Source organism: Leucopleurus acutus, assembly GCF_964270905.1.
Source record: "Leucopleurus acutus genome assembly, chromosome: 6".
NCBI classification, from domain to species: Eukaryota; Metazoa; Chordata; class Mammalia; order Artiodactyla; family Delphinidae; genus Leucopleurus; species Leucopleurus acutus.
The window spans coordinates 62,686,351-62,758,439 of record NC_139149.1 but is presented as its reverse complement, the minus strand read 5'-3'; the positions used below and the strand labels follow the sequence as shown (position 1 = coordinate 62,758,439).

The 72,089-nt window shown below is 41.1% G+C and overlaps 1 pseudogene across 1 annotated transcript; it reads left to right on the top strand.

Moving 5' to 3' along the window:
• The first annotated feature begins 35,112 nt into the window (after positions 1-35,112).
• LOC309963271 (tissue alpha-L-fucosidase-like) lies at positions 35,113-36,229 on the top strand (annotated as a pseudogene). Its single transcript has one exon. The product of its transcript is annotated as a tissue alpha-L-fucosidase-like (transcript).
• The last annotated feature ends 35,860 nt before the right edge of the window (positions 36,230-72,089 follow it).

Genomic DNA, 72,089 nt, shown 5'->3' with positions numbered 1-72,089 from the left:
GAGGATGTTCTAAGTGTGAGAATGGGGAGAAGCCAGTGAAAGGGAGAGAGAAAGAGCAGTCAGCTGGGTGGCAGGAGAGAAATATTATGGAAGGAAAGGAAGCAGACAGTAGAAAGAGAAGGAGGTATTCAATACACAGCAGAGGTGGGGGTGGGGAAGGTCAAGGTTAGAACTAAAAAGCTATTTCTGGAGGCACCAGAAAGAGAGTACTTTCAGTGAAGTAACAGGGCTGGAAATCAACTTGTAAGAAATTAAAGATGTACATTCATTCAACAGAAGTTTATTAACCACCAATTAGGGGCCTGACACTGTTTTAGGTATGGGGAATATAGCAGCAGACAAGACAGATGAAGAAATAAATAAGAAAAATGCCAGGTAGAGATAAATGCCAGGTAGATACAACAGAGTGATGTGACAGACTGGCTGGTTATTTTAAGTTGGGTGATCGGGCATGGCCAAGTAGGAAGGGCAGTGTCGACAAAGATACATGTCAGTGAAGGCCCTGAAATGGGAAAAAATTGGTGTGTGTGAAGAACAGAAGAAAGACCAATGGGTTGGAGAGTAGAGGCACTTTCTGAGAAAGGTATGAGATTATATCAAAGAGGTTTTCAGAAGCCAGAAGAGACCAGGGTAAGGAATTTGAATTGTATCTCAGGTGTGTTTCTGGGTGTGTTGGGAAGTGATGGTAGGTTTTAAGCAGGGGTCTGACATGATCTGATTTACTTAAAAGGTTATCTTATCTGCCTCAGGGAAAATGACTGTCTAGAGACATAGTTGCAAGTAGGATCCAGTTGGTAAGCTATTGCAATAGTCTAGGTAAGAGCTGATTGTGGTTTGGACTAGGGTGGTGGTGGTGGAGATGAAGGGGAGGGGAACAATTTGGGATGTGTTTTAGAAGTAGAGTTTATGGGATTTACTGATGGATGGGGGGAAGGAGGAATATATTATGTTTAAGTCTTGAAGTCACATATGTTGATTTGATTGAAATCAACAGAACAAATTCAAATCGCTGTCTCCAACTCAGTTTGATTCAGTGATTATCAATGGAGCTCCCACTATGTGTAAGACACAATTCCAGATTCATTTATTTGATAAATATTTACAGAGCACCTCCTAAGCCCCAGGTGCTGTGTTGGATACTACTGATAAAATTGGGGGCAAGACAGATACAGTTCTTCCCTCAGAGGTCTTGGGGTTGAGTGAGGGAGATAGCTATTTATCAAATACTCACACAGTGAATGCATGATTATACATCATAAGAAGGACTAAGAGGGAAAAGTGCACAATGCACTGGAGCTTAAAAATAGATGGATCTGGGCTTCCCTGGTGGCGCAGTGGTTGAGAGTCCGCCTGCCGATGCAGGGGACACGGGTTCGTGCCGCGGTCCGGGAAGATCCCACGTGCCGCGGAGCGGCTGGGCCAGTGAGCCGTGGCCGCTGAGCCTGCGCGTCCGGAGCCTGTGCTCCGTAACGGGAGAGGCCACAACAGTGAGAAGCCTGCGTACCGCAAAAAAAAAAAAAAAAAAAAAAAAAAAAAGATGGATCTAATCTAGCTTGAGTGGTCAGGAGGGCGACCCTGAGAAGTTGACATTTAAGCTATCTGAAGGATGATGGTGGAGAGAACATCATGTTCAAGGGGTCTGTGGCAGGAAGAAACATTGATTCAAGGAACAGAAAGAAGGCCAGTGTGACTGAAGTCCAGAGAACAAGCAGGAGAGTGATGATGCTAGAGGGGTGGTGAGTCCGGTCAGATCATGCAGAGCCTCATGGACCTTTGTAAAGGATTTTGATCTTTATTCCAAGGACAAGAAGAAGAAGGTGAAGTGATTAGGTTTTTAGAAATCTCTTTGGCTACGGAGTTGAAAACCGATTTGGAGAGAATCTTCACATTTTTAAAATCCGTTTTATTCATGAGTATCACATTTTATTTCAGATAAAGTTTATGGTTAATAGCATCCTCAGTCTGCAGATATTACCCTGTCCACATTTTTCTTTTCTAACAACAGAAGTCCTGATTCCTCTTTCCCACACTGAAGAGTTTTCATTCACACTGTGTAACATCACACTGTGTAACATCTCCCTGGAGAAAAGATAAACGTTTATGAGGTAGCAAGTGTCACAGCTTGTGAAGATGCAGCATCTTTTGTTTGGCTGTTAAAAATAACACACTTTTTACATTTATAGAGATCAAACATAAATAGAATGTTTTATATGTAAGGTGCTAGAAGACAGTTTATCTCTAAAATGCTGTAATCTCCTATAATCTGGGGTCCAGTGCTGGGTTCTTTGTGCACTTTGATTGGTGATTCCCACCTTCTGGTGGGTGGCTCTTCCCTTCCACCATCCCTTCCTTCTTTCTCTGAGGATCTTCACATTTAGAATTTCTAGGGGAATGCATGGATTGGCTAAAGCCTGAGTCGCGTGGGCTGCCTTGGGGAGGGGATGGTGACCAGAACAAAACCGGGGATCTGTTAGAAGGCAAGGAGAAGGAAGTGCATGCTGGGCAAGCAGCACCACAGTGTCTCCTGGTAACCTGTCCATGTCAGCACATCTAGAAAGACTACATTTTTTCCCAATGGCTCCATAACGTTCAACTGTATTGATATGTCATACTTTAGTATTTAGCACCTCTCTATGAGTGGACATTTATGTTGTTCCAAGTTTTTACTATTGCAAACAATACTGCAGATTGGAACACTCTTGAACCTCGATCTTAGCTCTTGTGAGATACATAGAAGTAAAAATGCCAGGTCAGAGTGCATGAAAGTTTTAAATTTTAATAGGTTATGATAAATTTTCCTGAAAAATGTGATGCCAGGTTTCAGCATATTTGAATAATCTTGAAGTAGTGCATAAGACCAGAGCTAGGAAGTCTGACCTTATGACAGCCAGTGAGGAGCAGGGCAGTGATGCAGGGATGAGGTGCTCGGTTTCTGATCTCCCATGATGGTCTTGGTCAGAGTTTGCCTCAAAGCTCGTAAGCCCCAGGTGGGAGGTTGGCTGACAAATCCTTTTGTTAAGTAAATCCCTGAACTTCGGGTGTACAACCGCATAGAGGAGCAGCAGCCTTCTGAGAAACTACCACCTAGGAGCTAGAATCCTGGGCAGGTTCGCCTTGCTTAATCCCTCAGTCCTACTCTCTGAGGATCCTGGCAGTATTCAACAAAGCTAACCCCTCCATCCTTCTTGAAATGCTTTCTTTTTCTTGATTTCCATAACAACACACTACTATTTTTCCTTTTCCTTCACAGGCCAGTGGGTGAACCCTCACCTTTTTGTTGATGCTCCTCAGATTTTGATTCTTGTCCCTCTTCTTGTTTATCTCCAAACTCTCCTTAGATCACCTCTTTCCTTCCCATGTCCAGTGTTTTTTATATGCTGACAACTCCCAAATTTTTCTTGTTAGCCCAAACCTCTCCTCTGAATTTCAGAATCGTATACCCACAAATTAAACTTGTCCAAAGGGACCACTTAATTTCCACTTCCAGTCTATGCCCTCCCTTATCCAGTCTTTCCCATATGGGGAAAAGGCACTTTCATCCACCCAGCTGCTCAAGCGAAGGACCTAATAGTCATCTTGGATTCACCCTTTTCTTCACCCTCTCTATAGAGTCTGCCAACAAGACTAGTCTAGTCCATTTCCAAGTGGAATCCAACCATTTTTCTGCCTCTTCACTTTCCCACGCTAGTCCAAGCCACCATCTCTTCTCACGTAAACATCTGCCCTCTCATCTATTCTGCGTAAATCAGATTGTGTCACTTTCCTGCTAAAGAACTGCCCAAGGATTTCTGTTGCTCTTTGGGTAAATGTGTGAATGAATTACCTTGGCCTCCAAGGCCCAGCACCACCCGGCCAGGACCTATGTCCAGCAACCACCTCCTACCACTGCGCTGTCAGCTGGTGTCAGCAGGCCCCACCTCTCTGCTTTCCAGTCAGCTCCTCCGCCTGCCAAGCCTCTGCACATTTCAGGGCCTATTCACTTGCTAGGAGCTTTCCACTCTCTGGTCTTTGCTTAGCCAGCTCCTTTGCCTCCCTCATGTCTTAAGCCTTCCCTAAGCACCTGACATAATACAGGTTCCCTGTACTTGGCGTGTACCTCAGCCCTTTGTCTGTTTCCTTCATACTAGTTATTGAAGCTTGCCATTTATTTACTTGTTTGCCTTTTCAGCTCTAGAATGGAAATTCCATGAAAGATGGCACATGTATGTCTTGTCCACTGTGGATTCCTCAGTATTATAGGGAGCAGTAAATATTTTTTGGATGACTGATTAAGAGTCCTATTCATTGGTCTTCTTCTGCCAAGCAAAAGCCTCATGTCCCTGTGACAGTGAATCGCTGGCAGCATCACTCTTTGCTGTATACCATGTAGAATATAGCATTCGTTGATTTTCTGCTTTTACTCTTTAAGTTTCCAAAGAGACAGCAACCTCTTTAGCTGTCTTGGCTGTGAAATTGCCTGTTATCTTTTGGGCTTCATCAAATCAGAGACTAGAAACGCAACCAGGTCTTTTTCTCTGTACAACGTATAAAAACTACATCTCAAATAATGTGCTGTACCCTGAGTTAATTTTTATCAAGTGTATTTTCTTTGATTCTGGACCTACATATGCTTTACCGTGAAAACATTTAATTAGCCTTAAGGAAGATGTACAAAGGTCTTTGACGGCTTGGAGTGATAAAAGCAGTGTTTGCTCTAGTGGTGTGGAGCTCACGCTGAGGCAGGGTGGAAGTCATTCCCTCAACCAGCCTCAAGGGAATGAGACAGGTCTCTGTGTCTGGGGCTCTCCACGTTCTTTCCTTGAAGCAAGAACACTCCTTTCCCATCTGAGAGCTGATCAACACATTCAGTGCTCCATCCCTCCCACCTCTTCAAGACTGGTCAAGCAGTAGGTATCTGATGAATTAATCATGACCAGCTATCGGCTCTTTGAGGCATTGGAATCTACTAAATTTAGTAGTTGGCAGGATAGCAAATAACAAGAGTCCTGTGACTTGAAGCTTGACCCTCTCGCACTTCTAGGCCTCTTATTCTTAATCTATAAACCAAAGATTTGCATGTTTACCCTCACTTGCCTCCTGGATTCATGAGCTCTCTCTCCCTTTCTCTCTGCCCACACATGTGGATAAGGATGGAGGAGGAGAAGAGGAAGAAAGGGTAAAATCCTTTGTGATCTGAGAAGACATTATGAAAGCACAGTACTTACGGAAGAACTACATGAAACCTTTCCAAACAAAGTAAATCTAGCTTTTAAATGTTATCTGTTAGCACAACATGGACTCCTACCTCAATTCCAGCAGCCTGTAAAATGTCATTATCCTCCTAAACCAAAGTCCATCATTTTTTGGACATATGAGGGCTCTGATTAGCATGATTTTATTGCACATTAAAAAATTTGAAACCAAATTTGTCCTAACAATGGCCAGTCATATTATAAAGCTATAGTCATTAAAATAGTGAGGTATTGGAGTCAAATCAGATAAATAGATCAGTCAAAAAGAGAGAGCTTATAAGCAGAGCCATGCATTATATCGGAGATAACATTGCAAATCACTGAAGAAAGGGTATGGAATAGACCCACCCCATGGGGAAAAAAATGAGATTTCTACTTTATATCATATGCAAAGATAAATTCTAGATGGATTAAAGGCCTAAAATGTAAATCACATTACTCTAAACCTATGTGGAAAACAATTCTTTTCTTGGAGTGGGAAAGGCTTTCTTTAATAAGATACAAAAACACGCACAATAGAGGAAAAGGTACTTAAATTTGACTATAGCAAAATTTAATTCTTTTATATGGCAGCAAACTAACAAATAAAACCCATTATAAACGAAGTTAAAATACAATCGAATGGAACAAATGGCCCTTTTCTTTTTATTGAGGTATCACTGACATATAACATTATATTAGTTTCAGGTGTTCAACCTTAAAATTATATATATATAAATGATCATCATAATAAGTCTAGTTAGCGTCCGTTGTCACACATAGTTACAATTTTTTTCTTGTGATGGGAATTTTAAGATCTACTGTCTTAGCTCCTTTCAAATATACAATACAGTATTGTTAACTATACTCACCATGATGTACATGACATCACTATGACTTATTTATTTTATAACTAGAAGTTTGTAACTTTTGACCACCTTGACACTTTTTTCTTAAATAAATGGTGAGAAAACAAGGGGGAGGAGGGCTGTTAGGAACTAAAAGAAATTTAAGAGAGGTAGCAACCAAATGAAATGTGTGGACCTTGTTTGGATTCTGATTCAAAGAAACCAAATGTAAAAAGATGTTAGTGGGTTGGTTGGAGAGATCTGTGTACTGACTGGTGACTACGTGACCATAAAAAATTATTGTTAATGTTTATGGCATGATAATGACACTGTGGTTACTTTTTTAAAAATCCATATATCTTAGAGATGCTATTGAAATATTTATGAATGAAGTGATACAATGCCTGGCATTTGCTTTAAAATAATCTAACAGGTATGTGGAGAAGAGAATGGGGGTGGGTATATAGATAAAAGGAGATTTGCTATATGTTCTTTTTTTTTTCTTCCAGTTTTATTGAGACATAATTGACATATAGCATTGTAAATATGTTCTTAATTATTGAAGCTGGGTGAGGGGTATATGGGAGTTCATTACCTTCTTTTCTTTTATTCACATTTGACATTTTCCATAATGATTTCTTTAAAATACAAGCAATGAATTTATAGCTATTCCTGACGTATAATAAACATTCAATAAATGTTATTTGTTATTATTATATTAATCTTTAAAAAAGACGAGTGACACCTACATTGCTGGTGGGAGTGTAATTTGGTACGGCCTCTACAGAGGATAATTTGGTAATATCTATTAAAATTTAAAAATCACTTAGCTTTAACTAGTACTTTTACTTCTGACAATTTACCCTACCGGTATTTATACATGTATAAAATAATATATTTATAAGAAACACAAGTGGTTTTTTTTTGTGGTACGCAGGACTCTCACTGCTGTGGCCTCTCTCGTTGCGGAGCATAGGCTCCGGACGCGCAGGCCCAGTGGCCATGGCTCACGGGCCCAGCTGCTCTGCGGCATGTGGGATCCTCCCAGACCGGGGCACGAACCCATGTCCCCTGCATCGGCAGGCGGACTCCCAACCACTGCGCCACCAGGGAAGCTCAGAAACACAAGTTTTAATAATAAGAAATTGGAAGCAACATAAAGGTCAATCAGTAGGAACTAGTTAAATAAATTTTGGTCCATCATTATAAAAGAAGACTGCAGCCAAAAATAATAAATAATAAAATAAAATAGAAAAGAGAAGGAATGTAAACTGATTTAGAATGATCTTTAAGATATCTTTAAGTGAAAAAAAGCAAGATGCAGAATGAATGTATAGTATGCTATCTTATGAGTTTACAAAAAGTACTTGTAGTAGAACATAAAAACTATTTTTTTGCATATGCATAGAACTCTTTGGAAGGGTGCACTAGAACATTGCTTTTCTCCAAGAAGGTAAAATGAATGGGGGGGAGGGTAATAGACCTAGAAAGATACTTTTCACATTGTACTCTTGTAACTCTTTGGGTTTTACCATGTGAATGTATTACCAATTCAAAAATAAGAAAAGAAGATTTATTTTAAAAGAAGATGTATATCATATGCAAAAGATTACTATCCAAGGTACATGTAAAACCCTTACAAACTAGTAATAAAAATATAATAATCCAATAAAAAATAAGAAAATGATATGATAAAAGAAAACCGCTATTGCCAATAAACCTGTGAAAAGATAATTAAACTTACTAATAGCCATGGAGGTGAGAAATAAAACCAATACTTAGCCATTTTTTTAACCATTCAATTGGAAAAAAATTAAATGTCTGACAATATTGATATCATGTATTGACCAGTATGTGGGGGAAATGGTCCAGTCACCTTCTGCTGGTGGGAATGTAAATCAGTATAGTCTCTTTCAGTCTTTTGGCAGAACCTAAGTAAAATAGAAATTGTGCATACACTAGGCCCATAGATTCTACTACTGAATATATTTCCTACGAAAACGGTTGTATTTGTGTACAAAGGGACATGCACAAGAATGTTTGTTGCAGCATGGCAGAAAATAGTGAAAAACTGGAAAGAACCTAAATATTCATCAGTAGTGAATTGGAAATGTGATATATACATAATGGAAAGAAGTGAAATAGATCTACATACCTCAACTTGGATAGATTGCCAAAAACCTAATGCTAAATAGTGGGGGAGAAAAGCAAGTTGCAGAAACTATAAAGAATGATGTCATTTATTTAAATAACAAAATACATATAGAAAGTAATACTATATGTTACTTGTTGCATACATAAGTGTATAAAACATATATATTTTTAATAGATTGGAAAGATCCACACCCAACTCATGAAAGTGGCTTTCTTTCCCTTGGGTGTGGGTGTGGGAGGAGTGGACTGGTTGAAAGGGAGGGAATTTGGAATCTGAAACATACTATTTCTTTAAAAAAAACTTGGAGGAAAATATGACCAGATGTTAATAGTTGTTAACTCTGGGAAGTATGAGTGTGAAAGTTTAACTTTTCTGTGTTTTTTAAATTTCCCAAGAAAAGGGGTGAGGTGGGAGAAAACTTTGTCAGGGAAAAAGAATCATATAGATTTCCCTTTGAGCTTTGGAGGACCCCAGCAATGTGCACTTCCCTTTGTAAAAGGAAGAAAAACTGAGTGAATGCTTAACTTTCCCTGGAAAAAACTTTTGCTGATGACAGCTCGTTTCCCTTCTCCTGACTTTTCACCCCGTCCTACACCACAGACAGAGCCAAGAGCACTCCAAGGAGAAAGGAAGCTACTTCTAATACGGGGAAGTTAAGGCTCAATCTGCCCACATGGAATAGTGTTTGTGAAGAATAAGTGATTTCCATGAACATGACTTGTAGGTTTTAAATTAAACTCAGCCACTCTGTGTGTGTATTATTACTAGTATAAATATTACTGGAAAACTTGCTGTATCATGGGGAATAAATAATAGAAAGCGGCTTAAGATGTGGAACCAAAATCCCAAAGAGTATATGCATTTTAAATGACATTCTGAGAGAGTAAGCAATCCTCCCAAATTTTCCAAAAGAAAATATTGCCAAAGACTATTCAGAAATTATTCAGAAAAGAAAACATTTCAGACAATGTGACATTGACAGATCAGTAAACATATTTGGTGTAAAAGGCCTTCTATTTACATGGGCTCCTTCTACTGTACCCATGAATAAGGCTGACCTTGAACAGGGGGAAAATGACACCCCCAACTCTTGTGATACAATGTGGATGGGGATTGAGCACAATTTGGGTGTTAGGGTAGAAAGGCCATTATCTGGGCCCACTGTTGATGCTAGACTTGAGGCCAGGTATGAACAAGAAGAGCACAGAGCCTTCTTGGAAGAGGATATTTGAGGTCAGTGAGCATCAAATAGCACCTTTTCTTTTTTTTTACATTTTGATAAAATAGTAGTAGCTTATTGCACCAGTTGGCGGCTACCATACTCTGCTGTTATCCCCTTGATGACAATGACAGAACTGTACATCCGTTCAGTATTCAGGAATGAGACTTGCTTGTTTTGACACCATTGTTTCTGTGAAAGAGAAAGGAACCAGACTGGAGAGGATAGTCATCAATTGGCAGAATCAGTTAAGAATAACAGCAGCCCCAGTGTGTGTCATTTGGGAGAGGTAAAACCTTGACTAGGCCCTGGAACTCATCAGGAAATGTTAGCCCAACTCTTCTTCCCTTAGCTCGGACAACATCTGGTCTCATTTCCACGCCTTCTATGTACCGAGTTGAAGGGAAGCTCACCCCCACCCACAAATCACTTAACCTCTTAGGATGCCTGATACTAAAAAAATAGTATGTTAGCAACCATAGGGATTCCTATTTGTAGAGATAAGTCTTTGCTTCTTACTTAAGCCTTGATTTATTGTCTTTGGTTGTTTGGGGTAGGGGATGGCTGATTTTTAACAAGAAGATAAACTTACAGCTGGAAATTCTTTTAAGCCATAAATACCACTAACTTGCCTGAACCAGGGAAGTTCAAATAAAGACACTGGGATTCAGCAGCTCCTGAAATGTTTTCCTTCTTTTCCCATTGACCAAGAGAAAGACATGTCCCACCATCAGCAGTGTAGGCGCCAGGGCCTGACCCAGGCCTGGATACTTAAACCATTCAGAGCTCCTCTTGCAAAGAAAGGAAGCAGAAGATGACAAATTGGTCTACACCATTTAACCTCCAAAGGGCGCGCATAACTTTACACAGCAATCTCTGCTTTATTTAGTATAAACACTGTCCTTCTTGAGTCCTCCCTGATTCTCCTTCAGGGTCCAGGGATTAATTCTGTGTCATTAGCTGAATTCACCTCCTTTGTTCTGCTCCCTAACATTGCTTCTATCTTCCCTCTTAGTCTTATGCAGATCCTGGAAGATATCAACTCCTAGGGCTAGTGCAGCATCTTATTCACCTTGGCATCTACTACTGCATGGAGCACAGCACCTATCACCTAGTAGGTAAGCAATAAATGCTTGTCCATTGGCCAATTCTGTAGTCCCAGCGCTGTCTACACATTAAACAGCTGGGGGAGCTTTAAACAACAAATGAGAAATGCTGCCCTGATGTCACCCCAGACCAACTGAATCCTGATCTCTGGGTGTGGAGCCCCAGCACTGGCACATTTGGAAAGCTCCACAGGTGATTCTGGTGCATGAAGAAAGTTGGCAACTACTGGGTTAAATAACCTTGCTTTACTTGGCTGTGTTCTGTTTGCTTCCAAGTTTGGAAGAAACCTGTTTGAATTCTTTCAAGGAACAAATATCCCAATCACTGAAAAGATACCAGTGCCATTTCATATGAGAGTAGAATAAGTTTTCTCATCTGTAAAATGGGGATAATAGTAACTACATCTTAAGATTGTTGTGAAAAGTATATGACCTGATTTATCTAAGACTCTTAAAATAGTATCTGGAGTATAAGTATTTGATAAATACAGTCCAATATGAAGAAGAGGGTGATGTGTTTGTTGTTATTATTGTTGTTTTCTTCTTTGGTTAATGATTCCAGTTTCCTCCCAGTCTAAGCTCCCAAAATAGTTTTTGACTCCAGTCTGTCCTTTGCCCTGTCCATCTCATCCCTTGTCAAGTCCTGTTCCTCAAACCCTGTGCTGTCTGGAACCTGCCCCTTTCTTTTCATTCCCATTGCTCCAGTGCTAATCCTTGCTCCCTTTCCTCTCTCTCCCGGATTATGGCTGTCAACCAGTCTCCTTGCCACTGATCTGTCTGTGTGTCAGTCATCCCTATATGGTTCTCAAATTGCCTTAAAGTCAAGCTGTGACTGCCAAGCTTAAAACTCAACCTATATCCTCATTGCTGTGAAAATTCAAACCCAAGTTGTATGACTTGGACAGTTTGATTACTTTCTCCAAGCCTCCCTTATGTTTAAATGGGGATCATCTAATAAACACTTTCTACTCAATAGGGTTGTTGGTGAGAAAGAATATTCTAGAATAACATCTAGAAATCTACATGACACATGATAAGGGCTTAGTAAATGTTAACTGTTATTATTATTACTGTTATTATTTAATAACATTAATATGTTATTACTGAAAGTTACCAGCAACTCTTGCAGCCATCCTAGATGCTGGCCACATGGAAGTCCTTGCTGTTCCCAGACCATGCCCCTGGATCAGGTCTCTGCTCCCATTGCCTTAACCTTTGGAATGCCTGTTACCCATCTCCAGGCGTCTGAATCCTATCAGTCCTATAGGGCCATCTCCTAGAAGTACTTCCTCTTCTGACTTGGCATAAAAATCTCCTTTTAAGGCAGGGGTTCTCAAACTTTAGCAGACATCTTATTCACCTAAAGGGCTTGTTAAAATACTGATTCCTAGCCCTGAAGATCCTAATTCAGTAGGTCTAGGGTGGGATCCAAGAGTTCACATTTCTAACCAGTTCCGAGGTACTATTGACCTCGCTCATTCACAGTTTAAGTAGCACTGCTTTAGGGCCCTGAACACCTTACAACTTCTATTGTAGTTATTTGAGTACAAATTTCTTTGCCAAGGAAACTCTAAGTGCTCAACAGAAGGACCAACATCTACTTTCCCTTCTATCGGAGGAGGCAGACCTTGGGCTGGGACTTGAATGATGGGCGGGGTCGGGAGCCCTGCAACACGGAGTCCAGGATGGCGTTGGAAGGTATAGGAAGTGGCTTGGTTGTGAGATGGTGAGTGGATGGTATATGAAGGCATAAGGGGAAATAAGCCTAGAGAGATGTGGCAGGTTGGATTTTGAGAGGTGGGTGTTGGGGAGAACCTTGAAAGGCGGGCAGAAGGCTGTACATTTGAGCTTCTAACCTGCAAAAGCCAAGGGCTGAACTGCATGGTGTCATGACAAGGGTCTCTCCCGTTACCAAGGCTGCGTGACTTACTCTTGGCATTCCCAACAAGGTGCACCTCTTAGAGGCACCATAGATGTTTGCTCTTCTATCTCCCAAAGGCTGTCATTCTGCTAATGACTCTCATCTGTGAAAACATGGACTGTGGCTCTGGAAGTGCCAACTGATCCTGCATACTGGACAAAACCCGGGCCTTGAGGTCACTGTGACTGGTACCCCCTCCCACAAATTCTGGCTTATTCCTTCTCTGAACACCACTTGTGCTGGTTTGTTTGGAAGTTGCTTGACCAAGAAGCCAGAACCATCACTGCCTCTAGAAATTGGGATCTTTTCTCACTTTCAGCATAAGCTTGGTTTAAGGAGATAATCACGAGAGAGAGAGAGAGAGAGAAGGAAATGACCACCTGGAGGCAACAGATCTGGGCTCAGTGAGAAGCCCTTGGTGCCATTCTGTGGGTTTTTTGCTCTGCCTGCCTCACAGAGTACTGATGAGGTTAAATAATTAATGTCTGTGAATGTACTTTGTAAGCTCTAAAGCACTGCAGGAATATAATTAATTATGTTTATAATTACAGGTAATGTAATTATAATTGTAATTAGTTTGTGTGTGGAAGCAGAATAGATCTATCCCATGCCCGTTTTCTAGTAGGATATCCTTGGTGGATATCCTTGGTGAGATTATCAGTTTGTATATTTGAGCTTGACTCACTCTCTCTGACTTTATTTTCAACATTGGGGATATATGTGAGACTTTGGCTCAAGGACTTCTGGCTGTGTTTTAGAAAATGGGAAAAAATGCATAGTGTGAAGCTGGGAGACCCAATACCTCGGTGGTAACATTCTTTGGCACTTATCTATCAGGTAGATAAAGTTAAGGCAATTTGTTTATGAATTTACCTATATATAGCAATAATGCTTGCAGGGATCCTATGGCTAAACATAAAAAAACAGACACACACACTTGTAATTTGTATAATTGATGTATGTTAATAATTACTCAAAGTGGCAGTTATTACCGGAAATCCACTAGAATTCAATACAATCTCAAACGATCATGCTATTGCTAAATTACGTCTGCTCTATACATCAAGCAATGCGTATTAACGCGAAGCTGAAAAACGTAATATGTTCTACTATTTTGTTTGTTCAGCAAAATGAATAAGCTTGATGGAAGTGCCAGTTAGTTTACTTCCTTCCATTAACATGCTTACTCTTAAAAAATGATGGTGTTTGGGCCCATGTTCTGGAGTGACAGCTGTATTTGTGTCCCAGAGAGATGTACCAAGGCTAGGAATTCTCAGAATTCATCAGAGAAATCTGTACTGTTAAGATGTAAGACTACTAGAACCATTGTCTGTATTTTTTTCCCATTTGAAAGATCAGTATAATGGCAACCTATGTAACAGGGAAAATGCTCCTGGGGTCTCCCTCCTTGAAACCGCAAGATTCTACCCGAGAAGCTAAATTGTATTTCTTTGGAGTCTCTGACCTTCTGCCTTTGTTCCTATGCACTGTTAATTGTTGTTAATTTCTAACACCTCATTAATTATTTCCATTAAAGATGTGGGAGAGGGAGATGCCCTTCACTCGTGGGTGGTCACACAGCTAAACCATTAATAATTTTAAAAAGTGTGTTACTTTAAAAGTGAAAAGTGAATTTGAGCCATTTGCGTAAGAGTCGATGTGTTTCTGATGGCTGGGCTGTGACACTTAGAAATCCTGCCACTGGCAATGTGGCTGGGGACTCCCACAAGGATACAGTCGTGGCTGAGGAAGAAACCGAGTCTCCTTTTACTTCCCTAATGACTGTAACATTTGGCCTGTAGAGTGTCATGTGCTTTTCAGAGAACTTCTTCTCTTTACAGCTTTTTCTTCCTTTGCAAAAGAAGCCTAGAGGTGGAACAGTTTCCTCCAATGTCACAGCCCAAGTCAGTCACACGATTAGTACTTTACGTGGAGTTCCTGACTCCCACTCCCATTCGGCCCACCAGATCATGCCGGGAGGTCAGCGCCAGGGCTGTGACGACTTCCACTCCCACCTCAGGCTTTCACAGAGATGGAGCCAAGGCCATTTCACTGACATCGGGCTGCCAATCTTTGAAAAACTGCTGGGATTGACATTCAGTGTTGAGATTTTTATTTAGTGCCTCTCTTGAAAGCTTAGGCAGAAGATGCTTCCCACAAGTTTTTAGGAGTGTTGAGAATTAAACATTATATTGGAAAAGAAGCATCAAATATGGTCTCTAGGTTTGATCAACCAGGGGAAAATTTTAGGGTGTGGACAGAAGATTTGGGAAAGTGGATGAAAAATTATTTTATGGGTGAAGATTTCAACAATGAAGATCTAGACCTAGAAGTAGATTCGTTGCAAGGATAATATTTTGAACTTAAGGGTGGATATAATTCTTCTAGTTGAACCCCTTGTTTTGCTAATAAGAAAATGGAGATCCAGAGAGGACTGGGAGAACCCTTAGGTATGAAGGTAGGAAATATGAGAACTGGTTACTTAGGGGGCTTTTATGGCTTCCAATTTTGATTCTGCTTTTCATCTGGACTGTGACCTCAAGAGCAAGGGGTGACATCTCTCTTTCTCCTCTTCTTCCTCCCCTCTCCCCTCCTCTTCTTGTTCTTCTGTGCTAGCATACTGGGGAGATCAGAGGGAACAACTTTCTACTTCCTGGAATAGACTGAAAACTATACCAGGCAGCTTGGGGTATCAGATGACATCATGGACAAAAGGCCAGGTCAGAAGTGGAAACAACAGGCTGGTTCTGAGAAACCATTTAACTTCAGGCCCCTCTTCCTTCTCATCTGTAAAACGAGGCACTTATATTTCAAGTCTTAAGGCTTATCAGGCAGTTGGATTCTAGGGTCTAGATTCCCCTATAATTTCTTCCTGTTGTTTAAGCAATGTCTTTGAATTGCTATACAGGTTGGGAGGGGAGTTTGTGGGAGAGTGGATACATGTATATGTATGGCTGAATTCCTTTGCTGTGCACCTGAAACTATCACAACGTTTTTAATTGGCTATACTCCAATATAAAATGAAAAGTTAGAAAAAAATAAACAAACCAAAAAGAATAGTCTATGGTTGACTCAAAATTCCACATTTAATTTATTCCCTCTTCTGTGAATGAACATTTAAGTTGTCAGAAGTTGTTTTTTTCTTTAGAAGTCATGCTACAAGAAACATTTTTGTACAAATATCTTTACATATATGTGTAAAAACTTCTCCAGAGTTTCAATCTTACCAAATACTGCCAAATTCACCTCCAAAGTAACCATACTAATTTACCAATTTCACTCCCTCTACCTCCATCAATTGTGAGGGATCTTCCCTTTGGTTAGAGGTGACGAGGAAGAGCCTAGCTTATATTCATGTTTGCTCCCTCCTCCTTCGCCTCTGCCCTAATAATGATGTCTTTATCCCCCCAAGGGGCTGTGCTTTTGAAATATGCAAGTCAGGAAGAAAATGTTTCTTCTGCTTAATGCTGTTTCATCCCTTCCTTGAGCTAAAGAGCAAGAGACATGGTCAGCTGTGTGAATAGGGGAGGAAGAAGGTCAAAGGGGAAAAAAAGAAATGCAAAAAAATCAGATAATATTTAAAAAATTTTACCTTTCAACATATGCATTTTACAAATTACCTTTATTGAAAAATTTAAAAACTACATGAAATCTGAAGTGTCTGGGAAGTCTAGTACTTAGGGCCGTTGTTACCGTAACACTCATCATTTCTGTCTTGGATTATGGGATAGTATTTCATTACTTGCATGTGGGTCTTATATTTCCTATAGGAAGGGCAATGATCTGGAATTAGGTAGACCAGCTACCCAGGCAGGGAGAGGAAAAGAGTGAATCCAAGAAACATTTTAAAGGGGAAGAGATTGAATGAAAGGAAGAGTGAGGAGGAGAAGCTCGTGATTTAGAGCCAAGGAAACGAGAATGCTTGTCCCTTTGATAAGAAATGGGAGAGGAGTGTAGCTTGAGACGACAGGTGGAAGTTGATGGATTTGAGAGAGTGTGTTCATCCCCAGGAGAAAGTTCATCCCAAGAGATAATCCTTTTCTTTAAAACTGCAGCCAAGCTGGTATAGCACTTTTGCTGTGTTTCTGTGTGATCCACAAGGCTACCCTACTACTGTGCAGAATGTTGTTTTCCTGCCCACACCAGTCATCCTCCTTCAGCCTGCCAGGCAGCAGCTTTCTGCTTACTTGGTTCTTTCCATTCCCATCACAAGTCCTAGACATCTGAACTTTGCATGAGTGCGTATGAGCATGTGTGCGTGTATGCAGATGCACACACACATGCACAACACACACACAAGTAAGTCCACAGACTGGAGACACTGGATTCATACTTTCCCCCAGAGGAAGGGCTAACTTCCTTCCATATCCTTAGAACAGGCTTCCTTGACTTTACCAGAGCGCATCCTTGAATGGGGGGCAGCCCTGCCACAGTCCTTTCATATATCTCTGGAAAGTGAATTACCCCAACCAGGTGAATATTCTACTGGAGGTTCCCACTTGGCAGTTGAATGCCTCCCAACTCCACCTTCTTATTAACTCTCTGGTAATATTGCTATTCCTTGCCCCTTTTGAAGTTTTTCAAAAGTAAATTATTCAACAAATTTTATTCCATTTCCCTCCTGTCACCTTCCACAACATCAAGGCCATAGATACCTCAATGCTAACTGTACCCTCAGTTCAGCCCAGCCAGAGGCAAACAAAACAAGGACATTTCTACCCAGTTTATTTGAAACACTATCTTAAACAGACTGCTCTGAGTCATCAGTGATGTCCTGTTTCTAGGACAAAGAATAATTGTTCTGACCTCATAGTTGCTCTTTTCAAGGACTCAGGTTTAAAGGTTGTGAGGAGCTATTCAAACTCAATTATTTCTAGTTCCCTTCTCACTTTTTCCACTGACTTTAAATATATGATGGAATGCCTATTCATTGTCATAGACCAGTTCAAGCAACACATGCTTCCAAGATTATAGAACAAAGGTTCATTCATTCCTTTATTTGTGATTTCAACCAACATTTCTTGAGGATCCTGACATGCTAGGCACATACACTAGGTGCTGAAGGTCAAAGATATCCTGAGAGATACCTTCTGGAGTGGAATCCAACTACAAGCAACTGGCTATAGCTAACTTGAAATAAACTTCCTATCGTTTGTGGTGTTGTTGTTTTCTCTACTTTTCTTTTTTTTTTGTCTTTTCTATATTTATTTATTTATTTTTCATTCTTTATCTCTCTTGTTCTCTTTTTTCATTTTCTCTATTTTCCCCTTCTGTTTCACTGTCTCATTCTGCCATGTTATTTTCAGAAGTCCGATCTTGTCTTCTTCTTGTCTTCTTCTCCCTGACTTCTTTCACAGTGCCAATATTCATCAGTGGACGAAGGACAAACCACCACTCTGCCTAATTAAGTGTCATTTGGCAATCTTAGGCATCGAGATTATACCAAAAGCATGAAAATATCTGTGTAAACCACTGAATGAGTGGATAAAGTTATTGGAAAAAAGATAAAGGTGTTAGAAGGAAAGAAGGACCACATTTTCTGAACAAAAAGTCAGCTCCTGGATTAATCAGGATTGTCTGGGTTTTACTGTGGTAATAAACAGCCTCCAAATGTTGGTGGCTTAATCCAAAAAATGTTTATTTCTTGCTGATGTACAACGTGGGCCTGTGGGGGACTCGGCTCTACCAAGTCATTTAGGAATCTAGGGTACTGGGCCCTCTGTCATCTCAACACATGCTTCCAAGCTCACTTCTACAGAGGAGGAGAGAGCTGGAGGGTCTTCTGACAATAAAATGCTTTGGCCTGGAAGTGACATACAGTACCTCTGCTTACAGCAACAGACCAGTCACATGGCCTATCCAACCGCAAAGGAGCCGAGCCGTGTAGCCTCCATACTCCTGAGAGGAGAGGACCCCTGACTCTTTGTGACCCTAGTAGTGTCCAGCACAGCGCTCAGGGCCAGCAAGTTTGAAATGAAGACCACAGAAGATCCCAAATATCTGGCTGCTGTACCTGAAGGACAAGTGTACAACAAATAGCCAGGCTATGTTCTGCACCAACAGACCTCAGTCCTAGTCCCTCTGGTTGCTGCTTCACAAGTGCATCTCTCTGGCTACACAAACTCCTCACCACCTCAGGCAACCTCTTGCACAGATCCTTGTACGTGAAGACAACAATTTATTTTTTAAAGCTTATTTTTATTTTTTTAGACATCTTTATTGGGGTATAATTGCTTTACAATGGTGTGTTAGTTTCTGCTGTATAACAAAGTGAATCAGCTATACATATACATATATCCCCATATCCCCTCCGTCTTGCGTCTCCCTCCCACCCTCCCTATCCCACCCCTCTAGGTGGACACAAAGCACCGAGCTGATCTCCCTGTGCTGTGCAGGAAGGCAGCATTTTTAATAAACCCATGTGTGTCCTTTTATCCAATAAAGCATCAATCTCAAATTACTAAAATAATTCATCCCTAAGGTTGAAATATTCCTTTTAATTTACTTCTTTAATTAAGGGAGGTGTGGGGTTTGTGAGGCTTGGACCATCAGGAAGCATAACTGTTCTCAGCTAATATGGGGAGGCCATCTCTGGCCTGTGACAGCGTGATGGAGCGAGGCTGCCAGTGAGCCAGTCTGTCAAGGATGACAGGACAGCTCCATCTACTGTGGCCACCAACCTGAATACATAACTAAGTGCATCACCTCCCTCAGACACGTTCTCTCAAAGTGAAATTAACTTTATGGGGTGCGCAATTGTAAAGTCTTTTTGGATGTTTTTATGTAACGACCCAGGAGTTTGCAGACAAGTGACTTTTGGGTAGCTGTCAACTAGAGGTCGCATATACTTCTGGACTTCCTGAAACACCAAAGATTGAGATCCTAAGGGTCATTCATCTAAGAGTGAGTACATGCTCATGACTGATCCCTTAATGGAGCCCAGTCTAGAAGAGGAGAAAGCTGACAAAATCAGCTCAACACAGTGGAAATTAAGAGCTGAGACTCCAAATCTAGGCTGATTCTTTGTATCTTGGCTGCCCAATTATGAGCTTTGTGTGACCTTGAGCAAGATATAGATCATGTTTAAACTTTAGTTTCCCATAAAATGAGGATGAAAATGGTACTTGTCTCAGAGGCCTGTTGTAAGAATTAAATGAGGTGATGATACTTAGCATAGTGCCTGGTTCATACCAGGAGGTCAGAAAATGTTACTAGTAGCTATTATATTATTAATATTGTTAGGGTAGCAAGCATGTACGGAGTGTGAACTTAAGGAAAACACTGTGCTAGACACTGAAAGGTATGCTTGAATGAATAAATCAGAGAGTCTGCCTTCAGGGATTTGCAAATGTGTGTGCACGTGTGTTTGTGTGTGTGTGTGTGTGTGTGTGTGTGTGTGTATGAGAGAGAGGGAGCTAGAGAGAGAGAGAACTGGAAGATGTAAGGGTAAAATGAAGAGAGAAGAACCAGGAGAGAAAAAATACAAGATAGCTAAAATAAAAATAAATAACATTTAATTGTGAGCTTACTCTGTAATAGGCATTTTACATAGATGGATTTTCATATAACAAATCTCCTTTAATGTTCATACAACCCTGGGGGTAGGCATTATTAAAATCCTCATATCGCTCTTGAAGAAAAGAAGCCTTAGAAAGATGAGGTCAGTTGCATGTGTCAGTTGAGGGTGACACATGGGGTTGGGGAAGTGGAGCGGGCACAGGGCTGTGGTTAGCTTGCCCGGAGCACAGGAGAGGGATGGCCAAGTGGAACCTGAGGTACCGGGTGTTCCAGGGAAGTTCTGCTCACCAGCACAGGTGATTATTGCCCACTCAGAGTCCAAGGCCATCTCTGATTTTGTCCACACAGTCATTAGTGGTGTGCTGTTTGACCAAGAAACAGAAGACTGCCTTGAAGCAGTCACCATGTCTTTGAGAGGCTGGAAGACTAAAATACATATTCAAGCTGTGCTTAAGCTCAGCTTCAAATCTTGTGGCAAGCCCAAGACATGCCAAAATGGCCGTCAGTGGCAAACCAGCCCCACACAGGGGCCACGGAAGGCAAAAAACTTCATGGTGATCCAAGGCTCACCACTAGATGGAGCCCGGCTGGACTTGGTGACAAATCTGAGGACAGTGGTTAGAACCCAAACCAACCTCTGTACCTCTCCACCTCCTGTCTGTCTTTTCAGCACTACAAGACCAAGATCATCGTTACTACCAGAGTTTTTACTCCACCCCCCCAACTAATATGTTTTATTACGAATTCAGAAATAAAAAATAAAAGTATAAAGAAACTTCCAGATTCTTCTAGACTTTTGCTCCATTAAACATTTTGGGAAGAAAGGTAATCTCCACGTAAAATCTCCATTAAAATAACCTTGTGGGCTTATCTGAAATTAGCACCTCCGGAATTCTTGCTCTGACTCTTGGTTTCTTGACCTACTTGTGTCTTGATCTTATACTTGATAAGTCCCTCTAATCAGATAAGAAAACAGTTGAGCATTTCTGGACTGTAGGCCAACATTAATGTTATTTGAAAATAGGAGCTGGGCTTGGGTTTAGGCTTTTCCCTTTTTATTTGTGTATGATTTAGTGTTCATCCTGCACTAGACACTAAAATGCATTGTTTAATTATCTGAGCTCAACACACCATTTTATAATTCATTAGTCAGTTGCTCTTTGCAAAAGCTTATTTCTTATGAAACGAAAGTGGGAATCATGCAACTGGACTATTTATCTCTCTTTAGGGGTTGGGGGTTAATATCTGATAGCTCATAACATCTTTATTATAATGCATTTATAAAGATTTACTGGAATCATTCTATGGCTGAGTATCTAATGTCAAAGCACGGATCTGGCATGAAATAAAATGCTGTATCCTTGGGTAGCTCTAGGGGAAAAAAGGCCTCATCCAATATTTTCTGTGTAATTCTACAAACTCTAATAAGGGTAGGGGTAATTGCCTTAATGTCAATTAAGCTATTAATAATGCCCAACTTGTCATTCCTAAATATAGCAGTGTCTCAATCATACATTACTGTCCCCTGTTGAGACCATACAGAAATGAGATCACAGCTTCTGCAGATCGGGAAGTCTGTCTAGCAGCGAGTCTTTCCTCCTTTACATAAAAGAAAGTTTGGAGGTTGATTTACTTGTTTTTGATGAAAAATTTATACTTAGACACGTATATGTATTTATAAGGGCAAGTGTTGGCAATCCTGTGAGCAGGGACAATCCATCTTTAAAAACTGTTCCCTGTTCTTATTCTGCTTCTAGATGATCAGAGTAGGGTGCTCCTTATCAGGACCAGCGTTCCAGGGTCCAGGTCCCTGAATGATGGTCCAGACAGTCCCGTAATAACTAGCCAGGCATTTTGGAGTTGGGAGCATTCATTCCAGCTACACGTGGTGCTCTGATGTGTGCTTGTTGTTCCCAGGCAACTTGGATGCACCCAAGTTCCTCAAGGACAGACAGACGACAGGGTAAAGCACGTGAGACTGAGATACTGTCACAAAGAAAAGGGTCCAGTGTTCCATCGGCAAATTTCAGCAGACGCAGTCAAGGGTAAAGGCGTATTTGGAATAGGCCTAAGAAGTGAACTGTGGGCTCTTGGTGAATAGAGATAATGTTGCTAACTCTCCCAGATCAGCTCTAAATCAGAGACATTTATCTCACAGCGAAGAAGGACCCAGACAAGACCTCCTTCTGTAGTTGGCACTTATATTTCTCCTGGGCTAAGAATTCTGAGCAGCCACATCCTTTTTCCCCCCTTGTTGGCCATCTTGGTGAAGTGAACTTCTACTTGATGATATTTAGAGCTCATTAATTTGTCCCAAGGAAGCTTATTGTATGGCAGTTTAATGACAGAAACCTGTTTTAATGCAAATGGACATGTAATCCCACTAAGCCACTCTGAGGGTGTAAATTTAAAACAATTGTTAGGAGCTGACACCAGAGTTTAATAAGATGGAGGGCTAGTTCCCAGATCCTGGTACGCGCAGGGGACCCAGCCTGGACACCCAGCCCTGGCAGTTTTAGTGCAGCCGGCGGTTACCATGGCAATCAGAAGGGGGGGAGCTTCAGCCTGCCCCTCTGAGGTGATGGGGATCCAAGCTCTGGAGGAGTGGGTGGGAGTGCAGGGAGCGGGAAAGCTCTGTGCAGGGAGGAAATGAAGGGTGAGTGGGTGTCTTCTGCTCATTATTCCTCAGGGCACGAGGCTGGGGAAGATGTGACTGAGACCCTGGAGGCAACTTTTGCTCTGGCTTATAAATGCCTCATCCAGGCACATCACCACAGAAAGAGCACAACACATTGCCTGGGACCCCACTTTTTCAGCAAGTAAAGGGGGAAGCCTGTCCCTTGAAAGGGGGCGGAAATGAGACTGAGGAGGGAATTGTTTGTGGATATTTGCTGGATAATAATGCTGTTGGGTACTACAGCATTCTCCTGAGAGCCCTGAATAAGGTTTTTATGGGTGAAGTCATTTTTGTAATAAAGTTGGCTCTAACTCTGGCTCATAAATCATGGGTTCTGGTACAAAAAAAATTACTAAACATGCCTCCGTTACCACATACTGTCCTCCTTTTAAATACTTTGATTTTACTACAAATCTTCCATTGACTGTGATGGGGGAAATACACACAATGAGCAAATGATTCCTTCCGTCCCAGGCAGCAGCCTTACCGGCATCTGGGCCTCCTGGAATGATTTCCTGAGGTGTGATGTTATTTATGGCATGCTTTCTCTATCAAAAAGGCAAACAGCATCCCGAGTGACCCCGGAGCATTTGCATCATTGCTTCTCTTGCTAATTGATTCATCCCTTGGCAGGGCCTGGGACACGAGCTGTTAGCTGGACACTCTCTCCCCACTGCAGATCCTGTGCATTAAGGTACATAATAAGCAAAGATGTTAATAAAATTGTTAAATGTCAAAACTGCAAAACTCACACCCATTCCATCAGCTCTCCCGGCATGATTCCATAAAATACCATTTCCTCCCCTTGTCCTTTTCTCAGTCTAAACTTCATAACCCTAGTTAAGAAAGAAGATTAAGAACTGTTATTAACAACACTGATTGTTTAATTTCTTTCATAACTTCTTCCTTTCAAAGAAGAGTCCGGCACAGAATGAAAAGGAATGCTATCATATGAAGTGCATTTCAGACGTAATAAAGCAGAAAGGAGAGGGTGGCCCCAGTGGCAGTTGTAAGAGGGACAAAGTGTGGATCTCTATAGCTCAGTGGCTGCAAAGCAGAAAATGAAGATTGTAAAAACGTCACATAAAGAAAAAATGCACAGTGGATTCGTTTCGCAATGCCCATAATTCAGTAATGCCTTTAAGTAGCTAGAAGAAATATAATAAATGTTTTTCCACAACATTGATCATACTGTATCAGAGGAAATATTAGTGGGCAGGGAGCCATGATTACACTGGTAGTAATTCTTGGTGCAGAAAACTAGTAGAAGATGGGACCCTTTGTAGGCCCAACTTTTATTGGCTGCAGTTATTTACCTTTAAGAATACGCCTAATACATTGTCCTATAGCTAAATATTTTTGTGAAAATTCAAACCAGCAGTATCAGTAAATCAGAAATCCTGCCACCATTTTATAGAATTTATATATATATTTTCCTGTAGATGCTCTGATATGTTCCAGAATACAAAACCAGCTAACTGACCATGTAAAAATTCTAGAATGTCTGTAAAACAGATTCTTCTTCTGTATTCTGAACCTGGATAGGAGCAGACAGGTTTATGGCATGTGATTCCATCCAAATGCCAACTGTATATATATAACATCTCTCTAAAGAAATTAAATGGATTATTAGATATTTAGATTTATATACTGCAGTAAAACTATACCCAAAGCTGTAAGCCAGGAGAGGATATGCACGTTGTGCAACTGCTTTTTTTTGGTCCTGAAACACTGAAGAAAGCTTTGCAAGGCAGGATTTTTCTTTAGGGAGAAAAGAAGGGAACTGATCCCTCATGCCAGCCTCTGGCTACTCGTACTGGCAAGAGCTGGTAATGTGGTGGCCATGGCCATCTTGGTGTAGGAGGTCCCAGCTTGTCAAGGGGAGGTTCTACCTTTGCTCTCGAGGGACCCCAATCTTGACTCTAGAAATCTTTGAATCAGAGTTCCAGGGTGCACAAGATAAGAGCCACCCAGCAAGACTCCAGCAGAACTAAAAGGAGAGGTGAGATCTGGGTGTGCTAATTCTCCATATACTCTCCACAAAGAAGCAAGAAGCCAGAGGCATCTCCAAGTGAAGATACTAGGAGAGCAGTGATAGGAACACGCATTCTTTCGCTTCAGAATCTGGATAATCCCCCTTACAGTTCAAAGGCCTCATAAAAGCAAAAAAACCTGGCTAAAGCCTTCAGATTTTCCTGCTCTGTTTCAGTGTACATCTCCCCTAACTCTCACTGACACAAATGGGAATCGTTTCCCAGACTTTCCTCACGGAGACCATCCCCACCTCTTTGTCCTGACGCTCTCTGCTGAGTGCCCCTCACAGGTTTCACATGCACATGCTCCTTCAATCCGACACAGCTTCTGTGTGGTTCTTTTTCCTCTATTAGGGCACAACGGGGGTATATGAGCTAAAGGGCATTTGGAGCTCTTTATGGAATTATGTCTTGATTGTCTTATTGGAGTTGGATAGATGTTCAGCTTGTTTGTTAGTTTCTTCCCTCCTCTAACAAGGAGAATTTGAGAGGGTGCCTGTAAGTTCTTCCCGTTGTGAGAACTTTAAGGAAGCAGGCGGATGAAGGGAAAAAAAAACCCAATATGAGGAGGGAGTCTAAGACTGAGAAACGGCTTGGCACGAGACGACGGTTTCTCAGAAGGAGTGCCGCCTGGGAAGTTGGTAAGCAGTCACCTGATGTGCTCAGCATTGACATGGACATAAATAATTTACTGGCTGAGGTGACCTAACAGGCTTCTGTTGAGAGTTCTTTCCCAGCATAATGGAGGGGGATGCCTTGCTAGCATCCTCTTACAAGTGGCACTGTTCTAGGCACAGCAGCAGCAGCTTTTCTCAGATTGTTTTAAATGAAAATTATTATTTTTTATCTTAGTTAATCGGCTGGCAGTTGAAGGAATGCAATTTAAAACCAGAAGTTGGGGGGAGGCTAATTATCTTTTTGAATTTCCTCTTTAGATCTATTATCACACATGGACATATTACCAAAACTTGTTAAAGATCAGTGAGTAGTCCTGTCCTTTCTTCTCTCTCCTCCCTCCCTCCCTCCCTTCCTTCCTTCCTTTTTTCTTTCCTTCCTCATCCTGTTTATTTTCCTTTCCTTTTCTTCTCTTTCCCTTTCTTCTTTCTCTTCATCTTCAATGACTTGGAAAAAATCATAATGAACTTCTTTGAGCAATTCCACAACGATGAAAATGTTCAGGGTCACAGACGCCTTCCCTGGAGTATTTAACAGTGGAGTCAAGTACAGCTTTTACTTCTGCTGTGTGTCTGTAGCATGCACACAGTCTCATCTGTGCTTGCAAAAATATCTAAGTGTGCTTAGGAGGGTCAGGGAGACCCTTGGAGTGTAGACTCACTATAAATTTAGTTAAATTTTAAAACATCAAAATAAGACTAACAGAACAACAGACTTTGGAAACTACTTAGGAAATAAACAGAGTGAGTTTTGCTTTACTTGGCAACCAGCCTGAATTATTGACTTACACTGTAGCCAGATAAAGAATGTAGACAACATTGGACAATACAGAATATTCAATTATAATTTAAAACTTACTTTGTATTTTAAAATGAGATTCACTTGTAATTATTTTCACAACCGCTGGATGTCACTGTTGCATATGTCTGGGCAGTAAAAACTCAGGCAATCTGAAACTGGTATTTTAAGGGCTGTCATGTTACCTCCTTGACACTCTACCTTTTGATTGAACACAGGCTGTCATGCTAAGAGGACTCTCTTCTCCATTCAGTGCAGTCAGCCCAATTCTCAATTATGGCACTCTACTGGGAATTATTCTAACTTACACAGGATGAGATTCCTCAAACACAATTATCTTCTTCACTATATTTAAAAAGAGTATGGTACTTTTATAATAGTTCCCAACATTGTGTATTAATTATAACTAGCACATTCTGGATACCAAATGGAGTGAAGTCAACACATAACCATAAAATACCCTGAATTTATAAGTGCCTTTTTTCCCCTGTTGTATGAAAGTGCTTATAACGGTTTCATATCTATTTGCTCATCTGTCTTCCTAACATCCCTAGGGGGTTACCTGCTTTAATGCTTTTATGAGTCAAAGTTGACCTGTGAAATAAATTGAATGAAGTAATTATCTGCACTGGCATCCCAGGAGTAAAGCAAAAGCAAACACTGAAAATTTGTTCCAGACAGCTAATTATAGTTTGCAAAAGTAACTCGTTGAAATTTTGGTAGTTCTGTTTTTTTTTCCAATTACTTTAAAAATTTCTTAATTCCTGGACCGTTTACCTCTTCTTTTAAGCATGCATTAAAAAAAATCCAGGCCATCTTGTACAGCTGACGTTATATAGAAATTAGATCTGAAGACTTTTCCAAACCTGAAATAAGCCTGGCCCAATAGAAGTGCTAGACTAGAGCATGACCAGTGTAAAAGAAACGAGAGAACCAACTGGGACGGTAGTTAGCTTTCTCTGTAGTTAGAAATGACCACGAGCTTCACTTTAGCTGTTCAGTTTAGTCTCTTTCTTTTTCCTAAAACCTTGGAGTGGTTTTCTTTAGCTTCCTCTCGTGACTTTGCACTAGGGAAGCCAGAGCTGTTCCTGGAGGACTGTTGGCCTAGATTTTAGCGGGGGAGGTGGGAAGGGGAGGCCTCTCTGTTCTAGTGAATAATCAGAGAGTTGTGTTGCCTGCCATCTATGAGATGCTTTGATCCAAAATTTCAGTCATTGTTTCCACATTTAGGGGCTGGAATGAACATCAAAGAAGTGGGTGTACGGAATTTACTGAATTCCAAAGAAGTACAATAACATACAGAGGATATAAGCAAATCCCAGTGGCAAAATTTGCTGCCAATTCTTGCACATAATAGAGGCCCTGAAGTGACAGTCTATCTTTGACAAATGCATAATGATATCAATGCCAAGGGAAGGAACTAGCATGCTGAAAGGTGAATAAAAGAGTTGGGAACAATTCAGTGGACTTACACATTTCCTTAGTGTGTTTTCACACAACAAGGAAAGCAGATGACACAAATGCATTAGGTAATTATTGGACAGGGTTGCAAACTCACCAGCAGTTTTAAATCGACCTGGCTCTTTCAGGATACAGCTCTAAAGATGAAAATAAAATGTGATTAGGAATTACTCATCTTCTGGAGGAAAATAAAAAAGGAACAAGGAAAGTGAAAATAGCTTTCTTGTTCTGTCTTGGATAGTTCCAGGTTTTAAAGCCCATATGTTGTTTGCTGTAACTTCTTCGCCTCCCTGGACCAATGCATTCCAAATGCTTCAGCTAGTGTTAGGGCTTACTTGTATACACAGTCTTTGTTCAAATATGGATTAATTTTGGTTAATTTCAGTGGGTCCACATAAAGTAAAATGCCCAGAACTGAAACTACGGAAATCAGGCCATCATGTGATCATCTAAGAACCTAGTTTTCAAGCTCCTTTAAGTTTTATTTTTGAACGAAAAACAATAAAACGACTGTAAAAAGTTTCCAAAAGCATTGACTTTATGAGCAATTGCTAACCAAGGCTATTCCCAGAATGATGGAGCAAATTTGGATATATTTCTAGAAAAGCTAACTGCCCTGCAGTGCTGGCTATAAATATTTCATTCAGAAGGTGATTTAAGAAGTGTCCTATGGTATATGGCTCTTGCCTCCGGGGCCAGGTATCTATTTAGAGGCATATTGTGCTGCTGTCACCAAGGTCAGCACTGGAGGGCAAAGCAGACTCTTGCCCATAAGCTTCCATCCTTTAACTATGGAGATGAGTACTTAAGAGCTTCTGGAGGCTGCTTTAAAAAACCAGACTGGGTGTGGATGTTTAAAGGAGGGAGTCTCAAAAATGCCACAGTACATGGAAACAGCTTACAGGGTTCATGAGCACAGTCTGGTAATGAATCAGGTACGAGTAAGACCAAGACGTGTGTGTTTATTTGAAACCCTCCAGGGTTGAGCAAAAAACTGTGCCAGCTGCAAATAGAGCCAGCGTTTCTGTCCTGTGCATTAGGCAATCAGAGCATATTTGCTTACACACACCAGAACCATTTCCAAAACACCCCCCCACAGTTCTCCAGTGTTGCTCACAAAATTCCTCCTACAGCCTTACACTGCATAATAAAGGAGCTCATAGAAGGATCCTGCTCTGTTTATTGTGCATGTTAAGTAAATGCAATGCTTTTCATTATTTCAAACTCTATAATGAAATGATTGAGTGCCCAGCAACATTAGAAAATGGACAAACAAGTATTCAACTGGCTGGATGAACCATAGCTTTCTGGTATTAAAAGTGTAATATTTATGAATCAATTTAATCATAGAAGAAAATATTGAGTAGGTGACTGAGTAAAATGATGACTGTGTATTATGTTTTTGCCATGCAGCTGGATAAACATATTCAATGACAAACCTTGGCAAGAACTGCAAAGATGCTCTTGACAATGGCATGAATAAATATCAGGTGCTGCCTAGAATTCACTGCATTTGAGGACTTGAGCAAAGCTAGATGAGTTTTAGCAGGAAAATATGAAGAAGCCATGTATGCACATTAGGATTATGTAAACGTTGGGTTCTTTCTCTGCTGACCAGGAATTGCTCTAATGTTCATTTTCATCTACATCACTGACAGATTTTTTTTTTTTTTTACACATTATCTTTGCACTTCTGGGAGTGCACTTTAGCATCAAGACCCAACTTTTGGGGAAGTTCCTGGTAAGTTTTTCAACAACATGGGCTTGGAGAGAAAAGAAATACTTTGCCTAGGCAAAGAAAAGAAATACTTTGCCTAGAGCTGACAAAAAAGATTGTATTTTGTAGTGATCCAATCCAATCTATGTAAAATAGTAAATTTAAAAATTCCTTTAGATTGATTCTTGAATTTCCTTAGAATATGTGGTTTCAGATTCCAAGAAGGACCATAAGAGAAAACAATAGATGGGTAGATATTTTGAAGAGAGGAGATCAGCAATAATAACAATCACTTAATGAAGCATTTGATCCAGGGCAGAAAGAACTAGTGTGCAAGAGACCATCACAGAAACATGTTTTTGTGGGTTTTTTCCCCACAAGATTGTCATTTTATCAATAAAGAAAATATCTTTTATCAGCTTTATTGAAACATAATTGATATATAACATTGTGTTAGTTTCAGATGTACAGCGTGTTGATTTGATACACATATATTGTGAAATGATATATATACCACCATAGTGTGAGCTAACACTTCTATCACCTCACATACTTATCATTTCTTTTTTGTGGTGAGAACATTTAAGATCTACTCTTAGCAACTTTCAAGTATATAATACAACATTGTTAATTATAATCACCACGCTGTACATTAGATCCCCCAAACTTTTTCATCTTATAACTGAAAGTTTGACCCACATCTCCCCATTTCCTTCACCCCCAGCCCCTGTTAACTGCCATTCTACTCTCTGTTTCTATGAGTTTGGCTTTTTTAGATTCCACAGATAAGTGATATCATACAGTATTTGTGTTTCTCTGTCTGCCTTATCAATATTTCACTTAGCATAATGTCCTCCAGGTTCATCCATGTTGTCACAAATGGCAGAATTTACTTCTTTCTCATGGCTGAATAATATTTGATTGTATATATATCACATCTTTTTTATTGAAGTATAACTGATTTATAATATTATATTAGTTTCAGGTGTAGAGCATAGTGGCTCAGTATTTTTGCAGATTATTCTCCACTATATATATCAAAATAATGACTATAATTCCCTGTATATACCACATCTTCTTTTTCCATTCATCTATTGATGGGCCCTTAGGTTGTTTCTGTATCTTGGCTATTGTGAATGATGGTACAGGTATCTCTTCAAGATCCTGATTTTATTTCCATTGGATATATACCCAGAAGCAGGATTTCTGGATCATATGGTAGTTTTAATTTTTTGAGGAACCTCTGTAACTATTTTCCATAGTGGCTGCAACAATTTACATTCCTACCAACAGTGTGCAAGGATTCAATTTTCTCCACATCCTTGCCAATACTTACCACCTCTTATCTTTTTGATAATAGCTATCCTAATATGTGTGAAGTGATATCTAGTTGTGGTTTTGATTTGCATATCCCTGATGATTAGTGATGTTGAGCATCTTTTCATGTACCTGTTGGCCATTTGTATGTCTTCTTTGGAAAGGACCTATCTATTCAGGTCCTTTGCTTATTTTTTAATTGGATTGTTTGGGTTTTTGCTATTGAGTTGTATGAGTTCTTTCTATATTTTGGACATTAACTAATTGTCAGATACATGATTTGTAAATACTCCCCCCATCCCATAGGTGGGCTTTTCATTTTGTTGATTGTTTCTTGCTGCTCAGAAGCTTTTTAGTTCGATGTAGTCCCGTTATTAATTTTTGCTTTTGTTGCTTTTGCTTCTGGTGTCATATCCAAAGAAATATTTTCAAGACCAATGTCAAGGGGGATTTTCCCCTATATTTTCTTCTAAGAGTTTTATGGTTTCACGTCTCATGTTTAAGTCTTTAATCCATTTTGAGTTAATTTTTGTAAGATAGGGGTCCAATTTTATTCTTCTGTATGTGTCTACCCAGTTTTCTGAACACCATTTATTGAAGAGACTATCTTTTCCTCATTGAGTATTCTTGGCTCCCTTATCAAATACTAGTTGACTGTATATGCAAGGGTTTATTCATGGGGTCTTTATTCTGCTCCATTAGTGTCTGTGTCTATTTCTTATGCCAGTATAATACTGTTCTGATTACTACAGCTTTGTCGTTTAGTGTGAAATCAGGAAGTGATGCCTCCTGCTTTGTTTTCTTTCTCAGGTTGTTTTGTCTATTTGAGATCTTTTGTTGTTCTTTACAAATTTTAAGACTGTTTTTTCTGTTTCTATGAAAAATGGCTTTGCAATTAATAGGGATTGCATTGAATCTATAGATGACTTGAGCAGGATGGAGATTTAAACACTATTAACAAGGAATATCTTTCCATTTACTTGTGTCTTCAGTCGCTTTCCTCAAAGTCTTACAGTTTTCAGTGTACCGGTCTTTTACCTCCTTGGTTAAATTTATTCCTAAGTATTTTGTTGTTGTTGATGCTATTGTGAATGGGACTGTTTTCTTAATTTCTTTTTGAAATATTTCATTGTTAGTGTATAGAAACACATCTGATTTCTGTCTGATAATTTTATATCCTGCAACTTTACTGAATTCACTGATTAGTTTTAACAGTTTTTTGGTGGAGTTTTTAGGATTTTCTCTATATAAGATCATATCATCTGAAGAAAAGACATTTTTCGTTCTTACTTTCCAAATTGGATGCCTTTTATATCATTTTCTTACCTGATTGCTCTGGCTAGGACTTCTAGTACTATGTTGAATAGGAGTGGTGAGAGTGGGCATTCTTGTCTTGTTTGTGATATTAGAGGAAAAGACTGAGTATGGTGTTAGTTGTGGGTTTGTCATATATGGCCTTTATTATGTTGAAATATCTTCTTTCTATATCCAGTTTGTGGAGAGTTTTTATCATGAAAGAATATTAAATTTTGTCAAATGCTATTTCTGCATCTATTGAGATGATCATCTGATCTTTATCTTTCATTCTATTAATGTGGTATATCACATTTATTGATTTGCACTGTTGAACCACTCTTGTACCCCAGGGGTAAATCCAGTTTGATCATGGTGTATGATCCCTTTAATGTGCTATTGAATTTGGTGTGCTAGTATTTTGTTGAGAATTTATGCATCAATATTCATCAAGGATATTGGTCTATAGTTTTTTTTTCTTATACTATCCTTATCTGGCCCTGTTATCAGGGTAATGCTAGCCTCATAAAACAAGTTTGAGAGTGTTCCCTCCTCTTAATTTTTTCGAAGAGTTTGGGAAGAATTGGCATTAATTTAAAATGTTGGTTAGAATTCACCAGTGAAACCATCTGGTCCTAGGCTTTTCTTTATTTGGAGGTTTTTCAGTCTCCTTACTTGTTATTGCTCTGTTCAGATTTTCTATTTCTTTATGATTCAGTCTTGGTAGATTGTATGTTTCTAGGAATATATCTATTTCTTCTAAGTTATCCAGTTTGTTGACATATAACTGTAATAGTCTCTTGTGATCCTTTGTATTTGTATAGTATCAGCTGTAATGTTTCCTCTTTCATCTCTGGTCTTATGTATTTGAGTCTTCTCTCTTTAGTCCATCTAAAGGTTTTAAAATTTTGTTTATCTTTTCAAAAAATCAGCCAGGTTGGGGGGAGAAAAGTTGTAGATGGAAGACTTCATTTTGGATAAGGTCTCTATGCTCTGATGCAAGTTGTCTTATGTTGTTGTCTTTGCTTCTTACATTTATATTTTTTTCTGTGTTTCATGCCCGAGAATTTCCAAATGCAACAACAAAAAAATGAAAACATAGTCCAAGCTATCCCCCTATTCCCCTATTCCCCCAATTTCCAATACTGATTGCTGTTTCTGTATTAAATTTTTTTCCAGCTATACTCTATTCCTAGTATCTGAACACAAAACTCTTATTTCCTGGGTATTATGTTTCCATTTTTAAATTATTGTCTCTAGTATACATGGCATGATGTCTTGAAATACCCCAAAAAGAGGCCAGTTGTTAGCAAATTTTCATAGCTATACAAGGAATCACTGTAAACAGACTTGATGCTATACTTCTCTTGCTACATGCATAGGGGAGACTATATATTACTCCAAAGAGAGAAGAGCTATTTAATATTTTGTATGTGTAAAGTATTTAGGACAGTATCTGCATCATAATAAGTCCTTTGTAAATCTTAGCTGCTGCTGCTACTAGTACTAGTGAAAAGCCTGCAGTTATGTTGTGACAAGGGGTCAGTTGGGCTGGTTTCATTAGGTCTACCAACCCCTGCCATGGACCTAACACATGTGTGGTAGATTAGATACCAGCTTCTCACCTGTGAGGGACCTTCTGACCCTTTGGGGAAACCATCTTTGTAGATCTACATTTTTTGCCATTGGCTGCCCCTTGGGAACTGTCAGAGTGTCAAAATGAAACCCTGGGATGTAGCACGCGTGTGGGCTATTGCTCTGAAGCAATGCTTCTCAAACTATGCGTGGTGAAGGATCAGTTTCTTTTTTTATTTCCAATCTGTCACAGCCTGATATTTTGCAAAGTGCAATAAAACATAATTTAAAATGGAATAAAAAATCAATATACACAAAATTCAAGTCCCATTTTTGAATTAGATTCAACAGACATAAACTTAGGCTGCCACATGGCTGTCAACAACTCTAAATGCTTCCTCTCAACTCCGTTCTTGTCTCATTTCTGAACAATAACCAACAGATTACAGACAGTGGGCCTCACTTTGAGCAGCAGCGTCACAAAGAACAACGAAGAACCGCAAAGGCCTGTCATTTCCATACTGTTTTCCTTCTGTAGAGCTCAAAGGGCTGTATCGTCAAAGCAGGGGATGCTACGGGTCCACAAGGCTCAGGCCCTACCTTCACTGGTGCAAAGCTGGTGCCCAAGGGGTAACAGATGCCACAAGAGAAAGCTGCTTCTGCCGGGTGCTGGCCATTCTCTCAGCTGGGAATTTACACACAGCTAAGCGGTGGGCTGTTTAGTGCAGATGCACAGGTGTGGAAACAGTCTCTGATAGGCAGGTTTATGGCAAATAAACACATTGTGTGATATACTGTAATCAACTATATAAACAACTTTAAAATTGTCGATACTTCATATTTCCAGCATTTGGTTTTGTTAATCATATGTCTTCTTGACAGCAATTAAATAGCCTTGAGAGAAAATGTACACCTGCTGTCTCCCCTGGGGAAATGACGTCTCTTTTGTGAATGACATAAGTTCTCCATAAAACATAAGCGAAGATAGGAGAATTGAATTTGGAGATATGTCTCCTTCCTCTCTTGTTTTATCTCTAGTTGAATTGGAGGGCACGGTTTAATGTAGCTAAGCTTTTTCTGGATCCCTATTCTAAGATTCTTTTCAAACCCAAATATTTCCCAGATGAGCAAATTGGAGACAGTAGATAAATGAGGTTGTGACAGGTGTCACTTAGTGAGGAAGGAGCCGTGTCTGCCTCACTTGGCCTGTGCTTTCACCCCACCACCCCCAGTTCTGGACCCCAGCGCTCCCAGTTCTTCCTGATTTCTGCAGCCCATCTCATCTACTTTTCATGAACACCATACTGGTCCTGTTTTCCTTAAAACAGCACATAACAAAATGTTTCCTTTGCTTGAGTCAGGTTCCAAACAAGCTCCATTCATTAGGCTTGGTGTATTAAAAGTCAGTAAACCAAGAGAGAGGTGTCCCCACTCTTGGGATGGGGTGGCAGGCGAACGGCTGCTGCTAGGAGGGCCGGAAGGGCGCTCGGGGCTCAGCATGCACCAGGTGCCACTGTACCTGGGGTGGGCTGAGTCTCCACTCCGGGCTGGTTCCATGAGGCAACATTTGGGGTGTAGTGGCCTGGAGTATGCTTTGGGTGCCAGCCTGGGGCAGCAATTTGTTCTGGTGGCACCGGAAGGGCGAGTGGCGGCCCCAGGACAAGCACTTCAGGTGTGACAACCACCCACCGTGCTTTAGCTACTTGGATTTGGGGTGGTAGTTCACCGAGGCTTCTTCCACCCCAAGCAGGCTGACCTCTTCCAAGCTCCATATATAGTCTTGACCACAAAGCATCACCAAGGCTTCACAAACTGGCTGAGTCCTGTGTCGTGGAGCTGGAACTTGGAGGACCTGAGCCCCACTGTGTTTTGATAAGTTGATGAGTTGGGAGCAGCTGTCCTGAAGAGGAACATACAGCTATGGACTGTATCACCCATTCTTAGAATGGTTCCACCCACTCTACCTATTTTAAGAAAGATGGCTTCAAAAACACCATATTTTTTCAGTGTGAAAACAAAGGCAGAGCTTTATGACCTTGTTAGCAAGTAGAAACCTGACCTGCTTCTGGTCTGATGGAGAGTAAGAATATCCTGATACTTATTGGAACTCTACACATTTTCTTTCTTGGCTCTACAATGATATCCCTGTCAAGGATGAAGTGGTAGTGATTGACGATGGGGTCAGAAATACTCCTGTTATCATGGAGGATACTGCAACTATCAAGGTAAATTCAAACCAGGGAGGTTGCTAGATCACAAGTAGGAGGTGTGCACCACTATGGACAAGGCATCCTAGGACTATCATTAGGACATGGCCATGTCTGACGTCGCAAGTGAATCTGAAATCATTTCAGAACTGGTTCAGACAGTAAGTTTGGGGGGAAACTGTTGTCTCAACATTGGACCCACTAAAGATGGACTGATTGTCATCATCTTCCAAGAAAGGCGTCTTGCTGCTGGGAAGTGGCTGAGCATAATGAGGAGGTTATCTATGCATCTAAACCATGGAGGCTGCAATGGGAAAAGAACACGGTAATTGTATGGTATACCTTAAAAAGATCAGCTTTTTAAGTCATTTTACTGTGCTGGTAAAAAAAAAAAAGGAGTCTTAAAGCTTCAATCCCTCATAACTACCTTAGCTACAAAGGTAAGGATGCTGGGATCCAGGAAGACCTGAAGTGGTCCACAGGTCTGGGTAAAGGCCTCCTCCTTTCTTCGATCTGACCCTCTGCTCTCCCAGTTGAGTTTGCTTGGGCTGTAAAGCTGACAGGAGTGGAATGATCATTGGAGTTCAAGAGGAAAGGGTCACTGCCTGCTGCTTGCTGCTTTGATTTTCCTCGTATAATACCATCATTATAATAAACTAACTTCTCTTCCCCATCCAAAGATGGCTTTTCCAAAGGAGCTGAGTGCATTACACCAATGACTCAATGGACCAAGGATCTGAGCTCCATCACTAGCGTACTTCACTCTGGACAACAAAAGAAGGGACTGAATAATGAAGCTCTGAGTTCATCCATTCCTACCTTTGGAAATTATCTACAATGGAAACTTCCCTCCATCCTGTGTTTGATAAACTTACTTGATTACTCAATGACTATAGTTAAAGAATAATCCAAGTCACCCCGTTGCCTATGGGAGGAGGTAGAAAGAGTTTGACAAATTCACCGTCTGATGTTTATTTAGCGTCAGTTATCACCAACCCCTCCCAGCAGCACCCCACCCCAGCAAGTGCGGGAGAGCCTGGAGGGGAAGGAAGAGGCTTGCTGGGCTGCTTACGTTCACTCTTCAGGAGTCTGTGAAGCAAGCTAAGAGCTCTGAAATTCAGTCTGTTTACAGTGATACCATGAAGAAAATGGATTTATTCTACCCTGCCTTTTCAAATATGATCAAATAAATACATTTGCATGTCAAAAAAATTTATAGGTCTTCTTACCATTTCTTTCTTTGTTTATTTTCCTTGCAATTTGGTTCGTTTGTTATTGTTGAAGAAATTGGCTGTTTGTCCTGGGCTTTCCAACAGTTTGGATTTTGTTGATTGTGATGTTGTTTAATGTGTTCCTCTGCCATTGTAAGCTGTAAATTGGTAGTCAGATTTAGAGGCTTGATAAGATTCAGATTCAATTATTTTGTCAAGAATATTTCACACGCAGTGTTTTGCACTTCTATTAGAAGGCATAAAATACCTGATTGTCTCTTTTTGGTGATGTGAGCAGCCATTGGTGGTCATTGCCCAGATTCATTAATTCACTAGGAGGTTGCAAATGGTGATATCCTAATTCTGTCATTCCTTATTTATTTATTAGTTGAAAAAATTCTGTAAAGAGAAAGTTCCTCTTGATTCTTTCTTTACTCTGAGACCAGTTTCTCGTTTTGTTTTGTTGTTGTTTGTTTCTTTTTAAAACACAATGGATTGGTTCCCTAGCATCCTCTAAAGGTGATGAATGAGTTTAGGTTTTTGGTATCGTACTGAACTTATGGATTTAAATATACTTGATAAGTTTCAATCCATTGCATTTAGCATCCCCTACTGATGCTCAAATGATCCCATCTTTAAGCTAGAGCCCAAATCCTTTGGACAGAATCCTAGTAGTTTTCCATCGCTGCTTCCTTACTACGTGGTATGACAAGATATTCCACATACATTTAATAAACTTCCTGCCTCACACCTGGAATCAGCCATCTTTCCAAGAGGTTTGGTTCCTTTTGGTGGGAAATAGTATTTAGAGACACAATCAGGGAAGTGCTCATTGCTGTTGGGTTAACCATTGTTTACAGGCTTTTCCAGTGGACAGAACTAGAAAATGAGTCTTTTAAAACACATTATGAGTTAGTATTGCTACCTCAGATTCATTTTCAGAACTATAGGATTTTTACTTACTGTCATTGATCTTACATTTGTGTCTGCTCTCACCAATGCTGCAAATCCCAGTTCTCAATGACACCAATATATATACATTTTTTGTTACATACACAACAGTTTCAGAACAGCAATACTAATACTACCACAATATGATTATTGAATCAAAAGACACAAAAACCAGTTAGAAGACATAATGGAAGAAAAGACGGTATGTCTGATAGCTAAAAACAAAATACCTCAGTGTATGTTTAACACGAAATGTTCAAAACCTATGTGAAGAAAATTATAAGCAGTCAGGAAGATATAAAATTAGCTTAGTTGGAAGGATGAACTGTGTTCATAGAAAAACGCAACATTGTAAAGATCTTAGTTATTCCTATGTTTATATAAACAATTTCATAAAATTCCAGTAAAAATGCTATCAGGTTTTTTTCCTAGAGCTAAATAAATTGATTATATAGTATGTTTGGAAGAATAAACATGCAAGAATAGCCAGGAAACCCCTCAAAAAATTGTATAATATTAAATCATATCATAAACCTCTACAATTAAAACAGTTTGGTATTAATGTATGAATAGCTAAACAAAGTATAAAATTCAGAAATAGACCTAACTGCATATAAAAATTTAGTTATGATAAAAGTGTCATCCCTAATTAGTGAGGAAAAGATGGACTTTTTAATAAGTGGTATTAGGATAACTGGATAGCCATATGCAAAGAGGTAAAATTGAAGCCATTCCTTATACCGTATTCCAGGACAAATTTAAAATGATTGGGAAATTTACAGGTAAAAGATAACATATTAAAAAAACTGCATGAATTACCCTAAAATCTGACATGGGAATAATTCTCTAAATTACAACTGAAAATCCAAACATAAGAGGTACAAAGTTTGACACATACAATTACATAAAAACAAGTGCTTTACATTTAATCCACAGGAGTTACATCAGGCCCATTTTGCAGAAGAGAAATCTGAGACTCAGAGAAATTCAGTATCTTGCTGAAGTTTACAGTTAGTAAGTGGCAGAGGTGGGAAACTGTAACTTATTGCACACTGAGCCACCTAGACTTCTGTTCACCCTAAGCACATTGAGAAAATCAGAATATAGATTTTCCAGATCCCACTCATAATCGGGGATAAAATCTTATTAATACTAGTAGGCCAGTCCCACTGTTTGATATAGACTTCATGTTGAGTTGAGAAGAGCTTTAAAAGGCATAGGAGGGCTTCCCTGGTGGCGCAGTGGTTGAGAGTCCGCCTGCCGCTTCAGGGGACACGGGTTCCTGCCCCTGTCTGGGAAGATCCCACATGCCTCAGAGCGGCTGGGCCCGTGAGCCATGGCCGCTGAGCCTGCGCGTCCGGAGCCTGTGCTCTGCAACGGGAGAGGCCACAACAGTGAGGAGCCCGCGTACTGAAAAAAAAAAAAAGGCATAAGAGTCTGGGGAGAGAGACTTCAGTGTATTTTGAGGTTAAACCTTAAATATAGTATGACACTTATCATGGAAATTTATGCCTCTTAGTTTTTATTCTCTGTCAGAAACTCTCCTATTACTGCAGCACCCTCATCTCATGCTTCCTCGTATCTCTATACAGTGAAACATTGTATCAACCCCAAGAATCCTGTCTTAAATATATGGAAGTTGAAAGAATCTTCAGATCTTTTTGTTTACTATCAGCAAAGACAGTGTCTTGGCTAAGTTATTTTAATGGGAATAATCAAACTGGCTGTTGGGTTTATAAAGAAAGAAGGTGCCAACTGATTGAAGGTTTCACTTCCCAGCTGGTATTTTGTGTTTGTGCAAACTGAGCAATTAGTACCAACCTTTATTTCTGCTCTTCCTGTCATTTAATTTGTTTACATTTTAATTTTTCATTTCCTTCCAATGCATCTCATGCCTACTCTACAAATACTGAATTTTTCTTTCTGTTTCTCCAAGAAACTTTTTAAGCCAATTGTGCTTACTCTCCATTAGGAACATGGTTATTTAAAGGGGCTTGTGAGAACAATGCAATTCATTCATTCATTTCATAAAGATTTATTAAGCACCAACTTATGTATCAGGCATCGTTCTAGGTGTTGGAGATATAAGGAGGATAAGGCAGACAAGTTTTTGTTCTCAAGGATCTTACCTTCCGTAGAAGGAGACAGAGGAAAAGCAATGAACAAACACAAAGCCAGATAATATCAGAGTGATTTGTTCTGTGAATAAAACATTAAACACAGTGATGTGAGAGGGACTGGGGCAGGGAACTTCCTTAGCTTGGATGGTCAGAGAAGTCCCTGTCTAAGATTTGAGTCACATGAAAACCCAGGCAGAAAGATGTCTAGGCAGAAGGAATAAGTGCAAAGGCCCTCAGGCAAGAATGCAGGTGTGTAAAATGACAAGGAAGAACGCATGTAGCTGGAGGGGAATGAACTACTCGGAACTGTAACTGACCTCCAAGTAGTTAAGGATTTGCTTATTTGTTAGTTTATTCATTTATATTCTACCTTGTTCCAAAAAGGATTAAAAATAGCTCTTTGAATGTTGCTGTTTCTTAGAGCGCTATAGGCACACCTTCTATCTGAGAAAAATAAAAGTGAGTCCTTTAGCAAGTAAAATCCAACAGATAGGTCTAGGACAGGGCATAAAGACTACGGATGCAGGATGTTCACTTCTTTTTAGAGGCTCACACACCTTGAAATGTCATTTAAGAAATGATTTTTAGAGAAGACTGTTGCACTGAATTTAATTTCAAATCAACAGACCCATTATATTCTCTAATTAATCATGGCACATGCTATTTACCAAACTCCTGTAAAAACAAATTTCTTTTGTACACATTACAAAGAAATGTTACATAAAATTAAGCACCAAGTAATGACTTTAATTTGTGGTTAGTTAATACTACACAGATGATCACGCGGCTGTAAAGGAAGCCACTTGGGACGTTAACAGATGTGCTGGCACAGAGGAATTGGAAACAGGCCGCCTGTGAGCTCTGGGAATAAAGAGGACCCAAGAGACAGTGGACATTAGATGTTCTGATTCCAGTCACAGGCAGAAACCTGCTGAAGGCCTTTGTCCAGAGAAGCCTGTCTGAATGAATTTTAGGTTTCTTCATTGGCTTCTAAATTATTTTTTACTTCTTGCCCAGCAAAAAGGTTTTATGAAACGGAATGAAATTTTCCTTTAGCCTGAGCTTTGCTGAATGGCCTTGACTCAAAAGCTCTTCTTTTCAGCTTTGCAAGAAGCTATAATTGCCCCAAGTTCTATAAGCCACATTACTTAGCTAATTTCTTGGCACTTAATGAATCCCAAGCTAAGAGACTCAGACTTTACATTTTTGGAAGTGAAAATAAAATAGACCAAAGCCCTAATATTTGAAAGAAACCAATGTTACTTTCTCTGAGGTCTGCAGGCTACATAAGCAATCATATAAACAGACACACAAAAATGAAAATTCCCTATCCCATGTTGTAGCGGATGGGTTGGAAAACCAGAAGATTTGTGATTAGAATTTATTTAAACCTTTAGGAGGGAGGAATGGAAAGTTGGTAGGAGACTGAAGTGGATCACCTTTCTCTTACAGAACTTTTCTGATATTTTCTCAGTTCCACTTCTTGCTCCCATCTAAAAGCCACGTAAAATGGGATTTGTGCAGTGAAAGATTCATGGTGCCGAGTCTCAAGAGTGGACTTCAATGTCTTGAGAAGCAGAGACTCCTAAAAGTCATTTAAAGCTCCCAACAATTCACAGTGTGACTCTCGTTTGTTATTTAATCTGTCCATGTGCCTCCTTTTCTTTGTACATGAAATGGGTGTCAAAGAACTGTTTACTTCAAGATGATGTTTAGCTTTCCAAACAGGTGACAAACATCCTCATCATCTAGGTTGCGGATTACGTCGGTACCAACATTGCTTCTCTCAGCCATCTGTATGGCTGGTCTCTTGTTTCCCAAGGATGCTGGATTAAGTCATTCTTACCATTCTTCCTGGAACAAGATAGGAAGGAAGAAGTCTGTATGACTACGTCCAGAATAAAGGTTCACCATAGTCCTTACCAGGCTTTGGGGCAACAAGAAAATGCACTCACACAACCTGGCACACACCCCATTACGGGACTAACGATGAGCTGAAAATAAAAAGGAAACTTAAGGGAAGCCTAAGGAAGGGATTAATCAACAACTCCAAGGCAATACCATGCCGTGCTTATGTTTTTTGCAAATATTGACTTTGAGGAATTAAACATGTGACTAAACTCTATGTCATTGTTCCTGTGAAAGAAAGTTTCTATGTGACTATTTCAGACCAAAGGCAAAGCAGAACAGTAGAGGCAAGAGGGAACCCCAGCATAGTGCTGTAACTTTCCTCCCCTGTAGGGAGGGCAAGTGATGTGCATGTGGTTACTGAACATGGTGTGTCACATATATAGAGAGATATCTCCCCACACACATGTAATTTGAACTGGACAAAAGAGGGAGTTAGGAAGAGACCTCTGTTTCTTCTTCTTCTGAGTTTACAAAGCCATCATAGACTTCTCCAGAAGTAGTCTGGGACAGGGAGAGAAGTATGGACCCAGGGGAGTTGAAAATGGGCATGGGATAGGGAGAGAGAAAGTAAATAGAAGGTTCTGGAGCCCAGACAACTCAAATAGCTTGTAATACAGTCAGAGAAGAAGGGGTGATTTCTTTGGAGACGAGGCTGCAGTGGTTCTGGAAACCAGGGTCCCTCACTGGGCAAGTCATGACTGTTTCAAACAAGATCATCCAGTAACTGACCAAGAAGCCAAGTGGTAGTGCTTTGATGTGAACTATTTGTACTATACAAGACATGGATGTGTTCTTTCACATAACCTTCTTAGAGCAGTCTGTCTCAGACTAAATCTTGACTTCATCCCGATGGCATGTTTACTGACCCTGTACAGTTGGATTTGGGTGCATGGTACATTAGGTGATTATTCAGCAAATATTCACTCCTGTCCCCAATTCCTGCCCCTCCATACCTTAACAGAGGAGTGTACTTTCCTGCTCCATTGGTGTTGGGCTGGGTCATGGGACTTGCTTTGCCCAGTGGAATAGTAGCAGATGTGACAGAAGCAGAGACTGGAAATGTGCTGGTACAGTTGGGCTGGCCCTTCTTGTGTTTCTGCCATGAGAAGATAATGCCAAGACCAGCCTGATGATCTAAACAGGATGAGAAAATTCATGTACAGCAGATCTTGACCCAATCTGTAGCTTGAAATCAAGGCCAACCGAACCAAGCTTGGACCAGCCAAACCCCATGTATGAGTGAGAATAAATCATTGTTCTTTTAAGTCACTGACATTGGGAGTGGTTTGTTGTATAACATTTTGCGGCTATAGCTAACTGACACAAGCAGAACTGCTGACTGAGCAGGTGAAGGAGACAAGGAATATGCATTGTATAGTGTTTACAGGGCACACTGGGTCAGTGGGATGGTGGCATCCCTGAGCCATGAGTGGTGGGGGCTAGCATATAGGGCATACCCTTGGTGCACGGTAGCACGATGATATAGCTGGACACAGATCAAGGGTCAGAATGAGGTTGCTTGTGAAACAGGAGACTACTCTGGGTCTCCTAGTGCGTATACACACACACACACACACACACACACACACACACACACACACACACATACACATATATATACCAGTATGTACCAGTTACTATTGTGGGTACAACTTTGTATGAGTTGGTATCCATGAGAGCTCTTGTTTTTGGAACAAGGAGACAGAGTGTGCTAGTGTTGTTCTTGGTGTTGGTTTCTTTGTTTGTTTGTCTTGTTTTGTTTTGCATGGCTTTGAGAGGGACACAGAGACATGGAGAATTGAAGACATGGTCTAGCCTCTGCCTGCAACTGATTCCCTGGGTCGGGTTACCAGTTGATGGGAGAAGCTGAAGGAGCTATTTTCATGAAGGACTTTGTCATCTGGACCCCAAAGTGACCCCTCCTGTGCACACCGAAGTGTGGCACAGAACCCAGATGAGGACCATCACCCTTACTGTTCTGAGGAACCCAGAGAGCTCTGGCTCCTTGCAGATTGGTGAGTGAGGGAGATGTTGCCTGTGTTACAAACGCTGTGTTCCCATCATGGGCATCATCCATTGCTGCTATGGTGAGGTTCCCTCCTGCTGTGTCATGAGTGGAGGAATAGGAGATGTTGGAGCGCTTGGGGACTTGCATGAAAGGTGTGCGAGCTAGAGGAGACACTTCTTCGGGACTCCCAGGAATATACTGGGAAGGCTTGCCAGGGAGGCTGGAGCTGGGTGAGGCTGAGAGAAAGCAATCTAAGATAATAATGTTAATGGGACCTCATTTGAATGTACATGTTGATGGGCCACAGAGACATACCAGTTACTTTATATATGTGCTTGAAAGGTCTAGTTGACCCAATGGCCACTCTCAGTGAAGCTATCATGATGATGCTGGGCGGTCTTTCTTCAATGGCACATTTGCCTCAACAGATGACCCAGCCCTACTGGAAGGAGAGCATCACCAAACTAGTGCCTCGGTGGAAATTCCACTGCATCACTTTAGGATGATAATAACACAAAGGAAAATGGAGGAGAGAAATCAAAGGATGAGTGAGAAAGGGTGGTGTGGTCGGTGGATCAGTATATTTAGCAGGTATCTCAACATGCATTCAGCTGAGGATCTACCGAGTTCTAAGATAGGAAGTAGTTCCAGACTGTACCGAGAAAAGAGCTTTTCTCTCAGGTACAGACCCCCTGAATCCTCTGTATTGCTTTCTGTGTCTACATTTCAAATTCCCAATAGAATTAGCATATATTGGGTTGGCCAAAAAGTTCGTTTGGGTTTTTCCATGACATCTTATGGAAAAACCCAAATGAACTTTATGGCCAACCCAGTATTTAGGAGGGTATAGATGCGCTTAAACGTGTGGATATTGAATCCCAGCTGTGTCACTCACTAGCTCTATGACCTTGGGCAAGGCACTTAATTTCTTCCTGTCAGTTTTATTCATTCATTCGCTCATTCATTCACGCATCCATCCATCTAACACTTACTGAAATCATACTGTGTGTTCAGGTATTCTGCTAGGCAGTGAAACAAAAGACACACAACCTCTAGCCACATGGAGCATAATATACTAGTGAGGGAGATGGCAAAAACCCCCAATAAATGAACAAATAAATTTAAAAGTATGAAGAGTATTATGAGGAAAACAAACAAGGAGCTGAGATGGAGAAAAAGGTACTTGTGTTAGGTAAAGTAAGTAGGGAGAACCTTTTTATAGAGGTGTCATAATCTTGGGAATGTGCTTATGCATAAAATTGGGATAACAATAAAGCCTTCATTGCATCATAGCGAGAGAGGCCTAATCAGATAATGCTATTTTAACACATTTGATTTAGTGCCTGTCACACAGGAAATGTTCAACAAATATTTATTATTATTTCTTCTATCCTTAGCACATAGACTTAGTACATACTACTTAGTACATAAACTTAGCAGACAGAACTTAACACATGACTTTGTACATAGTAGGGACTCAATAAATGTGTGCTGCTGATGGGTTATGAAAAGAATATGGTGGCATGGTGACACCCATCACTGTCCACGGTTTCTGGCAGCATCGGAAGGGCTAAAATTGCTCTCTTAGAAACATACATGTGACAGCAAGGAATACATCAACCTCTGGACCCCCAGAGTGAGCCCCTGCAAGATAATATTGTTCCAGGCAGAAATCAAGAGAAACTTGGTGCTGATTTGTGCCACAGTTGCTTACAGTGTAAACAGAAGCCACCAGGGCTGTCCACTCAGCACTTCTTACCAGTCACAGAAAAAAAATGTTTTTCTTCTTTAAAGGAAAGATGGAAGAAGGGCATTTTTAGTTCAGGCTGCAGCTCTTTACAACATAAATTGCTCAGCCCAGGGGAATTGAAATGGATGAAGTGTATGAAAAGTCAGCTAATGAATGGAGTTTGGGTGAAAAAATGATAAAATAAATTGCTTGGTTTTATTTTTCTATCCATAGCGATGCTTGTTTTTAAAGTGGTCAGTGATGCAGGTCTTATTGACATTGAGCATTTGGGGGAAGAAAGCAACAGTACCTCTGTGATCGCACATTGGTTATAATAGGATTAAGTATAATAATTTATTTGCAAAATAAAATTTCAATTGGATACTAATTCAATTGGATACTAATTTCCAGGGCCCTTGTTTATTAGACAGGAGAAGGAAAGCTACCACAGTGCTGGTCCACTGGTAGAACGGGGGAGAAATTACCTTCAGCTCAAGGATGGTATGTTGGCCAGATTATTAATAGAGATGCAGCTTGGAAAGGGGGGAGAGCACAGATTGAGTGGTGGACAGTGCCATTCTGGTCTTGGTCTGTCACTTGCAGACCTGGGCCTCATTTGTACCTCTTTGGGCTTCCTGATTGATGTGCTCAAAGAGGTTACAGGTATATTGTGATCTAGTGAACCCTCAGCACCTAAGGTCTGGGTTAACTGAAGTCCCAAGCTGGTTGTCAGTCCAGGACTCATCAAGGGCAGCCTGAGAGGCTCTGACAGCATGCCGCACAGTACCTGTAAATGGCAGATACCTGAGCTTCTTGGCAAGGCACTGAGCTCTCCCAAGAGGTGCTCTTTACTAAGTACCTCAACTGTCCGCTGCAGAGCACACTGCTGCCCACGGTGGGCAGAGGGTGAAGAGATGCTAGAGACTTGTTCCAGGGGCCTAAGGAGACTCATGTGCAGTCCAAGCCTGGGCTGAGAGAGGAAGATGGAGAGAAGAGGAGGCCAGGCGGGACTCCTGCAAGGCATAGCTCCAAAGGCAGCACTGCACCTCTTTCTTGACATATACTGGGTAATTAGGCCCATTTAAATGTGCCCTTTTAAAAAAGTCCACGCAGGTGGCTGGGCAAGGGCTCTAGCACTGAGTGAACATGCTGCATGTTCAAGCACCTTTCTTGTGAAATACTTAGAACAAAAAAGTTTGATTTGAAATCCATTTCCATTATCAAAAGACATTTTCAACATTTACATCGGTCAAAGAAAATAAAAAAGAAGAGTTCTTCAACTCTTTAAAGATAATTTCAACTGTTGTAAATTTTTGAATGGCTATAAAAAACGGCTTTCAATTTTTTATCACCACTTGTGGGAACAAAGTTCCTCATCAATGGTTACTATCAAGAATTTGAAGAGAGATCATTAAAAAGACTTGATCAGGACTTGCTTGTAGCCATTTCAAACATAAAACTTGGTATAAAACAGTTATGTGCATGAAAGCAAGCTCAACTTTCCATTAAAAATTTTGGAAAAGATTTTATTTTGGGCTTTTATACAAATTCAATATTTAATATCCATCTCTAATTCTCTGTATTTTATTTTTATTATCATAGTAATACAATATAAAGAAAATGTAATAAATATTTTCACCTAGCCCATGGAGATGTCCTCAAGTACCCTCCAGTTTATTCCAGTGTGATGAACAAGTATTATCATATTAAAAAATATCTTGGCTTCAGTCACACATCAGAACACCTGGGTCCTAATGCTGGCTTGCTGCTAACTTTCTTTAACAAAATTGCATGAACAACTTGGGCCTCAGTTCTCCCATCTGTAAAATGACTGCATTAGATTAAATTACTCCTAAGTTTTAACTTGAACAGTCTATTTACTTCTATGGTCATGACAAGGATTTATTTCTTATGAGGATACATCTTAGCAATTGATCATGATTTTTGAATTTTTTTTTTTTTTTTTTTTTTTGGTGGTACGCGGGCCTCTCACTGTTGTGGCCTCTCCCGTTGCGGAGCACAGTCTCCGGACGCGCAGGCCCAGAGGCCATGGCTCACGGACCCAGCCACTCCGCGGCATGTGGGATCTTCCCAGACCGGGGCACGAACCCGTGTCCCCTGCATTGGCAGGCGGACTCTCAACACCTGTGCCACCAGGGAAGCCCAATTTCTGAATAACTTTAATACAAAATGGTCTGCTACAAACCAAAGAAATTTGTTTGCATAGTACACATAATGGAATTGGGTACGACTTTGTGACCAAAACATTTATTAGTGAAGAAAATCTAGCCATCGCCTTGACTCCAAAGAACTCAAGGTACTATGCTAATAATGCCACAAGCCTATCTGCTCAAGTTAAAATTTCTTTTTCCCTTCAATATTTATTTATTTTGGCTGAGCCGGGTCTTAGTTGCAGCATGCAGGATCTTTTTTAGTTGTGGCATTTGGACTTTTAGTTGTGGCATGTGGACTTTTTAGTTGCGGCATGTGGGCTCTTTGTTGTGGCACACATGTGGGATCTAGTTCCCTGACCAGGGATCGAACCCAGGCCCTCTTCATTGGGAGTGTGGAGTCTTACCCACAGCAGCACCAGGGAAGTCCCAAAGTTAAAATTTCTGCAAGTATTTCCCTTGTTCCTTTAAGTTTGGGAACACAGATCAATTCGAAGGAAGCCATTGTATCCTTTCCCTTTGCAATCAGACAGCACTGCTGATATGGACTGTGCCCATGTTGATCACTTTTACATCCCAACAGGCCTGCCCATTGGTTTCTAGCCATCTCTTTGCACCTTTGAAAACAACTCTCTCAGATTGAGAGTGAGGCCGAGGATCTGAAAGGCAATAACTACATTTTTTTTTTTTTTTTTTTTTTTTTGCGGTACGCAGGCCTCTTACTGTTGTGGCCTCTCCCGTTGTGGAGCACAGGCTCCGGACACGCAGGCTCAGCAGCCATGGCTCATGGGCCCAGCCGCTCCGCAGCATGTGGGATCCTCCCGGACCGGGGCACGAACCCGTGTCCCCTGCATCGGCAGGCGGACTCTCAACCACTGCGCCACCAGGGGAGCCCTCAATCACTGCTTTTTAATCAACTTGTTTTGAGCCAGAATCCTACCTTACCTGCCTTCTTGTTCCCAGCCTACTGCCCCTCTACAAGCAGACATAGAATTTTAAAAAAATAAGTGAGCCAGATACATTCAACAGCCAAGAGCAGATTAAAGCTTCCTGCAGACCCTAAAATCAACATACTTTAAGAAGAGGTCTGGAAAAGTATATCACTGAATATCAGAAAACTTTGAAGCATTAAAGCATCCATTTCAAAGGAAAGGGTTCAGAATACCCGAGCATGTGCTATCCGATCACACATACCATTGAATACGTAAGTGCGTGACTCCTAACTGCTTACAGGCACTCTTAAAATTAGAAAATATGTGCAGCCTGGAGAAGCCTGAGTAGGAGAAAAAGTTGTAGGTATGTATCGTGATGCCTTGTACTCCCTCTGAGATGTGTAGCCAGTTTTTCTCAGCAGATTGAACATCAAAAGCTATGTGAAGAAGTGATCTAACATTGTCAGCTCATTTGTTCTAAGAATTAGTGTCAGCATCACAGAAAACAGGCACTATAGAGTGGAAGCAAGAGTTCAGGGTTTGGTCTTTGGGTGAAGAAGATAAAATAAAAGTCAGAAATTAGTAAGGTCTTAAAAACAATGGGGTCTCTTGGGTTCCAGCAGGAACTCAAGTTATATAAAAGGAGCATTTAGTAAAGATGAAAGACACCATAGAAAACCATCTGTAAAATTCAAGAGCTTATATTGTGAAGCCATGGGAAGGAAATAACATTTATTAAGCACCATATATAGGGCACCGTGATAGGTGCTTTCAAATCCTTCAAGCTAAGTATAGCTATAGTATCATTTCCTTTCTAATCGGTGAGGAAACTAGGACTAATAAAAAGGTTATGCAATTTGGTATAGCTCATACAGCTGGTAGATGATCAAAACCTGCTAAGCTCAGACTTGGTGTTGACTTAACACATACATGTGATGGATGTGCCTATTTTTTGGCTTAATTAAGGGGAAAGTCTCCAACATCATAATATCTTCTCTACTGGTCCCATGGAGTCCCACAGATGCAGCTATGTTCTTTAAAATCTTGAGGATTTTTAAAAAGTATTTCTGATCTAAATTCACTCAAGGTATAGGGCAACTTAAATGGTTCCCAGGCATTTATTTGAAAAGGAAGCATTTCTTAATGAGCTCTACCAGGAAGCCAAGAATGAGTCCCCATAGGATTGGGGGCATCTCAGGGGAGGGGGTAACTCCTCTGGGTTATGGGTCTGCTGAGGGGGCCATACCACTACAATATGTTTTTTCTACACTTTTTTTTGGCTGCATACTCTGATTCACTCTTCATATGACGATTTTGTATTATTTACTCTAGAGAGAATAGAAAGATAACTGTCTTCCCTTTAACAAGATTGATCAAAATTTGATAGTTTATTAGTGATAGGTTAGAAAAGTTCTTTTAAGCTTCAAAACTTAATACTGTAAATGCCTTACCTGTGACTTTCCACAGCAGTTACATTCCAAAAACAGGAAATGCTCCAAGGAAAAAAGCAAGGTTCTGAAAGCAAGCTTTCTGTTTCATACTGTGGCCAGGGCCAACTAGAGGCGGATTCACAGCATAGCTGGAGAAGCTGAAAACTCAAGGCCTTTTCCAAGGCTCTTGCCCACAGGAGAAAGTAGTCAACTGAGCTAGGAGACAAAGAACACTGCTTCAGCCTTGGGGCATCACTGCCCTTGCCTGCGGTAGTCCTGGGGCTGCTGGTTGGGCTGGCGGGCTGAGCACAACCTCTCCATCTGCCTGGCCCCTAATGACAGCTCCTTCCAGCAGGCCACCTTGAGCAGTCAGACTCATCTCTTCCTTCGGTGAGAAAGTATTCAAACCAGGCACAGTTCATTACCGCTTTGATCTGGGCTTCATGGCCACCTGGTGTCCTGACCCCTTTCTCCAGGTCAGGCCTGGAGAGGAAGAAGAAAGTGAGGACTGAGGGTAGTAGAGAGGCTACAGTCTCCAAAAGCTATGGCCTCAGGTAAGAATGACGTCTCAGGCAAAAGAACTGATAAGGAATTTACAGATATGGCATTGCCAATAAAAGGCTGAAGCAAAAAGTCACTTTTTGAAACCATCAATAATAAATGCATTTTGATCAACCATGCTAGAGGAAAGAATGAATTACTTGTCCATCTTTCTAGAAAATATTACAAAATCGTTATCATAGAAAGAGGCACTCAAAGAGTATGAAGTCAAAAAATGTAGGGGAACCAGCATTACAGAACTGTATCAGACTATAAAAATATAGTGTTATTTGACATTTGTCAGTTTTATAAAATTTCTGATTTGAGGCCATTTCTTTACTCATTCAAACTAATTTTCTCATTCATACCTGATTTTGCATTCATCTTTTAAAATTCTTTTAAGAAAAAGAATTTTCATACTGTGAAAATTTCATACTGTGAAAGAGTGCCCCATAAGTTTAAGCTTCAGGTGCCATAAATGAGGATCTGTTCCTGGAACTTCTGCTGGGACACAAAAGGCCATGCCCAGTATCCCTGTATTCTCAGGGGATACCTCTGCTGACAGGGATGTTAGGAATCAGTGCCTAGTTCAGTTTCATGGAAAGAACAATGGACTGGAGTGGGACTTCATTTCTATTTCTGGATTAACTTTGTTCTAATTGTGTGCCCCTGGGAGATTCTAATGCTCTGTGACCATAGTTTCCCATTAATAAAATGGGATTCTAAATAAGAGCCCCTCCTCATCTCATAGGGATGTCCTTCGTGCATGTAGTATTACAATATAAATGTTAAAACCTTTGTAGAAGAAGACGGCCAACAAAAAGGAAATAGCCATTGGTCTCACTCCTTGCATATTCCTCTGGCTGGCAGCAAACTGAGGTTACTGGTAGCATCTTGGTAAAGCTTTACCACCTTACTATGCTGTCGCCACACCACCCTTGAGACCAATTGAAAACTGTCACTCCCTTTCTAAATTTCTAAATTCTAAATTTCTTCAAAGAGGTGTTGTTGGTTGTGGTGGTAGTGAGTTTCCTTTTTTTCTTTTTCTTTTTCTTTTTTTATATATGGAAGAAGTGGAAACACTCATTTCCCTCCTGTTCCCATTTCTCTGTCTTTTTACCTTTTACTCAACCCTTCGTCTTCCATATCCTCATTAGCCTTCCACACCATCAATAACCCAGTGCCACTGCCTCTACTCCCTATTGGATTCTGACCTGGCTATTATCGTCTTCTGGCTCTTCCAGAGGCTTGTGAAGCATCCTGGAATTGGGCTGTTATTCCATTCCCCCAGTCTGGGCAAGAGATGGTGGAAGAGTAACAGAGGGTTGACCTTGTTCAGATTTAGGGAGGGTCCCCTAGTGATGGAGCCATCAGTGCTTCGTGTTCCTCACTGGCCACCCAGTGGGGTCACTCAGGCTCCTCTGGTCCCTGAGGCAGAGGGACCTGCCTTTTAATTTGCAGGGGAAATAAGAAATGTATTGAAAATATGACACTTGAATTGACCTACAGATAATTCCAAAATGTTCTGAAGATGAAAAGGATTGAAAGAAATATCTGATGTGTCAGAATGCATCAGCAGTAATACTGAAAAACGCAAAAATGAAACTAGACTGTAGAAATATTTCGATGCCAATCCTATGAACTAAACAAATACGAGACTTGTAAGGCTTAGAGACCAGCAAAGACCTTGTTGGTTTGTTTGTTTATTTTTTACTGAAGTATAATTGATTTACTATGTTGTGTTAGTTTTAGGTGTACCACATAGTGATTCAATATTTTTATACATTATGAAATGACCACCATGTTAAGTCTAGTTACCATCTACCACCATACAGAGTCATTAAAATATTATTGAGTATATTCCCTATGCTGTACGTTACATCCCCATGACTTATTTTATAACTGGAAGTTTATACCACTTAATCCCCTTCCCCTGTTTTGCCTATCCCCCCCTCCCCCTCCCCTCTGGCAACCACCAGCAAAGATCTTATTATATATATAGCTGCCTTTTCAGTGCTGGATAGGAGAATGAGGAATGGGATTTCTCTAGGCTATAGACAGAAGAGAAATAGGAAGAGAGAAGCTAGTAGTACATGAAAACAACCTCCGTAAATAGAAACTCCTTACATGTATATCATATTTTTGTAATATCATTTTGTACAGACTTCTATTTTCTCACCAGCCTTTCTCACCTTACTGTCTTGAATTGAGTTGTCTCTTTGACTCCATTAACTCTCCCCTTTCAAAGATCAATTGCCAAATTCACTTACTTGTGTCCAAATACTCATTTACTCAATGCATATTTACCAAGCATCAGCTACATTTAGGGCCCTCTGCTAGATATTGAGTGATATGATCCCTGCCTTCAGAGAGATTACAATCTGGGTAAAAGGCAGCTGTACTCAGATAAATAAATATAGAACAAGACAGGAGATCAATATTATGAGTTCTAAAAAGACAGTGTTTTGAGGATATGGTATATGAGGCAGGAGCTATGAATTTTCAGAGTTTAAGATTTTAACAATGAGAGCAGGGATGTGAGAGGGTGTTCAAGGATGTGAGAGGGACAGAAATGAGCCAAGATGTTTTCAGGAAATGACAGGAAGTGGGGACGTCAGGAGAATGGAAGAAGCACCGTCCAATTGTGGAAGGCCCAGTTTGCCACACGATTGGTTCTACATCTTACAAAGATATTGCTCTCGGCAATGTGGGTGAATGGAGAGACAAATAGTCCTGGGGGGAGATAACAATGGCCTGAATGGAGGCTGTAGCAGAGGGAATGGAAAGGAGGGGCTGGGTTTGAGACACTGGAGGTGGAATCAACAAGACAGAAAGACCTGTTGAGTTAGGGAGAGGTTGGAACACAAGACTCTTCAGAGTTCTCATTCTCTTTAACCTTTCTTTCCCCCATGACACTGTTCACTACTCCCAGCTTCTTGAAGCTCTCTTCTGTTTTATTTAATGAGGGAGCACTACCTTGCTTCTCCTTCTGGTCATGAACAAAAACTTAATAAATGACCTTTTGTAAGACATTCGGCTCTTCATTCCAACACTCATCTCTCTAAAAGATTAAGTGATTTATGTGACTCGGGTCAAGTTGGAGTTAAGTGGTAGATCTGAGACCCTAAGACTTATCTACCAGACTGAGTTCCATCCCCCGGGGAGGAGAAAAGGGGAAGAGGTTTGGTTGCAGGTGTGTACAGATGTAAGCCTAGAGAATTGAAATGTTCCTAGGACTCTCTTGGCTGGGGAACTTAATGCTTCATACTGGCAGGCAAAAACAGTTTAAAGTTCATTCCCAAGATAGTGAGTTTTAAATAGATATATGATTTGGAATAGTCGACATATAAATCTTCTTCCCAGGCTTCAGCATGAAGCTCAAGCTTGATCCAACAGACAGCAACGAGTCTTTAAGAGCTGTAATGGCCCATCATGTCAGAGGATATTTATGGGTTTACAGGGTCTTCAGATATCTGGATATTGTGCAAGCAAGATAAAAAACCCTCTGAATTTTCTTTTCAGAAATAAATGAGTGCTTAGCTAGCTGTGTTTCTTAAATTAAATGACTCAGCCATTGTTCACTTGTAAAATACCCAAGGGTCCTTGTCTACATTTTGGAGGAATGTGCTGCTACATTTCTGTTGGAAGAAAAAAGCAGTTTGGGGGCTGTAGGAAATCACTAACTTCTATTTTTGTTTCTCACACTGCTAACTTAATAAGAAATATGTTGCTGTGTACAAGTTTTCATGACAGGCATTTCTTAGGTCATATCTCCAGTGACAAACAGGGGTGACAGGAACAAAACAGTCCTGTATTAAAAAAACTGATTTGGGACATAGGTCAATAATCTTAGGAACCATTTTGCTAGACTCTTAACTGATTGGATCTACAGGCTAATGTTTGTGCAAATGGAATTCCTGCGGTCAAATCATTGAGTTCTCCCATTCCTAGCAAGTAGTTGAAGACCTTTTTTTACTATTTCACAAGCCCTTTTCTTGGATAAGGAGAAAAATTAATGTTATTCTCTGTTTCTTTATGAAATTCTTGCCATGATATGGAATTAAAGTACTCCCTTTCATTCAATGTTTGAAACAAAACATTTTATAAATAAAGCTTTTCAATAAGTAGCTGGTACTAAAACAGTCAGCTCTGCCAGAGGACATTCAGACTCCCAAGGTCTTCTTTTTTTTGTTAACAGTGAACATCTTTATTTATTTATTTATTTTTATTGGGGTATAGTTGTTTTACAATGTTGTGTTTTGTTAGTTTCTACCGTACAGCGAAGTCCCAGAGTCTTCTGTGTACCAGAAGCCAAGGCGCTTTGGCTTACTCAAAGCCAGGGACCAAAGTTTTCCTGATTTGTGTCAGGCAGGTAAATCTGGTCCCACGTGGATCATTTCTTTTTAAAAATGCTTTACCAATCTATACTTTTTGTGAGATCAATATTGAGGAAAGGCTGGATATAATGTTTCCCTCTTGGTTTGGGGTATTGAAATGGGAACATATCATACGATGGCCCTGTCTGGAACAAAGTCAGAGGGCCTGAGGAAGACTGCTACAACCATCATCTCTGCTGTAGCCCTCCAGGAAATCTCCTAAATCCGCAGGAGGGAGGCAGAGTTCTCCAGTTTGTTGATGTGGGGACTAGGGGATTGAAAAACATGCGGGAAAGAACAGGTACTTTCTACCTCTGCCAAAGTGACCTGTCTTGCCTTTGAGTCAAGTCCTCCTGGGTTTGAAGGCGTTGTTGCTTTACTTATCAAAGAAAAACTCAGTTTTTCTGAAGAAGAGCAAACTCAACTTCTATTTATACATGATTTAAGTGACTATTCAGAGAACACTAAAAAGCCATATGTAATGAAGTCTCTCCTAGGAATTACATAGAATTCCAACCAGATATACAAGCACACATTTAAAGAAAAGTAGATGGCTGGACATTAGAGGCACTGGGGCAGCAGAGATGAAGACTTGGTTCCAAGGGGAGAAAGGAATCAATTTTAAAAGCTGAGTCCCAAGTCCTCTATAGTGGATCTTCAGGGAGACTCCAAAATCAACGTTAGGGACTAAACAGCTTTTCAGGTGTATGAAGCTATAAACATTTCCTTGGTTGTGAAAACATTTAATCTTCAGGCAAGGGGAGAAATTCATGTGTGTCTCCCCTTAAGATTTCTCTAATCCAGATCACTGGGTGAACACTTAGAGGAAGTGATGAAAAGTCTTCCTTGAGTTTTCCAACCTCTTGCTAGCACTGTCGTCTGGTGCAAGACCACCAACTCCACCTGGGAGCCAAGGCTTAAGGGATTGGCAATGGATAGGTCTAAGGCGTTATCCTTTGGTTCTGGCCACGAGACTTACCTGGGTAAGCAATGCACACCAGCAAAGACCATTGAGCAGAGAAGGGGCATGACTGGAACTCTGTTCTAGAAAGATCATTCCTGCAGCACTATGGAGGAATGAATTAGAGCAGGAAGAGAATGATGGCAGGGAGCAGAGTCATAGCTTTTCATACCCTTCAAGTGAGAGATGATGAAAGTTTGAAGGAGGACAGAGGCAATTACATTGACCCACCTGTGACTACAGTTATTGCTGTCAAGAGAAACCATGGGCCTAACAAACCTCCACATGACCCCAGACCATGTCAGGCATACCTTAATGGCCTCAAGCCTATGCCTACTTTCTCCCATGCAGTCTTCCACACCTTCCTCAGGCATGAGTGTACATGTCATAAGCATGCCTGCCTCTAATAGGTTTTAATGGGCATTTTTTACCATAAGAGACTTGTGGCGAATTTATGGTTTTGGCACAGGGCCATTTCCTCATCCTGCTCATAACTAAACCCAGAAGGATCTCCTTTGCCTCTATCATATTTAACTTCTGATCACAAAGACAGGCGAGGCAGGGATGGGCAAATGATGACAGCCCAATAAACAGCCTCTCTCTCTCAGGATGAGTAAGGTCAGGAGGGTACTCTAAAGCTGGGATCAGCGTGGACTCACAGACTAATAATAAACAAATGATTATTACAGCTTCGTACTGAGCAGTTGCTTTGTACCAGACTCTGGGTAGTTAGTATTCCTATTAAACAAAGAGAAAAACCAAGGCTTATGTAAAATTTAAGAAACCTTAAATACACATTAAACTTGTACATTGTTATATGTCAATTATATCTCAATAATACTGGGACAAAAATACACAGTCTATGACACACACACCAAAAAAGAAAGCTTAAAATTTCATGGGTAGTAGGTGGCAGAGCATGGGATCAAATCCAAGTCTGTCTTATTCCTGAGCTCAAGCTCCATGACCTTGTGCCAAGAAGACACTGGCACCTCGCCATCGCCTGCACAGATGCTAATCTATTTCTGTACAACCCCATAGTGTAAGGTCAAACTAAACCAAACAGCAGGCATTTCTTCCAGTCTAATTCAATATAGGAAGAAGAGTCTGTCCCAAGTCATGAGAGACTCTCTTAGATTTAATCCAGTACTTGGAACCTTGTCCTTGGCAGAAGGACATTTATCAAAGGATCCAGACCAGATGAAACCTCAGACCCACTACGGCATGGGTCCAATCTTTCCTATGAGAAAGGAACAGAATGTATCCAGCACCCACCATGTCCTTCCTTCCAGGGCTGGTCATTAGACTCATCTCAGTCACCTTGCAGGAACTTATTGGCATGGACTCAATTCATAAAACTTATAAACCAGTAGACAGTCTTGGCAGACTTACAAAAAGGCTCAGGTGAGGTTTTGTACCTGGGCACTGATGATTTGTAACCTCAATGAGCACTAGGTTGCCGTATCTGCCAAGGGAAATGGGTCTATCAGCCAGGTCTCCAAGATCAAGCCTTCACCTGCCACTGTGAATTGTCAGCTAAAAAACTCACTCGGTCCCAAATGGAGAAGCTGCTCCTGGCCATCACTTAAGAGTGCATTACAAAGAACCTCTAAAAAGTCTGATGGCATAGAAAAAATAAACAGAAGATTAATATCCAACATTTATATACAAGCAATACATCATTAATGATCATTATGGAGAACTTGCTTAGTTCAAATGAGGTTCCAGAAGACTGGAAGCATTTCACTGTAGCACCAGTATTTATAATAGCCACCCTGGGGAACAGCAGGCCCATCAACTTGACAGAACTAATATGCAAGGTAATGGAAATAAGCAGAGGTGAAACGGAGCCACACGGACACTGAATTATCTTGGGAGCCAAACTCCATGCAAATAGAGACTGCCCTGTTTATTAGCAGAGTGGAGAGGACATTCCTCAGACACCTTAGGTCACACTTGAACTTACCATTTGAAAATGGCACATCAAGTCACCCTGCTGCTTAAAAATCACAGCAAAGAACATTTTGAGGAAATTTGAGGACGGAGTTTGTCCATGGGGTTCGGGAAGAAGCATGCTGTTGGAGAAGAGGGTGGTCTCCCAAGAAACTCACTGTGCAGCATTTTCCAATTCACTTAACCTACCCTCTTATTACTTTCCTCAACTATAAAATGTGGATAGTATTGCCCAGCCTCCTGTCTTACAGTTTGTGCAAAACAAAATAGAAGAGCCTCTTTGAAAGTGCTTGGTAGTGTGTAAGACAGGAGAGGGAAATGCAAATGGCTCAGTGGACGACAGGAGGGCAGAGCCGGGATTTCGCAAACAGGTGATACACGCCCCTGGAAAGGGCCCTTCAGCTCTTGCCCAGGGTTGCCTTGCAGGATGCAGTCCCCATGTCACAGGTCCTCCTATGTTAAAGCAAAATTGGAAATACCTTTTGTGCATGTGAGAAATCTCCCAATTTTCAAATGCAGCAACTAAAACAAAAATTTCTAAAAGTCTGTTCATGCAGACGGCATCCTATTCATGGACTATTAGTTTGCAACCTCTCCCTAATGGATCATCTAGCATAAGAGCAACTGGGAATTTTATTAGTTGATAATAATAGCTAACATTTACAGAATACTTACTAAGCACTAGGTACTCTTCTAAAAATTATATGAAGTAGTCCCAAGAAGCCCACGAGACAGGTAATTTCATAATCCCCATTTTACACACGTGGAAACTGGGTGAGATTATCACTGGCTAAAGTTATCTGAATTTTATGGAAGCTTTGATTTTTTTTAATTCAGCAGAGTGTAATGTAGAATTCCCCTGCTCTCAACTTTTCTTAACAAAACCCTTCTCTGTGATTGTTCCAAGGAAATATTTTCTTAAAGCATGATTAATTGTATATATTGCCTATAAATAAAGACAGAGAATTTGTCCACATTTCCTCTTATACTTTTCTTTAGCTTACCCTGACTTGTGGAGTTAGTAAACAAAATAAAACTAACAATTCATTTTTATTTTGTCAAACAATAATCAATATTGAGGCTGCAAAGAACAAAGAGCTTTACTTGGGGGTCTTAAGAACTGCAATTCAGAAGACACAGATTCAGGTAAAACTCAAAGAGTATTCTGGGAAAGAGAAAAAGTCTTTAACAGTGTTGTTAAAGTTGCCAGGCAAGAATTGTGATTGACTCTGATGTAGGTTGGGAGATACTTGTCCTTTAAGGAATCACAAGTTATTTTAGGGTAAGGGTTTGATAAGTAGATAGGCTGTCACGTTATTTTAGGGTAAGGCTCCAATAGGTATCTTGAGTAGGACAATGAGTGATCAAAACGTCAGATTTTGTGCACGCTGAGACGTGCAGAAGTCCCACTTCCTCAATGGCCGCCCGGCTCCATGTTAGAGAGCTCTCTTAGCAACATCGACTTGATTGTGATTGTCCTTTCAGTTTACCTGGGCAAGTGGCCAGCGGAGGCAGTGTTTAGCCTGACTTAGCTACTAGAGCTGAACATGGAGTGGAAGAGGTGAGCTGCACAGTGTCCGTCTTGTGTCAACTTCCAACACAAGGGCACTGAGTCCAGAGGTGGCACAACAATGTTTCATCTTCTTGTTATTGTGAATTAAAGACTCCAGCATAAGTCCTTCATCTGGAAAATAATATCTCGAGGGGGTCTTCAAGTTCAAGAAAGGTATTTCCAAGAAGATGTAGGAATAAAGAGAGAGGACGCGGACTGCAGAGGAGAGGTCTCTGTTTCTGTGTGAGCAGTCAAGGGGTCAGGTGGGTATCGGAATGATGCCACTCCCTCATCCGGTCTCCTACTTCCTTGGTCGGCCTTTGTCAATATCTTCGCTGATTAGCATGACTGCCAGAGAGTACATGGAAGAACACTTGAAAAGCAATGTTCCTTGTGGGACAATTAGTAGAAAATGATCATTTGTTGTGATTGTTTGCAAAGGGCTAATGGTGAAAGACATTTCCTGATGACCTAAAATCCCGAAGTATGCAGGAGCCGATTGTTTTTCAGTCTGAGTTGGTATTCCTCCCCTCCTAGCACTCCCATTTTCCATACTTCAGTTTTCTCGGCCCAGCCATTGCCAGCATTCTCTTGCAGCACGGGCGTGAAGGACTCCCAGATGGTAGAAGGCTGTTAGAAAGATAAGGAGCTGGCCAAGGAAGGTCACAGTGAAAGGAAGTAAGAAATGGAATCTTACCAAGGGTCAGTGGGTGGCACTCGGAAGATTCCGGTGCACATGAGTGATGGGCTTGGGCAAAAGAGAAGACCAAGTGGGCAGCACAGACGCAGAGGAGCCTCAGCTCTGTCCGTGGGGCTCCGGGCCTGCACCCCTCCTCTTCCCGTCCGTCACAGGCTGAGTGCTTCCCCAAGGAACGGGGAATTAGAACAGGATGTGTGTAACCCCCAAGGGAATCTGAAACAAAAGCAAAACAAAAAAGAAACTTCCTTTCATGTGCCCTTCACCAAAAGGGCATTCATTCTGAGAGGCAGAGAGAGTTCTCTTAAATGGCGTTTCCTTGGCCTGTGAGAGGGAACTAGTCAGTGAATTCTCAGAAGCAATGATAAAGGTAGTCTGGGGATTATGACAACTTGTAGGTATCCTTGATATTAATCATGAAAGGAAATATCAACCATTAGAACCTTCCCAAGAATAGGTTATACTGGGACAGAGGGCAGAACACTACTAATTTTTTTTTAAAGGAGCCACACGCCTCCCCCTGCACCACCCCCAAAATGCAGCCTGTGCAACGCATTCAACTGTGTCTGCATTTACAGAGCTTTGGTACATGCCTAGGACTGTGCTAGGTGTTTCTTTGTATGGCCATTAAGAGAAGGCTTTTTTCATTAAGCAAAGACATCACACTGGGGATGGAGCTAGTGGGGTCACGAGTGGTTTTCATGCTCCTCAAGCTTAATGGGGAATTTATGTCCCGGTCCTTGATTTGAGAAGGGAGAACTGTCTTCTGCACATTCCACAAGTGGGCATCTCAGAAGGTGAGGGCATCACGGGTATGGAAGAAGTCATGGGGCTTTCAGACAACCTGCAGCCCACTGCAGGCCCAAACCTAATGCTCTGTGGAGAACTAGACCCCGTTAATCTGGGGGACTGCTTTGCAAGTGCCAAGTTTCCTGCAACTTGCGATGATTTGGAATGAGGAGTAGAGGCAGGCCCAGAGCAAAATGAGCTGAGCCGGGAAAGGGGAAAATAGATTCAGAATGTAAAAGCAGGGTTCTTTGATGGGCTGAGGAACTGACACATGGAAAAGGTAATGCATTATTGACAAACATGTATGCTGGCTGCAAAAATAATTAACACAAGCAGAAAAGAAATAGGAATGAAATGGAGCAGAAAGACTTTGAAAGATTGTGAAGTGGCCGCTGAAATTGCCAAGCTGATGTCAGAGAGATGATTAAAATTTTCCAATAGAACAGGTGACTAGGTAGTTAGGAAAGTGGGATGTAAACCGAGAGAGAGTGGATCGTTCTGTGAATCTACACTGAGGTACTAATCAGCATTTCATGTGAAACTTTTCAGTGCACATTTTAGCAGACGGAGGAAGGTCTTAAAAGCTGATAGCTAAAGCGAGTCTGGCTGCCTTTCTGTTCCATAATAACCGTCCTTGGAATGGGTACTTGCTCCTGTGAGCACTGCAGGACCACTTCTTCGAATAGAATTCCAGACATATCGATATGCTCACAAAGGCAAGATATCTGCAAAACTCCAGGACCAAGGGAGAGGAAGGGGAAGCCATGAGAGGTTTCAGTCTTCCTAAGTAGAGGTGCCTGGATGAACAGGCTCTAAACAGGTAAGCTGAAGGCTCAGTAATCAGAACTCAAAATGAAGATCGAGTAGCAACAAGGAGAGATTCATCTGCAGGCCAAACTACATGCGTGCATGCAGGCACGCACATACACATTCTTGTAGAAACTGTATTGCTGCCATAACAAAAACAATTAGATGGTGTATTGTGGGTATGTTAAAAGGGAATAATTGTTCATGACCAGAATGACTTTTTCGCTCATTCAACAGAAAAAGACTCTTATTTTTTATTTGTTGGCAAAGCCAAATTAGAAAAAATATATATCTTTATGACCATAGGAGACAAATGAGTGATACCAAATACCACTAAAAATGCTGTTAATCTACAGTGATATAAAATTACCATCTCAGCACAAAGAAAGCCTATATAATCTGAATTTTTCTAGCATCATAAAAACGAATGAGAAGCGAAATTGAGAGTAAGTAGGCTTTTGAGATGCCATTAAGAGTTACATGCATTGTTAACAAATGTGGCTAGACAGACTGGTGATTTACCTTGAGAAACAAATCTATAGAGACACAGAAAACTTCCAGATGAGACCAACTCACTGCCCTTCTCGTTGGTTGATGACACCTTTGAGGGTGTTATTCTCCTTTTTTAGATATTTAAGTGTGGCTGACTAGCCATTGACTTCAGGGATTATTTCCCTCTGTTTTCATTTGCTCTTTTTCTGCACATTTCAGAAGCCAGAAGTAGTTTGGGGTGGGGTGAGGGTGTGGCAAGGAAGGGAATGCAGGTCAGGGGTTTCTGCCTCTGTCACCTTAAAAAAATTGAATGCCAGCGTCTAATACCATTTACATTCATTCAGAACCTTTTATTCTCTCCTCTTCCTCAATGTCACCCATTTCCTGCAAGCACAAAACCTTTCCACTTGCATCACCTTCATCTGCATGTTGAGACTCTGCAGGTCCTATGGTCTCTAAGGACCTTCTAACAGCATTGCCAATAACCCTGTGAGACAGTCTGGAGTTGTCCTCACTTTGGTTTCCTTCCTAACAGCCAACAGTTAGCCTCAGGAGTCATCTCCCCTTTTCTCCTGCCTTTATACCCACATGTACCATGATAGCTATGGCCCAATTCTTACCACATCCAACAACTACTGGGTAAGTTGCCATATAATTATTATTGTCGACGAGCCAGCTTCTAGCATAGTTTCTGATTTACTCTTCCACATCCACCACTTTCCTCTATTTATGCCAAAGGATTCCCATTCCTTGGATAAGGGTCCTTAGTGATAAGGAGCCCTGCAACATCAGATGGAGAGGGAGTCCTATCTAATTCTGTTCCTCACCACCTGCATGTCCTCTACCCCACTATGCCATCCTCCAAGTCTTTTTTTCTCTTATGTGCCTTCCAATGCCTTTCTATAGCACCCCAAAGAAAGCCTCATTTCCGTCTCCTTCTCTCTACACCTCTGATTCATTTCTCCTTGTCTACAGAGTTATTATGTGTAAGAATAGCTAAAAATTGTTGAGCTCTTACTGTGAGCCAGGCAATGGACTTTGCATTTTATTTGGATTATCTCGTTTATTCTTCATTATGGTTTTATGAGGAAAGTACTACTATTTTCATGTCCACTTTATAGAGTGGAGAACTGAGGCTTTTAGATGAAATAACTTGCCCAAGTTTACAGAGCTAGGAAACAACAGAAGCAGGCATGGGACCACACATTCCTGTTGTGTCTGTTGTGCTGGAAGGCCTTGCACTGTGAAGCCGGGGGCGATTCACTGACTGCTGGTGCAGCAGCGCAGGACAGAGATGCTGACATCTTGCCTCCAGTCCACTAAGTCCCAACCAACCTCCCTGGCAGAGCACCTAGTGACGGCTGCCATGGAAATGACCTTTCTCCGCACCTGCTCAGGCGACTTCCAGCTGCGAGGTGGGGGGAAGGGTCTCCCTGCAACCTTGTCTGATTCTAGTCTGATCCCTTCTTCAGCTAACCTGCCTCAGGACAGGGGACACACCAAGGAGCGTTAGGCAGCAAGCAGCCACCTGTGGTCCAACTTGCCCTTGGAGAAACAGCATTGAAACAGACTTAACATACTTCCTAACAAGACCTGCCTTTTCTTTCACACTTTTCTTTCACAGCCTCCTAGAAATGTACAACTATCCACATCATCCCCCTTGATGCAACCCTTGCCTGCAACTTATTAACTGGACTGCTTATCAAGAACTGATGAAAAATCTGAATACAGTAAAAATTGAATCCAGACACAAAAGAGATTCCCTGCAAATTCTTTCCTGTCATCTGTTCCTGCCCTTTGCTTAAATAGGCTATATTCTTAAATGCATTACTTTTATTTCCCCAAATGAAATTTTCAAAATCAACTGAAGTATTTGAAAGTGAATAAAACATCATGTATTATTGCTATCATCATGATCAGTTCTGCATTTGATGTAACGAGCTAAAATATCAGATTGGTTTTAGCCCCAGCTCAGCTGTTGAACTTCAAAATTTAGGATGTTTCCCCCCTGTAAACCTCAATTGCCACCACCAACCCCGCCACCTATCAGAAGGGTTTTGAAGAGCAAAGGTTACTAGATTCTGATTTTTTTTTTCAAGTATTACAATCCTGATTTTAAAACAACTTCACTGATGATGTGCTCAGAAATTCTTCAAATGTATATAGGGCTTTAGAAGCTAAAGTTTTTCTATATATCTTACAATTTTTCCACCAACTTAATTGTGTCACTGGCATAGTCTTCCTTAATAGAATTCAGCACCTAAAACCATGCTAGCCTGGAGATTTAGCACCACTGCTTTTGTGTTTTCAAGGCCATTGTTCTCTCACCACTTTTCATTTGACGTACAATTACCTGGGCATCCAGTGTCACCATGTGCTTTCCCTGCATCATAGTAAGTAGGAACGGGACAGAGATGGCTAACTGAGGAAGCAGGGGGGCCAGGGAAGAGCACATCTGGGCATTTGGGGGTGGCGTGTGAGAACCCGTGGCTTAGGAGGAGGGGGCTGAGTGGATGAAAGGAATCAGCAGGTCTGAAGCAAGTGATGGTGGAGGGAAGACAGGAGCCCGACAACACTCTCGCGGTTTGCCTGTCCCCAGAGAACAGGATCTGGTCTCTCCTCTCCGCCAGCTGGGCCTACTGAGTTTCTCCTTTTGGTTCTCTTTCTTCCCCTGGTAATCAGTTCCCTGCCTCACTCTCTCCTGCTGTGGCTGCACTAAGTCTCTCCTGCTCTTTTCCTTTCTCCCAGACCTTGCCTTCGGCTGTGCCAGTGGTGTCCTTTTGTCCCTGCTGCTGGCTCCAGGGCCCCAAGCATTACTGTTGCCAAAATCTACTGGCTTTGGGGGCTGTGACTGCACTTTTTTGTTAAGGAGGGACCAGGAGGTTTGTGTGTCTCTAGTGGGCTGGAGCTTAAAATGTGAACTCCTGGGCTACCTTCTAGGTGCTGCTCCCCATTTACTACACATGTGAACGATGCGGTTAGTGCCCTGGGTCACTAGGTCGCCCTTTAGCATAGACAGTATATGCAACAGAGGGTTTACCTTGTAATAGTGCCCTGGAAAGTTGATCTGGACACATTGGTTTGTGGAGCAGATGGGAAGGAGTCGAGTGTGAGCCCTGCACGAACCTTGTGGATCCTGGACACCTTCCATGCCCAGCCTCAGCTCCAGGCCTGGGCCTTGCCGCTCAATTAGAAGCTACAGGACAGGAAGGAATGAATGAATGAATGGGTGAAGGGTTGAATAATGCTATCTGGAAACAAAGAAGGACTGGAACGTGGAAGTCAAGGGATCGTACAGGCAGTGAAGGGCACTAGTTTCTGGGCCCCTGCAGCTCATGCCCAGCACTCAGGGAAGCCAGTGGCAGCTCTGAGGAGCTAGGACACTGCACAGAAGGCAGAGAAGCATATAAACAGGCTGCACTGCTCCACGGCTTAAGATTAATATTCCTACTTAATACTGGTTCTAGGGTATGAATTTTTAGACTATAATTCTTTAAAATTTATTATAGTTTTAAACTTAATTGGATGAAAATATTTCTTGGTGGAGGAGGGGGTGCAATTACCCAATTATCAAAGCTAGAATGAATCCTAGGAGGGGCACTAAAACTCCCTTTAAGTACTGAGAGGATTTTATTACAGCAACTCTTAAAACAATAATGAATGTACGTGTTCCTCAGTATTTTTTGTTTTTACAATAGAAAAGGAACACACAATTTTCAAACAGAAAACAGATTTGCATTTGTGGAGAAGAAATAAGAAAGGGCTATGGGCCAGTGAATTCTCCTTGCAAACCCTCACCACCTAAAATTGTTTTTTCTTTGACGTTAAGGAAAAGGGGGTGGGGTGTGGAGGGGAACTCTAGTGCGGTGACAGACAATGAAATGGAGATGTGGGAACTAGCATTAAAAATACGCTGGCATTTTCCCAAACAGGGAGTGCTGACAAGTATAATCCTATTACTAAAATCATATCAGCAATGAGATAAATGAAATAAAAACAGGATCCCCTGAGACCAGAGTGGCTACTTGTCCACAAAATCTTAGTGCGTTGTATCAATCTGTCCCCACAAAAATAGTATGTAGTTGAAAACAATGCTAAGGAGGATTTTAAAACACATCATTGAGATTACAGCACCTTTTAAAATAAACAGCGCTGAATACCAACACAGGTAAAATGTCATTGTGAAATGGGGATCTGATATTCGACGGCATGCTTTATGGCTTTCCAGCGTGTGATAAAATCTGTTCACCAGATGTACTATTTGTCTTCTGTGTAGCATACTTGAGCATCCAGTAGGCCTGAGGCCCATTTATTTCATGTAATTGCCTTTCCTATGCACACCTTAGGGCACCCTAATTCTCCATTATATTTCAGGCACTGTACAGGGTACCATCTGGTAGTTTAAAACTCATCCCGTTTTATTGCACTACTACAGTGGCTGTATTCAGCCGTACTGCAGGCTTTCAGGTGGGGAAGGACTTCTTACTACCAGCTATTTATTTTTGCCTGAAATAAAGTCGCCTTGAACTATCAACATGCAGGATTCACACGTTGATCATCACTGGTCCATACAAGCTTGACAGAAGTTCCCGGGCAACCTGCAGACTCAAAGCAGTTTTGAACTGCTTCACGCACAGCTGTTAACTTATGGAATTGGGATTCTAAATTCTTTGCCTACTTCTGCACGTAATCATATCTTTTTAGTATCTCATTTGTATTACTTCAGTTCAGATGAGCACAAAAATAAATGTATTCCATCACATCTGGAAAAGTACCTCAGAGAACTCGCTTAATATACAAAGCTGCACACCTCATTACGAGGTTCGTCACTCATTTCCAACCCAGCCTTACCTCTGTTCCTCATCAACATGGCTTTTGTTTCACTGTTGTTTTCATTAAATTGTTAAATCATTTTTCAAGGGAATTTGCAAGATCTTGAAAAGGCGAGTTTGGAAATAATATACTTGGCAGAAGGAAAATAAATCTCAGGACCTCGAAGCTTTTCTGCAGCGGATCCCGGATGAGAGCGCCTTCCCCCAACTTGTGCACAAATTAGATAGGAAGTAACTCCGCTCTCCTGAGAATTCATCTCCCGCTCCACATCAGCCCTCACACGGATGCGCCCACACAGCTGGGCAAGCCACTTTAACAAAGGGTCCCTGATATGCAAATAACACACACCCAGCTGCATGTTTCCAAATGACTCATTGTTCACCTGCTGGTTCCTGCCTCACCAAATCCCTCTTGCTGCCTGTGTTCTGTATTCCCCCTTCTCTCCCTTCCCTCCCAGTCCAACGGCTAAGGTCTGTCAGCTTCTGGAATGGCAATGAAAAGGCTGCAGCAAGAGCAGGCCAGGCGGGGTGGTAGGGCAAAGTGAGTGATGAGTTGGCTTACCAGCCACTGCTGCCTTTTGACGTGTGTTATCTCGGCATTGCCCAGGGAGATTACCAGTCTTTGGCCAGAGACACAGAAAGACTTCCAATGTACAATCTGCTAGCTGGCACCAGTGACCTGTGTAAATCAACAAACCAGTCAGGAGATGCTGCTGTTACCACAGGCACCTTGGCTCTTCCTTCTGGTGTTGGGTGACCACGGCTCAACCACAGTTGGGGATGGAAGGATATTTAAGGTGGAAAAGGGCTGGCTAGAGACCCTTTTGCAGCAGATTCTTTACATGTTTTGCATTCGTGGCAATGACAAATGTAGCTAAATGCACCTGGTTGTAGCTGTCTGCTGCGATCTAAAGCCTGTTTGAGTGAAAAGAATAACTCCCTCTGTTATTTATTGTTGGAAGCAGAGTTTACTTTGCTGTCTTTAACCTCAGCAGAAATCAGCAAAGCCAGCTTGAGAGCAAACTGATGAGTTCTACGCAACGGAGCAAAGAGTCGTTGGCTGGAGTCTTGTAAATCAGCAGAAGACCAGTGACCGAATAGATTCGTATTTATTTTCCTGGAGTTACCCCCTTCTTTGACTCTCAGGTAATCTCATTCTATAAAAATGTTAATGCTGGTCCGAATATGAAGGGTGATTTTCCCCCCACAGCTCTGTCAAACATATCTTCCCAATAATTAAATGTGCATCCTTGGGCTCTAAGAGCAGTCTTGTTGAACAAAGCAACCGCAAATCCAACTAACCTTTGAAGAATGAGGGTGTCAAAGTATAAGCAGATGTTTTAATTTGCACAATGCTGAGAATTTTTGGATGCCAAATGTTCCTGAAATAGTTATTGTATCTCAACAGAGGAAGAAAGACACACTCAGAAATAACCTACAAACCTCTCAGTTACAGCGACACTTTCTCATTCAGCAGAAGTGATATCGGAAGTGTTATTAAGAAAGCTATATATTAATCAGCATCTAACGAGAAAGTAAGATAACTTTATAATTATAAAACAAGAGGGCATAGCAAAATTTTATATGCACACACACATACACACAGTCTCTATAAAGTCCATAGCCAGCTTAAAAACAGATTTAAAAGAAAACACTCATGCTATCCCTTGTGTATGCATTAAAGATTTCTAAAATGATTTAGGGGATGTATGCTATTTTTTAAAAAAGGAGGATACATACTCTAGCCATGAAATTATAGCATCATGTTGTCTGGCTAGTTGAACTTGCATTGCTTTGGGGAAATGTTAGCACACGTTTTTCACAAGTGGATGAGTGCAGGAAAGATTTATATTACACATAAGGAAAAATGTCCTGACTTTCAGAAGAGTTGTGAGAAGTCCAAATAGTTTACCCAAGAAGGCTGTGGAATTTACCTCCTGGAGATTTTTAGCAGCAGACAAGAGACCCATATGTTTGGGTTTATTTCAGACTAGTTTGAAATGAATAGAATGGGCTCATCAAGAGTTTCCCAGTCTTTCTCATTTTGTCACATGCCTACGAACAGCCTAAAGTCCAGCTGCCATCCACCAAGCCAGGCCTCTATACAGCCTTCCTCTGAAGCCATCTTCCGTCAGGTCCTAGTCATCGCTTACTAGACCCTGCTGATAGAAAAGGTTAAGCTAAGGAATTCTCATGTGGTGTTGGTGGGTTGGGGAAGGGGGAACTGTAAATTGGTGCAGTCTCCATGGTGGATAGTTTTTCAAAATCCACCACCAAAATTAAAGTGTATATCTCTCTGTTCCTACAATTACATTTCCAGGACTTTATCTTACAGATCTAGTCACATGTTTCAAAAGGACCTACGAATTAGTGATTTACTGCAGCAGTGTTTGTAATAGCAAATAATGGGGAACAACTTAAATATCCATCCAAAGAAGACTGATTAGGGCTTCCCTGGTGGCGCAGTGGTTGAGAGTCCACCTGCCGATGCAGGGGACACGGGTTCGTGCCCCGGTCCGGGAGGATCCCACATGCCGCGGAGCGGCTGGGCCTGTGAGCCATGGCCGCTGAGCCTGCGCGTCCGGAGCCTGTGCTCCGCAATGGGAGAGGCCACAACAGTGAGAGGCCCGCGTACTGCAAAAAAAAAAAAAAAGACTGATTAAATGAGTTAAGGCACATATGTGTTAAAAAAAAGAGGCAGCTCTATATGTCCCTGTAAAAAGGATCTCAAAGATACTAATAAATGAAAAGATTAGAATATCATGTATAATATGCTCCTGTTGGTTTTAAGAAGTAGAAAAGAGACTTTTTACAGTATAAAAAATAACTTTTGAACTATTATACCTTTTGGATTTGCATTGTATACTTACTAAATTAAATAAACCAAAATAAATGACTAGGGAAATAAGAAAACCTTTTTTCCAAGCTAAAATCCCCCAAATAAAGTAGGAGATTTATTCTGTGTCATTTCTGTTCTCCCTCCATCTTTGTCAGGAAGCCCCTAGTATAAGGTGGCATCCAGTGAGGACAGGCCTGTTTGAATCTGTTTTCTCTTCTCCTTCCTGCAGCTTTAAATTTCAGAAGAGAGAGAAGAGGAAGAAAGTGGCAGAGCCTGGTGAGAGGACACTAGAGAACATGTCCTTGCTTCACAATTTGGTTGCCATATAAACGTGAATTGAGTAGAGCTTCCTGAGGTTGCACAGAGGGCTAAACTTCTGCTAGGACCATGGGAAAAGCCTAGAGGGGCCAATGGCCAAGGGATGACCACTTCCATAGAGGAAACACTCTGACCAGGCCCCACTAGGCATAAGGTGAGTGTTCAGCCCAACCATTGGGGTTCCCTTTATTAAGGTCTGTGTCAATAAAGCCCGGTAGAAATGTAACTCAGGAACATTAATTCTGGAAAGTCTCAGCTAGAACTCTCTGAAAATTATTTGAAAACACAGTTGTGGAATCACGTGAAGGAAGAATCAAGCATCTGTACTTAACACTACAATTGAGTGCAGCAGTTGGAATATGGTAGTTAGCAGGTGTGGTCCTACCTCTGAGAGATGAGAGATGAAAGTGTGCAACCATTCTAGGCTGTTTCATCATAAGGGATATATATCTACCTTACTGAATTAATACGAGGGCTCTTTGTTATAATCTAATCAAGAGTCTGCCACAGTGCTGAGCACAGAGACTGGATCAAAAGACCATGGCCAGTGGGTTCTCTGCCAAAATACTTGCCACCTCAGCCACTCTGACTCTTTCCCAGCTGGTTCCTACATGGATGAGGCAGAGACCCTCTAGTGGGGTCATGAGAGAGACCCTCATCCCATTGCGGACACTAGGCTGGTAAGTTAGCGATACTTCTCAACCAAATCTAAAAAGTCAAGACACCAGTCCACAAAAGGCCAGAAACACTGTGCAGGCAACTGTTTAACGTGGTAGAGATAATATTTCTCCGCCTAAAAATATCGTACTTAAAAGAAAGGAGGGCTTCCCTGGTGGCGCAGTGGTTGAGAGTCCGCCTGCCGATGCAGGGGACACGGGTTTGTGCCCCGGTCCGGGAGGATCCCACATGCCGCAGAGCGGCTGGGCCCGTGAGCCATTGGCTGCTGAGCTTGCGGGTCTGGAGCCTGTGCTCCGCAACGGGAGAGGCCACAACAGTGAGAGGCCCGCGTACCGCAAAAAAAAAAAAAGGAGACCTCAGTTCCAGGCCCCTACTCTTGAGGTTTTTATTTAAAGTATACCCCATCTTTACTTGCAGCTGAGAGGCTGAAGATTAAAAATTAGCCACTGTATAGTAGCTGAGCAGTAACAATTTTTCATAAAGGTTTTTACTACACATTTGGGATTATAATTTCAATATTATGCAAATGCATTTTATGGATCTGTAATACGGAATGTGTACTGGCGTTAATGTGCATTAGCGGGTGAGCACAGAAAGGCTCCAAATGAGCCATTTTGGTGTCTGCTTTCAATGTGTATTATGAACAATAAGTAAAATGTTCTGGTTTAGAACAAATAATATAAAATCTGAATTCCTCTTGATATTCATCAGTGATGAACAGCCCTACGCAACTCCCAAGGAATTCTTCCATTGGACACAATTAAAAACTGGCTCTTAACCAATATATTCCTGTTTATGGCTTCTCTTCTTGGATATGATGTGAAAGTAAAACAGATACATTTAATAGGGAAAGGGGTAGTTTCCCCCTGTTGATCAGAATCAGGCATTAATCAGATGCGTGCATTAGGAAGGGCGTGACCCCTTCCATGTCAAGGTAGTGGCCCAGGCTACTTCTGTTTTCAGAGGTTCTAAGTATTACGAAGTGAAGAAACATCTAAACAGGGTTACAAAGCTTGTGGCATATATTTTCAATTAATAAACAGATTTCATGCCTTTACCACA